Source organism: Haliotis rubra, unplaced genomic scaffold (assembly GCF_003918875.1).
Source record: "Haliotis rubra isolate DU_JTF1 unplaced genomic scaffold, ASM391887v1 Scf853, whole genome shotgun sequence".
In the NCBI taxonomy this organism is placed as follows: Eukaryota; Metazoa; Mollusca; class Gastropoda; order Lepetellida; family Haliotidae; genus Haliotis; species Haliotis rubra.
This window is the reverse complement of record NW_025767583.1, coordinates 227,607-299,695: the sequence shown is the minus strand read 5'-3', so window position 1 is coordinate 299,695 and position 72,089 is coordinate 227,607. Positions and strand designations below refer to the sequence as shown.

The window sequence follows — 72,089 nt, the reverse complement described above, 5'->3', positions numbered from 1 at the left end:
ATAATGTCAATCACTGGATTGTCTGGTCAAGAGGCGTTTGTTTACAGACCGCGTCGTACCGCTGTACCTTTACTGCTTGCTGTCCATGACAGTGATATTTGCAAGTTGCATGAACCCAGAGGACAATCTGAGTCTGCACTAATGGGACACATTAATTCACGAGAGGCAGCAATGGAACAAGGGCAGAATCATGCTTCAGAATCTGCGATAAACCCAGTCAACCCATATCGCAAACATACTGACCTGGAAGAGAGTGACCAGTAATGTCCCTCCCACAAACCCCCACTTGTACGTTTCCTGCTGCACCATCTCAGCCAGGTTGGAGAAGGGGGGTATCTCTCGTCTGTCGGCAAGGAACGCAACAAGATTTCCTCTGTAGGTGGAGGCCAGTATCACTGCGAAAAGCCACCAGCAGGCGAGCACTGTACGTCCGGACCCAGTTCTGGGAATATATGCGCCCCCTGCATAATAGTGGAAGATGTACTGAACAATCAACGTTGTAGACGCTAGTATATATAATATACTGTATATTACGTAAAGACTCCGATGAATATATTGAGTAAAGATCCTCTCTCAATATCAGTCACATATTGGGATGTACCAAAGAACCTAGGCAGTGAGAACATGGGGAGTCAGGCAACTTGGATTTTGGGATGTCAGTATTACATTTCGTATGCGAGGTTTGCATGTTGATTGCATTGCAAAGGCAATCGCAAATGATTGCTTCGAATTTAACAATTGTTGATGTCGGTACGTATATGCATATGGACCTATTCCCCCAAATCTTATAATTATCCTGACGATGTACATGTTCTGCGTTGTGTTATGGATGGGCCACAAACATTCCAAAGGCAGTAATAAAAGGATCTACTCTGACTTCATTGACAGCTGAAGATCCGGGGTATAATTGATCTTCAGCAAGCCATACTTGTAAAAGGCAAACTAACGGGATCGGTTGTCAAATTCGCTGACTTGCTTGACACACGTCAGCGTATCCCAATTGTGTCGATCGATGCTCATGCTGTTGATCACTGGATCGACTGGTCCAGATTTCATTATTTACAGGCAGAAGTCATATACCTGGAATACTGTTTGGTGCAACCAACCAGCTAATAAATCATTCACAGCGTGCAGTTCTGAACTCCAGAATTCTTATGTCAACATTTGTATTCTGTCAGATGTCTGAGTCAAAGCACGCTTCATATCATTTTGAACCATTATTGAACAATGCCGATTTACCGTTCGCCATAAGAGCTCCGAAATGATACCAAAATATGTCTCCATATCGGGTCCGCATATCCGAAGGTCTGTCGTCTGTCCACGAACGGACTGGTGTCACTTCTTCCACGACGAAGAGGAAGACAGTGGAGAAGATGAGTGAGGCGAGGATACAAATGAGAACCTTGTAGCGGAACAGGAAGAGTAGGGTCAACCACCTGTTGGGATCTTGTTTGCCGAGAATAAGTGCCAAGTTGGTATAGAAATATGGCACTGTGAAATCGATGACTGTCGCTCTGCTGTGAGTCATAGTCAACGGTGCCACAACCATGTCAACATTCTGGAAATAGGTAAATATAAACTTTTAAACTTCGCTTATTGTGGCCGCCGTAGGTGTGCACATTTAAAGGAGGGCTGTGTTTCTGTCATATTGGCAGTCCTTGCACATTTCAGTTTGACAGTTGATACTTACATCTCCTATATCATATCATTAGAAGCGTTTTATAATATAAACTCATAAATATTCATCCTTCTAAAGCTTTGTACTGTCATGTTATGGATATAACGTGACTTGATGTTGCTTATCTGGCACCTCCTGTACACAGTGTACGATGTGAAATTTATTTTAATGGACCATTGAAAATCAAATAACACCATAGTGCATTTATTGACTTGTTTAAACAATTAAATACGATCTAAGTAATTTGTATTACGACTGATGTATACAAGTGTAGATATTCTGATTTTTTGTATGTTGACATCTTAAATGATCACTTCCTTCCAACGGCCTGAACACTGTATGAAGGTAATTGGGTTTTCCAGCATAATAACGACCCCAAACACAATGCGGTCTTCACAAAACAGTGGTTGTAAGACGAAAATGTTTAAGTTTTAGACTGGCTCAGTTACAGCCCAGATCTTAACACTACTGAGAATGTGAGGGGACTAATGAAGGACAGAATAAACCAAAAGGACTTGGAAATATTGAGGATGTGAAGAAAGAAGTGGTCACACGACTTCCTACAAACTTTGATTGGTAGTGTACTTTGATTGGCGCATTCATTCGTGTATTTCAGGGCAAGGAGGTCTCACAAAGTACTGAAAAGACACTTAAACATATCTCAACATATACATTTAAGTAAAACTTCTATAGTTTACAAACATGTATTAGATATTTGCTGAAACAACTCACTCAATAATTTCTGGTAATGCAATGTACTTTACTTTTTGATGTACACGGTGAAGAACACTAACTGATCATGTTTGACCTTACCATCTTACCAATCTGCTCTCGTGTTCTCTACCACAATGGAGGAACGGTGTAGAAACAATTCATGTCAGCACACTGAACAAACCCTTAATGTAACTGCATATTCTGACTGTAACATACCCCACTGACAAGTAACTTCACCAGCCCCGTCCAGCTGCCGTTCAGTATCCGACTCCACTCCCTGTCTTCGGGCTCCACCAGGGTGTAGCTAACAAATCCAGGGATAGTTGAGTCACAACAACATCAATAAGTATAAAGCTTTGTTTTTCTGACATGGTAGAGTTATTTTAGTGGAATTAATAATGTGATTTTTCAGAAAATATACCACATTTTATTATAGCACTAATATATAAACACTCACACACAAAAACACAAACGTACACGCACATACATATTGCACACTGAAACCTGAAATTGAGTTGTTTCGCCAGTTCCTGCAACAGCTGGATGCAAAGACCCTCGAACCTGACAGAACCGTTCTCCACCCTCTTGATCACAAATGGCGCCCACTGGGATAGGACAAAAAAGATGTTGTTTTGGCTGTTTCATGTTCTCCTTGTCTCCCAATGAACCTAAGCCATTTACTATTTCTTTTCCGTAACACATGTTGCCGACCATACGTTTCATGAATATAATGAATATATTTTGTCATTATCAAAAACAACTGATAAAAACAAGACAACAATCTTTATGCAAAAGCCTCACTTATCAATCTTCAGCGAGATATAAATTAGCTGCAAATTCATACCTATTAACTGCCCTGATTTTACTATCTAACATCCACTGTCTCGTAAAAATACATTCACTACTTCATAGTGTTATTTAGGATAGAGATTGTGGTGGAATAATTTAATGACTGTCAGAGGCAGAAAATTGCTGACGAGTTCATAATATATCGAGAGGATAGTGTATCATTACAAGAAAGTGTAAATGGCAAATATAAATCGTTGAATAATAATTCTCGATTACAGATTCCGATAAAACAGATTGCAGGTTAAAATACCAAATAACACAATAATAGTATTATAATATAATAATATGAATAGATGAATGAAACTCAGTGAATACACCATGCGTTCATGAATTCCATGACCCGCCAGCCGCCCAATTTAGTCAGTAGAGTAAACATTCCAGACTATCAAGTGTTTCAACAAGAAATCCAGCAGACAATGACCTACTTATTAAATTTGAGACTTTAGACCCAGCCTTCATTTGTCTTCACAGCGTTTCAGAATGGCCACAACAGCGTTTTAAATTTTACGAGCGCCTCAACCATTATGAAAACAGATTCTGTTAATATCACTGTCAACGTTTTCCATGTAAAAGCTGATTAAATTTAATGATCAATATGAAGCAGACATATCTGTTAAGAAAATAATATTTACATGTGGCATTCCACGGTCCATTTATAAAATGACAATAAGAATGTTCTGTGTTTCCGAATGTAAATGTGTATGTATTACCGGAAGTATTAATACTGGAGACCGTAAAAGTTGTACATTGTTCCCGGAAACAATAATAACATTTTGCAATGCTGTCAGACAAGCCAAACATCATGGAACTCCGCTCAGAACAGAGTTTCATGTGTTGCTCGTCAGCCAGATTAAAGGATAAACCGTTTTAAAAGCTCTAGTGTAATATGAAAATAACAGAAATTGACACACAAACAGACACACACACGCATGTATATATATGTATATAAGGCGAAGGACGGAATATTAATCATATTCTCTATATGATCCTAATAAGTAAGAGCAAAGTTAAACATATTGAAATGCAATTTAAACACCTCCAGAGTCCCGACAATTAACGTTCGGTTCTGAAATCCATATTCGCTGACATGGTAGAGCTGATGCTTGACTTCCAAAGAGTGGTCTCTCCCAATACTGCCAACGGTTTCAACATCTTTTCCTGTATGGCTTGGTCTGAGAACTTGAAGTTTGACTTGAATGGACGATTCGCTTATGGTTGCAGTCTGCAAAAGTACATAACGCCCATTTGTGTAGACGAGTGGGATTTGTACACCTTTGTCAGATATAACAAGTGTATCAAAACAGACATATTACAACTATTTTAGCTGACCAATGTGTGTTTATGACGGAGAATTGCAATACAATTGTTGGCAAACCAATGCTGTATGATACAGATAATCAGTTGTGTATTAAAGCATAAAACATACAATAGCATTGTTTTTCTTCCTTTTGTTTGCTAGTTAAGTGCCAGCACACGGTTCATTTACATGTATACATAGAATATCATAATCTAAAGATATTTTCATTTAGGATCAAACAAGATAAAATCTCTGAAAGAAGTTGCGATAAAATCACCCGAGTAGCATTCTTTCCTGGGCTCCTCTTAACGAATGGGCTTCTACAATGTAGTCATATAACACAACCACACTATCAAGCAAATGGGTCAGGCAATACCGTACGGTATTAGCTAACTGGCTGGGCACATATATGATTTTACAAAGTTCTCAGGTATTTGCTGAAGTTATTTACTCAAAACGAATTTGTAGTAGAGCATTTGGTCGATAGCCAGCGTAAACTGAGATTTAATCATTCTGAACAGTGTCACGGAACGAGACCAGTTGAACCCCATCAAGAGTTAGGTTTTGACTTTAGATATTGAAAACAGACCTTTTGTATCCATTCTGGACTATCAAGGACCTGCTCTGTCATATCATTCCTGGATAAGTTTGATAGCGTCTTCATGATAATCTCCAGGTTCTGTAAACATGACATAATCTCAAATGCATTATCAATGTAACTATAGATAATGTAATGATCCACAGATCCGTGCAGGTCCGGGTTAGAATGAACCTTCAGTAACCCATGCTTGTCGTAAGAGGCGACTAACGGGATCGGGTGGTCAGGCTCGCTGACTTGGTTGCCACAAGTCATCGGTTCCCAATTGCGCAGATCGATGCTCATGCTGTTGATCACTGGATTGTCTGGTTCAGACTCGATTATTTACAGACCGCCGCCATATAGCTGGAATATTGCTGAGTGTGGCGTAAAACTGAACTCACTCACTCACTAATGATCCACAGACCCACCATTGTTCTTTTGGCACGGGGTAAATTTTCCTCAAGGTTACAATGAAGCAACATCATTTCCTTGCAGTTTTATAGAGGCTTCCAGCCCTAATGGTTAGTCCTTTCCTGTATAAGATAAACGCAAGACCAATATGTGCTTACCAGTGGTGAAAAATACCTCGAACACGGCATGAACTCCAGAAAAACAACACCATCAGTTTTGAATGCCTCACGATTGCGTGCAATGTCCATGACACTTCCGGTTGTAGGAACCATTAGCCATTGAGAGACCCCATTTGAAGTCGTCACTGACATGTTTGATTCCAGCCAGTGAGCCTGACAATAAAATAGTCTGTACATCGTACATCCCGTTCTTTACTCATTATCTTTATGCGTCTACTTCCATCATCTTTTATCATTTTAACAAAAACATCATGCCATACAGCAGGGGCTTAGCTTCAACAATTGGCATTATAGGCATGTTTGCGGTTACCTATTATGTCAATATTTTCCCCAAGTGAAAACAACATGTTATTAGGAAATTAGAAACAGTTTGCACTAAGTGAAGTCAATGTTACGGTCACAGAAACCTTATGTCGTATTGTTATTGTATTATACACAGATGGAGCGGAAAATAATTTCATCTACAAAGCAACATTGCTGGTTTTTTTGTTTCAAACAAAACTGACATCGGAAGCACTACCTGAATGAGGAGTTTCTCTATACAGTCGGATGGACACATCACAAGAAAGTTGAGGTCCTCCTCTAGAAGCAGCTGGTAGATACTGGCTAGATCAATACTTTCAAGTGGAATGTTGGGATCATCTATCATATACAGCAGTAACTTGATCGAAGCCAGTCTGCCTCCAGGTAGTGCAGTCAAAACTGTAAATAGTGTTGTACGAGATATAACGTTATTCACTGATATCTCACTAATGTTCTGATTGGATGTTCACGTATTTAAACGAAGTTGGATATGTGGAAGTCATGAGACTATTATTTATCGGACCGTGCTATCTAATCGCCGTCATCAGGGTTTTGTATACCATGGAGTGCTCTATTGCCTACCTTGATAAGATGAAGTTATAACAACGAACGTCTTCCACTTCACGTGGTTGAGTATTGAGGTGATGCGTCTCATGACATCTTCCATGGAAACGGGTCTGATGAGGGCATCAAAGTAGGACTGCTTTGTACTTGTGACGTTGAACACTGACTTCATGTATATTGCATGGTTTGAGAGGAACATGGGGCAGATCACGGAACAGAGGCTGACGTTGAGGTCGTCCCTGTAGGAGGAGTGACTGAATTGACGCTGACAGGAAGAGAGCGATGCCAGGACCCCAATATCCCCATGCACCGATCTCACTGAAAGTTGAAACAGTATTGTTGGATGTTTGCCACAAGAAAGGATGTACAAATATAACTAGTATATAATTTCGAGACTTCTTTGATTCGTACATCATTGTAATCCCTAATGACTTAAGATCTTCTTTATATGTCTAATATTTACCTCTTGTACAATTCCGACCATATTATAAGCACGTGTCTGTTTGTTTGTGCTTAAAAGAAATAAACCTGGAATTATGAGTTCTGACCAAACGGGAGAAAATGACATGACTGTGAATGAGTGGGTGAGTGATTTACATTTATCGTCACATCGGCAATATTTCAGCCATATCGTGACGAGAATAATTAATTTTATACACAGTAAGTAATGGTAAATTGTAAAAACCTGTCAACTAAGGACAGTAAAATAACTCGATTATCACATATTCGAATTTAAGACTAGTAATTAAATCTAAAACAGGGTAACTATAGATGACAATACAAGGTAAAAACAGGCTATATACTGCCAACAACAGAAGGTAGATCACCATACTAGGGATCATGGGGACTTACAGTACATTTGCTTCCTGCATGGACCCCAGCTGGATTTACACCATCCCTTCAGCTATTAGCAATTTTAGATGAGCTAGCCACAAATTAAACGAACATATATTCTACGATTAAAATGGTAGTAGGTATAAATTTACTTTGAATGTTTTGGGACTTACGTACCCTCTCAGGAGGACAATGATTTTACAGTACTTTAACCCCCTTTGAGGGTACAGACACTCACAATCTAAGTTACTAATCTGAAGTACATATCATTAAAATACATCTATCTACAGAGCATATTAATCAAAATTCATTAATTAAATCAATTTCTTTTTAAAAAAACAAGAATTAAATGAAAATGAACAGTACTAAAAGATCCTTAACAGTTTTAACATTGAAATATTTATCCCTTATGACTGTGTCACGGATAAATTAGTAAATATAAAGTGTCAACACTTGAGAGTCTCCAGTTTCGATTTTCTGTTGAAATAGATTCCTTGGGCGAAACACTGAAAAAAGGATCAAAATGAAGTGAAAAATCACAAAATTAAGGTATAGCACAAGGTGTTCACGAATTAATGTGTCCTGGTTTTTCGGTAAAACGAATGGATCGTTCTCTCTGGTATTTGCCGTCGTGATGAAATTACTGTTTATTTAACAGATTAATAGTGTTCTGTAGTTTTCAGAATCCAGAAAAATAGAGTTGTTTGGCAACCAAGATGTTTTTTTCAGACTTTGGCGTTTATCAAATTGGGAACCCTACACGCACACAAGTTGCAAGAAGAAAATGTATGTTTTTGCCTGACGCCGCACAGCATCATGGTCTGTAAACCCGTAAACACAGTGAAATGAAAGTCCATTTGCTGATATTTATCAGAATCTTAATATTGATCTGTAAAATATATAACATCTGCCAGTTAATGGAATAATTACCTGTTCTCCACGCAGGAAATGGCTCCTCAGCAGAGACCAGCCAAGGGGTCACCATTAACTCATTGTAGACTGAGTCATTTCTGTGGCACACAACAGGATGTGGACATGTCTCATGTGTCTTGATGTTTAGCAAGATATCTGCTTAGAGAAGCATCTTATTACATGATTGAAACCGGTAGTCATTGATCATTTACTCGTTAAATCGTTTGATGTTGTTTTCTATTTTTCATAATGATGTACCTTCTTCAAATTTCATAACTTTGTAAAAATATAATTAACTCCAATATTCATCAATAGCTGAAGCATGGTATTCGTATATTAAAATACAAAGAAGGTTGTGACAATCCTGACACATACTGTGTTTGTACTAAAGCTGGATAGAAAGATCGATCGATAGATAGATAGGTTAAGGGAAGAACAAAGGTGGTCAGATCTATTACCTTCATTGTTCTTCATGTAAGGGTGGCATTATGCTGAATTTTCTACATTTTCTAGCAATATTTTTACTACATTTGTACTATGCCTGAAGTGTGTCATATTTGACATTCAGGGGTTTGCCTCTACCCTTAACATATTTGATAGCCAATAGTAACTAATATTCATGATGCCATTTAAGAACTGTGCTGTCATCTTTCACAATCAATTTCAACAATTGCAAATACACAATATGTGTGAATATATTTACTAATACAATATAATAGCATAATGATATGTGATTATAAAATATAACAGCCGAACTCACCCAGAGACAGAGTCCATACAGGCGAGGATGTGTAAATTATAAAGATGACCATCTGCATGGTACAAATTCCGTACATCATACGTCTGTTTCAGGGACTGTGTGTGTCTGGAAGAAGTCTGATGATGACTGTAGCATATGATATAGTACACGTGCCTAATCAACATCCAAGGTGAGGAGTGACGTGATCAATATTCAAATCCAGCTGTCTCTTCTGTTGCTATTATTGACCCTGTGTAGGAATATCAGAGCCGATTATAAAGCCTGTCAGTAAATACGCTATTCAAACAAGCAATATAGAGACCATGCCAATTCCACACACGTAGAAGCTTATACCTTATCTTGTTAAGTAACCTCAAACACACAGCCATTGTTTTTCATGAAAATCGATGTGCAGCTAATGCAAGCGTACTCTATAGTTCAGAGTGCCATAGCCGGTTATCTCACACGTAGAAAGAGTGCTAAGCCAATCAGCAAGTTGACGTTAACGTCTTTTGCGTGAATCGGTGTGTCCTTTAGTATACCAAGGAAGTGAACATTGCTGGCGTTGATCATCTCATTGTATCAGATATACTCGTGTCATCAGGTTGGGAAGATCACACAGACAAATCAACATGTTGAAGCTTAGATATTCATCGACACCATGCGACTTACTAAGTCAGTCAGTTTCAAAGAAAGTCAGACAACTCTTACTTAGAAGCTAGGTGTGAGTGAGTGAGTTTAGTTTTACGCCGCTTTTAGCAATATTCAAGCAATATCACGGTGGGGGGACACCAGAAATGGGCTTCAAACATTTTACCCATGTGGGGATTCGAACTCGGGTCTTCGGCGTAACGAGCCAACGCTTTAACCACTAGGCTACCCCGCTGCCCCCTAGAAGGTAGGAAGGTAGGAACATGCTAGGCCTCTGTAAAGATTTCAAAAGGGTTAACGGTAGATATTTGGAGAACATTTGATAATTTGACGATTTAGTGACGAAAATGAGTTTACATTTTGACTTGTACCATACGAGTGTCTATCAAAACGTTTTGAGCCTAAAATACTTCTGATACGTGCATGATAAAAATAACTATGATATTGAAAAATGATTTATATCATTCACTTAAACGTACTATTGACATGCACATGTCGCAAGTTTCCGGTCACGTGAAATCTAATCATATGTACACTTTTTGAAACGGCAGGAATAGATAAGCTTCAGTACAGAGCAGTCATAAGGTTTCGGTCCTCGAGGGCCACCCGGCGAAGCACATTGAAGAGCGATTGACAGCAGTATGCATCTACAGATAGTTCAGCTCGGTTGAACATGCGTTCGGATGTTTTGTTTCTGTTTCTCGTATGTTATTATTTGGCTTTACTAATGCAGTATAACACGTAATTTAAACACATATAGTTTGTAAGATACACTCGTTATTTCATTATCATTACCAATACTACCTTTTAAGATTGTGCTATGACTTTGTTATCATTCAGTTGGCAATAGTTCAATGTACTCTGATTAACAGACAGGGCCGTTGATAATGGAAAGGTATTGTTGCTATAATTTACTATCTCTTTAACTGTGTTTTATGGTACACAATGACGCTTCGTCTTCTCCTTCATAACATCAATCGCATGTAGTGACATTAGTCTTCCAGGGCATAGTGTCATGGTATCAAATATAGGTATTACTTGTCTTAACGTGAGACGCAATTGGTCCTAAAACTAATGTGGGAATGGAGCCCACGCCCTCGGCCTCAGGAAATAACATTATATATATATTACGTTCTGTCAGTTCCAGGAGTGTACGGAACCGACCTAGGGAGCACAACATACGACCCCGACGGCCAGCATACGACATTGCGCCAACATCACCGACAGGCATATTTCCTGGTGCTTCTACAGCATCTGCAGTACAAGAAACAAGATTGGGATGGTGTCTCTCTCATGTCTCATCGCCTGGTTGGACACAACCTGTTATTGTCAATGGCAATCTGACAGGTCTGTGATGCACGGACGGTATCATTGGGCCTCATATGCATCCGTTCATTCAAAGGCAGAGTTTTAAATTCACTCACTCGGTAAGAAAATGCCCGTCCACATGTCGCTCGTATTGTGACAGATTTCCTGAGACAGCTGATCTTTCCGGTATTCCCCTGGGCAGCTGTTTCTCCAGACCTGTCCCTTATCGACGTTTACCTCAAGCCCAGAATACGCCATCGACGTAAGCTGAATTGGGACATGCGTTGGTTCACACATGGAACAACATTCAAGCCTTATTCAATCGCTTAGTGTTGTCTATGCATAGTCGTTGTCAGAAGGTTAATGGTCACACCACTTATCTCACCGGGTACCCATATTTCTGCTGGGTGAACATAGGAAGTTTTTTAACAAACTCACTTGTGAGACCACATGTATCACATGTGCTTCGTTGTGTGGCCGGACGTAAGTCCTAGAAAGTCTGAGGAGTCAAGCTGCCAAACGCGGTCACCCTCCGAGAACGTTGCCTTACTTCGACTGATTTGTCCACCGCCATACTATAAAGACCTTTTTTGCATTAGAAAGAGGCGTAACATCAAACAATGCACAGTTACTTTATCCAGTATTATATAATGTGTATGTATTTGAACAGTGGGAAGAATCATCCATTGGAACAAGCAAATGCCTTTGGCGTGAGGAACATTAGTGACCATTTCCCCATTATAACGATTCCAACAGTACCATACACATACCCGACCTGTGACAAGATGAATAGCTCAGGATTTCTCAAGAAAAGAAATATGCTTGCGATCAGCAATTTGCTCTGTCAGCATGGCGATTCTACATCTTAACCAAATGGTAGGCGGTGAGTGAGACCAGTGTGTAAATATGAGAAAATGACTCTCGAATGTCTATGACTTTATTCGGATATTATAGCGTTACAGATGATAAGCTACAACACTGTCTTGGGTCAGGTGCTGGAAGGTATGTCTGGATGAGATAGTTCCTGCGATGAAGTATCAGATTTCATGGAGTGTTCTTCCACACACTCAGACTTTCTTTGCTGTTTTTGGTTACATCTCCGTTTATGAATTATTTCACAAACAAGGATTAGGAGTGATATGGCCACACCCACCCCTGCACCATAAAAGGCGCTCTGCAAGGTTAACAGGTCGACTCTCTTTGCTTTTCTGCTTGGAGATGGACACCGATGTTTGGGTTTCCATCGATCCCACCACAGACTCAGGATGCCGCTTTCGTATATTCTCAGTATTCTATAACAGAAATAAAACGTTTACACCAGAAGAAAGTTACATTATTCTCCGTCACATGCATTTGCAAACGACTTTCGAGCTTAATGTCATGGCATTTTTGGCAGTTTAATTCGACTACTATACTGAGTCAAAAAAGAAACTTCACATTCTTTCTTCAGGGCACTTTAAAAGAACAAGAGATGGTAAGATGGTGAAATTGTTCTCATTTCATTGCTGAGATCTGTGTGATGTACTCGATACACTGACAGTGCCATAATCAGTTCCATTAGGCTACATCGTCGTGCCAAAACATGGGTATACAGAATGTAAGTCACAAGAATAAAAATTCGAAATTTCTCAATTCAATATTGTGTATGGCCGCCCCGCGCATTCACCACTGCCAAACACCGTCTCCTCATCGACTGCCGGATGCTTGTGAACACGTGGTTGGGGATTCTGCGCCATTGCTCTTGCAAGGCAGCGCCAGGTTCCTGCAAATTCTGAGGTTGGTTCCTAAAACCACGAACCCTCCTCCCAAGTGCATCTCAAACGTGCTCTATTGGATTAAGGTCAGGGGACCTCGATGGCCAGTCCATGACGTTGATTCCAGCGTTTTGACGGAAATTTCGTGTCAACATCGCGGTATGCGGCCGAGCGTTATCATGCTGGAACTGTAGACCTGGGCCATGAGCCGCCATGAAAGGAACGAGTTCAGGGGTGAGCACCTGGTTGTGGTAATCAGCAGCTGTGAGGTTTCCACGGATGACCAGAAGTCGGGAACGTTTGTTCCCACAGAAAGCACCCCACACCATGCAACTTCCGCCCCCGAATCTGTCGACTTCCTGTACACAACATTGGGCATACCGTTCACGACGTCGTCTCCAGACTCTATGCCTGCCGACCGCGAATCTGAGGGTAAACCTGGATTCATCGCTAAAGACGACCCGATTCCAGTCTCTCTGGGTCCATCGGAGGTGACGTTGGGCCCACAGCAGACGTTGACGTTGATGATACGGCGCATCACGTTGCACATTTGACAATCGTGGCATTTAAAGTACCGTTAGAACTGTGGTTTAAAAGTGTTTTTTCAATTCTTGAGGCCAATGCAAACAAGTGCATATGAAGAAAACTTCGATGCGAAGATCCCGTGATCGGCTGCACTTGCAAAACCTGATTTGGCACTAACGTAATTTGCACGAGGAATGGATGGGATTGAGTGGGTTTTGCTAACGTTTTTCGAAAGATAGGGATCCCATTTCGGATACATAGATGTATCATCAGAGAAAAATTATTCATTATTTTCGAAATTACATTTTGTGAAGTTTCTTTTTTGACTCTGTTTATTTCGCTCAGAAAAGGAGGAACTACATTTTCGTATCAGTTTATTATATTTTCTATTTATATTCTATCTATACACACAGTTGTAATCTTTAACTGTCTTTAAATGAATGTATGCGCATTTATAAAAGGGATGGACCTGAGGCCACAGAAAACATCCGGTAGAAGAGTGAGTGAGTGAGTGAGTGAGTTAAGATTTTAAGTCACATCGGCAATATTTTTGCTATATCATGACTAAATTAAGTTATAGATTCATACTAATTAAAGTGAATTATAAAAAAGCTGTCAAGGAAGCATAGTAAAACAACTAGTTTATCACAGATATATACATTTAAAACTAGTAATTAACTCTTAAGCATTTTAACTACAAATGTCAAGACAATATAAAAACAGCCAACGACCGAAGGTAGGTCACCATACTAGGAACCATGGGAACTTACAGTACATTTGCTTCCTGCATGGACCCTAGCTGGATTTACACCATCCCTTCAGTTGTTAGCAATTTAGACACATCTAGCCAAACATAAAATCTACATATGTTCTACGATTAAAACAGAGGACAGTTTAAATCTACTTTGAAAGTTTTGGGACTTACGTATCCTCTACTTAAACCCCCTACAAGGATACCGCCACTAACAATCCCAGTGACTAATTTAAACTGCCAATAATTTTAAATACATCTTTTATACATAACAATCATTTTTCCAATTACTTATATTTATTTTTAAAAAGCAATAATTAAAAGATAATTAACATTAGTAAAAGGATCCTTCAATGTTTTGACATTAAAATACGTATCACTTGTGATGTAAAAATCAATAATCAAGCAAGATTCAGGTGGGAGACTTGCTGGAACAGCGGCTCATTCAATACCTACTTTGCCATCGGTAACATAGCATGGTAGATTGAGTACATTTAGTCATTGTAAACATGTCATATCTATGACTTGTCTTGATAAACATTTAAAACATTTTGGATCACAAATATGTTAAGGCAAACCATTTACCGTAACCAGATAAAAGTTCATTGAGCAAACTTCAGCTATATCAATAGCAAGTATCAAAGCATATGGTACTCACTGTTCGGAGAAGACTTGTGTGTATATACTGTGTTTTGGCAGACCAACTGCATATTTGCTGAATTGGAAGTTGTCATGTAACATCTGTAAATCACACCGACGTGGGTCGTCCCACATCTCCAAAGCGGACTCTTCTGCCATGTAGACGTACTGGCTTTCGACCGCTCGTCGCATGTGCTCGTCTTCATCCAGACTCAACCAATCAGGTTCGTTTGCCATTATCTCCTCCACACCATGCCATACCTTGTGATAGACGGAGATGTTGGATTCCTGAAAACATGGCAAAGTTTCACTTGTTATGTGGCATTGAATAACATTCTTTACATCTTGTCTGTATCTATCATATATGTCTATGCTGTATGTGGCAATTGATTGAAGCGTCTGTAGAATATTTCAAACTCCGTCTCTGCGCTTCACCGTTTCTCTGGCTTGAACTGAGTTACGTGCCTTCAGAGTCGAAACTGTGGAAGAGTCAGTCGCATGCTTATCCCAGACACATTAACAATCTTCTGTGCAGAGACTTCTGGATGTCTGCATCAACTTACAGCATGAGACGACGGTCATGAGATATATTTCTTCCTTCCGTCCGTTGCATCACAAATATATATGTATGGAATTGGCATATATAATTGTGCTAAATTACATTTGATGTAAAACCTTATTCAGACTTAGTTTTCATGTACTGACCTGAAAGAGAGTGACCAGTGCTGTCCCTCCCACAAATCCCCATTTGTACGTGTCCTGCTGCACCATCTCAGCCAGGCTAGAGAAGGGAGGTTTTTCTCGTCCGTCGGTGAGGAACGCTATGAGGTTACCACTGTAGGTGGCCGCCATTATTACCGTGAACAGCCACCAACAGCTGAGCACTGTGCGTCCGGACTCTGTTTTTGGAAGGTATGCTCCTCCTGGAATATAGGTTGACGGTTTGTTAAGCATGATCATATGTATAACGGTATCGGATTTCAGACACCACGCATTAGGGTCGTACCTGGAACGGGTAGACCAACGGTTTACATAGTCGGAATGTATTAACCCCGTCGGTACAAGATTTACGATGTGAACTTGACTCAATTTCCAAGTGATACACATAGTATTGTAAGTTCTTCAACACAAATGTCCCCAAAAGTATACACGAGGTTTATGGGCACAAACTCTTTTATACCGAAAGAGAAAATGCCTATGATGAACAATAACCAAATAATGTCGGTAAGCAAATGGAAGCGTGATGCAGTACAATCATTGCTGGTATGATATTAGTAAACAAACGACAGTTTAGAAAAGTTTGTTATTGAATACTGCCGATTTACCGTTCGCCATAAGAGCTCCGAAATGATACCAAAATATGTCTCCATATCGGGTCCGCATATCCGAAGGTCTTTCGTCCGTCCACGAATGGACTGGCGTGACTTCTTCTATAACGAAGAGGATGACAGTGGAGAAGATGAAGGATACGAAGATACAAACAAGAACCTCGTAACGGAACAGGGAGAGTAGGGTCAACCATTTGTTGGTGTTGGGATCTTGTTTCTTGAAGATAAGTGCTGAGTGGACGTAAAAGTATGGCACTGTGAAATCAATAACTGTGTTTCTGCTTTCGGTCACAGCCATCGGTGCCACAATCATATCAACGTCCTGGAAGTACAAAAAAAAACCTTTTGTTACTTCGTGATAACCGTTTTATCTAGTCCTAGCAGATCATTAAATCCGAGCAAGAGTAGTATGAGGCTCTTTGAAAGCATTCTCGATTGTACCTCGAAAGTTGTGACATGTAAACACCAAAGCCTAGAACTGTTGGAACATTGCTCGACATTAAAGGGAAGTTGACTACAGGAAAGTTGAACTAATCCATTGTGCCATAAAGCCGTGTGGGGACGAATTGGCCATTTGATGGATAATCTAGGTTAAACGTCTTGGCCAAATTACTTTTTATGATTTTGGCAACCCGAGCAGAAATTCTGATTCATGAGCATAAGGAAACATATCCACAAGAACGGACTGACTGACTGAGTTTGGTTTTACGACGCTTTTAGCAATATTCAAGCAACATCACGGCGGGGGGACACCAGAAATGGGCTTCACACATTGTACCCATGTGGGGATTCGAACCCGGGTCTTCGGCGTGACGAGCCAACGCTTTAACCACTAGGCTACCCCACCGCCCCCACAGGAACGGAAGTACAATAGGTGGCCATAGAGATAAATTCTTGTCTAAAAGTTTTACCCCCAAATTGAAGAAGTCCAATATTTCACTTACTGTTTTCTCTGTAAACTTCAAATGACATTTCGTTTTTGATAAGTGGCCCTTAACCTCTTTAACTAGATATGTAGGTATATCTTTGTTTACCACCTTTTAAATTACGTCTATGTAGATCATAGTAGAACAATGTACTGATGAACATTGCACAATAATTGATGACACCGAAATAGTGTGTTGGTTTAGCAGTTGTCTGTTACAGCTTATCGACTACTCCTTGAACTACAGGAAAACCAAGTTCTATGGATAGTCAACTTCTATATTGCAATGAGTGCGACGTTTCTGTGTAGGTACTAACACCGATATCAGGAAGATGACTATCCGTAGAACTTGATTTTCCTTCATCTTTACAGCTTCTAAAATGCCTCTCAAAAATGTTCTCTATAAACAGCTGGGAAATACGATGCTCGTCTGATTTCGTTTCCATTTTATCATCATAACAACACATAAGCGGTGATTCTGTGCATTGTAGTTGCAACATACCCCGTCAGTAAGTAACTTCACCAGCCCCGTCCAACTGCCATTCAGGATCCGACTCCACTCCTTGTCCTCTGGCTCAACCAGGACATAGCTAACAAACACAAGGATAGTTCAGTCAAACGGGTAATCGTAAAACCTTGGTTTCATTTGGCATGGTGGAAATTAATTGACAACGTCGTTATGGTACAAACACCCAAATATAGAATAATAAACACTGAAACCTGAAATTGAGTTGTTTCGCCAGTACCTGCAAAAGCTGGATGCAAAGACCGTCAAACTTCACAGAACCCTTCTCCACTCTCCTGATCACAAATGGCACAGAGAGAGAGAGAGAGAGAGAGAGAGAGAGAGAGAGAGAGAGAGAGAGAGAGAGAGAGAGAGAGAGAGAGAGAGAGAGAGAGAGAGAGAGAGAGAGAGAGAGAGAGAGAGAGAGAGAGAGAGAGAGAGAGAGAGAGAGTTCAGTACTTTGTTAGAGCACTATTTTCTAAAATCTATAAAAAGCAGATGGATACGTCATATGTCATATATATTGATATATATTTAAATAGGCATTAAACCTGCCTGAAATTGAGTTGTGTCGCCAGTTCCTTCAAAAGCTGGATACAAAGACCATCGAACCAAACAGAACCATTCTTCACATTCCTGATCACATATGGCGCCCACTGTATCAAGATAAAAAAGTGTTACTAACATAACAAGCAATATTAATATGATGCTGATCGGGTGTGTTTCATCTTATCATTAACAGTTTTTGCTATAAACAAAAACAGTTGAGAAGAACTGAAATTAGAATCTTTGACCTGTTCTTTGTAATGGAAACCTTTGGGGTGACTATTCATAAGAATATGAATTCACTCGATTACATTCTGCCCTGCTTTCACTATATGGCAATCAGTGGCCGCGGATACATAACTAGAATCAAACCTTACAGGATCCACGCCTTTACATATGATCTTCAACTGAAGTGAGTTTGAACGTGCCTTCACAAGCTCCATCAGGAAAATTTACATCATGTCATAGAAATATCTACATGCATCTATCTTTGCTGTTGCAGTACAATCTACCTTGGAATACAGCCAAACTCTTTCCTTTTTATATAAGAAACACGTAATAGACACGAAGAGGACGTCTTAAGAGCTGAGGCTCTGACATCCACAGTTCACAGTTAATTTGATCCCTTTTGTGTTTCCAGATTCCTGAATACTTTCTCAGCGATTTGTCAGGTGCACTTTAAAACATATAGTTGGGAACTTGTAGGTATAAACATGTCCATGGTGTACATTGCATGGATAGAAAGTCAACGATGCACGCACCGTACTAAAGTAAACTCACAGAAGCAGGTGTCTGGGCATTTAAAACATGTCGGAGGCTGTTATTACAATATGTCAAAAACAAAATTTAAGAACGCGAGAACGATCGATAGTCTGCAAGGAGACCATACAAGTCATCAGTCATTTGTAGTGAGGAAGTCGGTATTTAGTTCTGTTTGTATATCAACTCACTTAGTCCCGTGTATGAATTGCTGTGCGTCCACTGCACTAAAACGAAAGTGCAAAAGAATACACTATGTTGACTATCCTCAGAAACGTATTCCGTTTGGTGTAAAGGGAAACATTACTGTGAAAACTAGGTATATGGATCACTGAGAATCAGTGAAAACACCGGGTGTTTCCGAAAAGGGTATGCATGACCTGCCCTACAGGGAGCACCTGCGATTTACACAATTTGCCTATAACTGGAAGTAGTCTTTTCCCGACGCCCCACAACAGTGTTCCTGCCATGCGAGGGTGATTTTTAAGCAAACCAGACAGTCAATGGACAGGAAACTACAGTTTGAATTACTACTGATGTGTAAAGTACAGAGATTTCGAGGCTTGTAAGGGAAGAAAAACGTTTGGTAAATAGATTTAGTTTTAATGTCTCGGATGAAACATTTCATTGTGGCGACTCAGCATACTTAAATATCTACTGAACGTATGACAAATGTCGGGGAATTCGGTCCACCAGCTGAATTAAATATAGGGGAGTCAGCCCAAAAGAATATCCTCGACTGTCCCCTTTACCCCACATTATTTGCAAGTTGGTGACAAGGTGGAGAAAAATTACATGTCTGTTTGTCATTAAATCAAATACTGCCAAACAGAATGTCATTGTATGTTAGGTGAACGTCATAAACTCATCGATACTGTCAATATGATCTAAAATACACCCTCTACACATGAAGTATATTTGACCTCAAGCGTCCCGACAATTAACGTCCTGTTGTGAAATCCATATTTCCTGCCATGATAGAGTTGATGCTTGATTTCCACATCGCCATCACTCCCAATATAGCCTACGGTGTCAACTTTTGTACCAGTGGGATCTGTGCTCAAAACTTCAATTTTGACTGCTGCCTGCAAAAGATGATTGTGCTCATTTGATTTTATAGCATGATCAGATATCACTGTTGTATTACGTAAGCAGTAGGGTTTTACACCGTAGTCAGACAACTGTATTGTTATTAAACGGGACGTACCCTATGCCTAACCAAATGGGATTAGATCAGATTGAAATATGAAAATATGAACATTGTCGTAAGAATATCCGGACGATATCCAACCAAAAGGTTACATTTTTTCCAAACGATTTCAATAATCATAATGCTAAAACAAATTAACAGCATAAAAGTTCACACTTCTTATGGGTAAAACAATACAATACTCAGTAAATTTATTTCGACCTCATCGTGTCCATTGAGTAAATCAAAGTATTAGGCCACATTGTTGTAAGAGTAAAGTTTATGTCATCGAGTGAGAATAGATTAACGTTTCATTATATTCTTTGTAGAAAAATGAACGGTTTGTTTAATGAAATTAATCCGCATTGCAAACATACAGAGGTTAAAGTCCAACCGAACATGGATTTGATAAAGTTTCTTGAACTTACCTGACATTTATTGAAGCTGGAAAGCATTTCATATGAGAAATATGTGCAAAAGGCAAAATTGATGCGAGGTGTTTTCAATAATCAAATACTGTAAGTAAGTGCCCTGCATTATGAATGAAACAACGTTTCTGTCATGTAAGAATGCATTACATTTTGTTTGATTTGTACAAATAAGTCCAAGGGGCACACCTCAGCTTCTTATACTGACTGAGTTTGGTTTTACGCCGCTTTTAGCAATATTCCAGCAACATCACGGCGGCAGCTTCTTATAAGAGTAAAGTTCATGGAAAATGTCCTACATTATGTCTTTTAGTGAAAGGTGCTCGGTAAACATATTAAATGCGTTTTTAACTCGCGAGGTAAATATACTACTGAATGATTTGATATCTGGCAAAATGACAGACAGACAAACAGTTTTATTTAATATAAAGGCCTTTGGCCCAAAATACAAATCATTTGTCATGAAATAATTAAAGCGCACATAAGATATGTAATCAATGAATATAGGATTTCCTGAGTTTGCTGGCACATTTAAAAATGTCTTAAAGGACCAGAATTGGAAAAAATAGGTTTTTTAGCTAAATTAGTTTTCATACCAGTATGTTTACAAAACAAGACTAGGGCATTTAACCTCTTGTGTAATAGGAGTGCAGTGTCAACACTTCCAGACACATCATCTGCAAACATTAATGCATAAAGATTATCTACATTAGTAGCGATATTTCCGCCATTTCCACCAAATGTTTCAAAAACTGAGAAGACTTTGTTTTATATGAAAATAATGAATAACTTGGGGGCTTAATATACAGCCTTGTCGGGTGCCTTGTTTACACTTACAACTGTTAGTGAGACCACTGGGTGTTTTAACACAAGCTGAGAGCTTAGAATACATCGACAACAAAGTATTATAAAACTTGCCATTTATCCCAACATCTTTCAAACAGTCAAATAAAACTTTATGGTTGAATGTATGAAATTCTTTAAAAACATTTATGAATACACAATAACATCTACCCTGTTTCCTATTTGTATAGTTTTGTATAACACCGTTAAATATTAATATATGATCAACAGTGCTGTATTTTGCTCTTGCAAAATGAGCATATATGAATATTATTTAAACAGCTATTGCAAGGTTGTTTGAGGACATTGAATTTCGGTGGCCATCCACTTTGGTCGCCCGCAAGGTTGAGAGCTTTAATCTAAAACCAAAAATCAATTTCATTCATAAATGATGCTTCCTTTCGAAACTGATTGGCAAAATACCTGAATCGCGGAGCTAATATTTCAGTCACGTTGGTATCACTCCTGTATCCATGACTACAAAAAGGCGGCGCCCGACTTTAACGAAGTTGCAAACAATAGAGGAGTAGACCGTAGGCTCAATCACTTCCCAACTCGTTAGCTGACAATATACAGTAATAACCATGGCAGTATATTGCTGAGATGTTTTTATAAAGACAAAGCCGGAAGTCACACAGTGCAGTTCTATTAGTTGACTATTGAAATTATACTAATGTAAGGTAAAACATCTCTTGAAGCCAATTATTCAGTGCACATATACCTTAAACTAATTTCATAACAAACACGCATATAACTAACTATATTTTAGTAATTAACTTTATTTTAACTAACTATGGTTATAACGAATTAAAAATTGATGGTTCCTCTGAGTTCGTTACAATAGTTGTTTACTGTATTTGGTTTAAACTGGGATATTTCATCACGAAGTCCAAATGCTTGATATGACAACTATGGCTACAACCCTATGGGAGTGATCCTGTAACTTCAGATATTGACAACATTACCTTGTGTACACATCCTGTTTTCTCGGCAGCCTGACCTGTCATATTAATTCTTCTGAAGCTTGGCAAATGTTTCGTGAACATCTCCAGGTTCTGCAAATATGGCAGGAGCTACCATAACATGCACATCAATACACTGTTTAATTTTCATATCTCCGATAAAGTAGGATTCTGAAATTCAATGGGACTTTTCATATTCTTGCTTTTCAATGGAGGATCGAAGAGGGAGTGAGTAATAAAACGCGACGAACTTCACATGATAAGATATAACTTCCTAATTTATGGCTAAGGGGGGTGATGATGATTTTTATTGAGAAACATGTAAAATGTGAATGAGCCCCCCTAAAATGTATGTACAAAATAAGTCACCCCCTACATGTCATGTACAAAATCAATTACCCCCCTCCCCTTCCCATAATTTCTAAGCATAATTTTAAACATATTTTCATGTACAAAATTGCTGAACTCTTCCACCCCCAGTAGGTGTGTACTAAATTGCTGACCCCACTAGCTCCCCAGAACAAAATGGGTGACCCCCTTTAAAATCATCATCACCCCCCACCCCACCCCCAAGCCATACATTATGAACGGTCCCTAAGTACAGAATTCACTGTACAACATTGTTGCAGTATGCATATCAAACGCAAATGATTGCAAAGTGATGTCAGAGGTATGGGAGTGATCTTACCCACGGGTGGCTCTTGTCACAATAAAGTTAATGCAAAGGCAAGTCAGTTGTTCACCTGAGTAAGTGAGTGAGTGAGTTAAGATTTAAAGTAACATAGGCAATATTTCAGCCATATTGTGACTAAAACTAGTTCTAAATTCATAATACATACATATAATATATAAAAATCCTGTCAACAAAGGACAATAAAATTACCAGATTATCACAAAATGAGTTAAAACTAGCTAGCAGTAGAAAACTATTTTTGACAATACAATGTAAAATGGGCTAGTAATCGCCAACAACTGAAGGTAGATCACAATACTAGGGACGGAGGATCGAAGAAAACATTTCACATCGCGATGGTCGATAGTCACATATACAGCTTTTTCTCTTGCCACCGAATTCATTTCACACCGCTGATACTTTAACAAGTATTCCCTTGCACTGGCAACTAATTTTGCAGTTAACTGCATAAGATGAACGCACTTCCAACAGTTGCTTACCAGTGGTAAATAGGACCTCGAGCACGGCATGAACTCCAGAAACACAACGTCATCAGTTTTGAATGGCTCACGGCTTTGAGCAATATCCATGACACTTCCGGCGGAAGGAACCATCAGCCATTGAGAGAGCCTAGTTGACTTCTCCAGTGACGTTTTGGATTCAAACATGTGAGCCTGACAATAAATATTTATGCACATCATACAAGCCTTATCTTTCCCAAGTAATGCTACCTTGCATGCAGTATTAATACTGCAATGCCGTTATATTCTGCCCTTCAAACCTCTTGTAAAACATTTCGGTCATTGGTAACGATAGAGAAAATATACATATTACTTAAAATATTCAAAAATCATTTTCATATCTTATGTATATGAGATGGTAAAGAAACTTTGTATTTCCTTCAAATTATTTTTTAGTCAAAGGTAGTTATTTAAGACATACAACGCAATATATTGTCAGAAATATGAACTATTGTTGCATTCAATCCAGTGGATATCATACCATAGTAAAATTATGTAAAATTTACGTTTATGTTTTTATATGCAGGTATCAAAGTAGATACACGTGTGTTGAAACGGTATCCGACAACGAACAATGTAGCTGTTTCAAAATGAGCTGAAATCGGAAGCACTACCTGATTGAGGAGTTTCTGTATACAGTCGGTTTGACACATCACAAGAAGGTTTAGGTCCTCCCCCGGAAGCAGCTGGTAGATACTGGCCAGGTCAATACTTTCAAGTGGATTGCTGGGATCATCTATCATATACAGCAGTAACTTGATCGAAACCAGACTACCTCCAGATAGTGCAGTCAAAACTATAAATAAAACCATTTGGAAAGTAGTTCATGGGATATTACGTTTTTTTTATATTCACAAATTTCCTGATGGGATATTCACTTATAATCTTGACTGTGTTTGGTCGACGCAATATATGAAAATAATTGTTAACAGAACAGTCAAAATGTTAAATAGTGTCATTTAGTGAGCATTATATCGGTTATAGTTTAGGGCGATGATTCTATTACAATTTCAATGTTATCATCTGTTATATCAACAATATATTTTGTATCCACTTGTATATTACATTCGTTACTAGCGCGAACTCCTGATATTTCAGTGAAAACTGTAAATACCATAAGCATCATGTCTGTTTTATCTGATATGTTGAATAAAGTTACACAATATTTATTACAACGTAATATGTTAGAATTTGTCTCAATGATATATTTCCAATAATAAATCTTAATGTGAATTGTAAGGAAGTAGATTATCAGTGAAGTATAAAATATTAGCAACATAGTTTACCCCACAAACAGAAACTAGCCCATGGATGCAGAATGTCAATGTCGGATATCTTGAGTGAGTGAGTGAGTTAAAATTTATCGTTACATCGGCAATATTTCAGCCATATCGTGACGAGAACAAATAAATTTATACATAGTAATTAATTGTAAATTGTAAAACCTGTCAACGAAGGACAATAAAGGGACTAGATTATCACAGATTCGAATTTAAAACTAGTAATTAGATCAACAACAGTTTAACTATAGATGACAATATAATATAAAAACAGGCTATATATTGCCAACAACTGAAGGTAGATTACCATACTAGGGACCATGGGGACTTACAGTACATTTACTTCCTACATGGACCCCAGCTGGATTTACACCATCCCTTCAGCCGTTAGCAATTCAGGAAATCTAGCCATACTCGGATATCTTGAAAAGATCCCCTTTCAATAGAGAGCCTGGCTGTATGGCCGTCGTTCGTCAGTGTTAAAACCGTTACTAAGCACCAATGGTATATGTTAATTCATCATATAGTATATCTTAGCTATATATTAAGGGATCTTATTCTTGAACGCATTTGTTAATAGTATCCTTAATTGAGTGCCATATCCTTGACTGTTGTATTGCATATAAGATCCATTATTGTGTTTGATTACGATGTTGTATATAATATATTCTTGAATGTTATGTCTGAAGATACATATTTTATCCCCAACTGACTTGTCAAAATTCAAGGGAACGCTTTCCTCTTATTCCCGGCTCTGCTGCTTAGTCATTTATTTGGGATGTTTGGATAATATGGAGTGTTTTATAGCCTACCGTCATACGATGAAGTTATGACAACGAACGTCTTCCACTTCACATGGTTGAGTATTGAGATGATGGTTCTCATGACATCTTCCATGGAGTCGTATGTGACGAGGGAATTAAAGTAGGACTGCTTTGCATTTGTCACGTTGAATACTGTATGAATGTATATTTCCTGGTTTGATAGGAACTTGGGGCAGACGAAGGAGCAGAAGGTGATGTTGAAGTAGACCCTGCTAGAGGAGGGAGTGAAGTGACGCTGACAGGATGAGAGGGATGCCATGATCACCAAATCCCCATGTACTGATCTCGCTGAAACTCGAACGTTGTATTGCTGTAACTAGGCCACCATAAGTACCTATATGACCAGCTTTGGCCTCTCCATTATATAGATATCAGTAAAATACATCATACACATCAGACAGGATGAGAGGGATGCCATGATCACCAAATCCCCATGTACCGATCTCGCTGAAACTCGAACGTTGTATTGCTGTAACTAGGCCAAATTATATAGATATCAATAAAATACATTATACACATCAGATAGAATCGAGGATTTCTAAAATACCATGGAAGACTCAAACTGATCATATTTGTCTTTCTGTCTTAAACCACCCTATAATCCCCTTCCTAAACCAGCATCACTGCCTCCATCAACACAAAAAGTAGTGACACGTATACCTACACGATTAACAGGTTTAGGCAAACATACAAAATGATAATTGAGTTGAGGTTCTAAATGATACCTGTTTTCGACGCAGCAAATTGCTCTCCAGCAGAGACGAGGAAAAAGGTCAGTTTAAACTGATCAATGACCGAGTCATTTCTAAGGCACACAACGGGATGTGGACATTTTTCATTCGCTTCGGTAATCAGCAAAATATCTGTTAACACATTTAAAGAATATTGATCACATCACTCAACCTAACAATGATGTACGATCGTTTTTCTCGGTAAACACACAATTGATTAACCCACTCCAATCGATAGTACTTGCTTTCTTCTCTTACTCGCTTATAAATCACCAATACGTGCAATATTCACCATATCATTGATTCATATGTTCAAAGAGACAATCATTAAAATAATATTCTAGTTGTTTGTTAAATCTATTTTGATAATGGAAACATCTTCTGAATAAAGAGAGACTTTGCAATTGCGAGGATGTTAATTGACAGGCACATTCGTTCATAAATCCATGTTTCTGTTGGTCAGTATGTACCTTGGTTCTTGCGAAATATGTCATTACATTTCGTTATATAATTATTAAATACACTCTACCATTTCAACACATCTAAATACACAATGGGAAGATATTTTTGTGCAATATAGTAGCATGATGAACTCACCAAAAGACAATGTCCAAACTTGCAATGCGGTGCACACCACCAAGAAAAACACCTGCAAGGTATGCATCCTCGACTGCATCGGCGACTGTGTGGGGGCGTAACCTGACAACCTCTCTCGGTCTGGGCAACTAAACCAATCGACATTTACCTTCAGGTCTGAATATGTGTCAAACCCGGATTAAGGAAAAGCATCATCTGTTCCGAAACACCTGTCAACGTCCATTAGTGTGTTAGCCGAGATGCAATGCTTGCCATTGATTCAGCACCCCAGCACAGCGATGCCTGTGTTGATAGAAATTCACGTCCACGTGTTACCGATTTCATTCACCTATTTGAGGAACATCAAAGGAGACACGGTTGCCTGTCGGTATATAATTCTGAAATATTCAATAGAAGTTAATGTACACGTACACGTTATGGAATCCTAGAAGGGACACTGTCTCATTATCGCACTTTTACGCTTGGAATAATATATTTACCATTTACCAAAGAGCGACCTTTAGTCGCAATGTCGTGATTTGAATATTATATTAATATATGTTAATTTTTACCAAAGGGGGACAATGTTACATCTCGACATTTTTAAGATCAAACTATGTCGAATTGACATTCCATCTGAAACGTAACAAAGATACACTTAACATGAGCGTCAAAGCGACATATGTATATATGGATGGCATTATCGCCTTTTCGATTAATGTGTAATAAATAAATCAAATTTGTAACGAAAAACGCGACAATGCGTCATTCATGTTTGTGTGGCTCGCATCAGCGCGCTGATGTAATTACTGTGTATTTTAGTTTTTTCAAGTCTCCGCATGTACTCTTTTGTATCGAATGAATTATTTGATTTAATCGATCGAAGCAAGCGAGAGGTAGTCAATATATTCAATGTGGTTCCATCATCTTCTGTCTTTTGCGAACTCTGGGAAAGGTTTCTCCTCAGAGTATATTTATAATCAACCCCACATTATTTCCCCAAAAGGTCAAATACGATAACCCTCTTTGAAGTGACCTAACTGACTATTTCCGTCATTAATATCAATAGAATGCAGGATCGTCAAGTACATAAAAGAGGCCTACATAAAGCGCTTTAGAAGGTCAAAGGTATTGAAATGTTCTCGGCAGTGTTTTCAGCTTCATTAATCCTCACGATGAGGAGATGTTGATGGATATAGTACGTGTATTATTTCTTTGAGCTGAATGACACCGATGAAACACAGAAAAACGCATGTTTTATCGATCTTATTTTCCACAATAAAACCAGCAAAATGGTAAATGCTAATCACGAGTGACTGTGAGTGAGTGAGTTTGAGAGGTCACTCTATAATGCCAAATTAGTTTTATGTTATCATTATCTAACATACATATATCAATGAAACTAAAGAGACGTAAGGAACAGACCTAAATAATTCATTTGTTCAGTTTCCCAATCTACCATTCGTGTTCTTGATTGTGACTTTAACGAAGATAAAAGAATTCAGTCCATACAAAGACGTATATACACAGGATTGGAAGCCTCCACTGACAGTCTCGCTCTGATGTGGGTCGCGCTCATTTGCCGCAACAGGGGTGTCTGCGCGCTGTGCATCGTGGGTAATTCGCTAACGCTGGACACCGGAAAGGATAGCATCATATGTGGGATTATGTCAGATAAATGCGGCATTTAGATAGCATTTCATGAATCAAAGGTAAGAATTATCATTACTTAGAACATAAACGAAAGCCACCGGCATCTGTTTTCAAAGGATTAACTATTATTTTTGGCAAAGAATCCTTTTGAACTGCTGGCCAGTCGTCACTTGTGGCGCTGACTTCGAAACCAATATGGTTGACACGCTCAGTTTGCAAAATTGTACATTATGTCCTATTTGTGCGTCAATTTACGTTGCAGGGGGTGCAGGAAGTCCTTAGTTACTTTGGTCAGATAATGGAACCATTTATTCTCTATGTACTTACGATGTTGTAAATGGTTAAATATATTTTTTATTTATAGATTTTCACTCGCGATTGTCATGATATTTGTGTCAAATAGAAATATTCAGTGGCATCGTCCATATCCATTGTGATTTTTTGTCACAATTTCCAAATCATGCACTGAACCATATTTTCCAGACAAAATGAATTTTAAAATTTCAATTTATGTTTGTTGTATTCATGAAGAATTTTATTAGTTTCACGTCAATTTCGCCCTCAAAACATGCAATTAAAAATGTTAAATTTTATCTGATCACTATTCACCTATGTACATGATGTATCACCATCAGTAGTCCTGATATTTTCGTTTTTTTTATCGGAAATATTTGATTGTCTTATTTTGATAAAATACATGTCTATTTAACCCAAAGTAATGAAGATTTTTAGAAAACATATATTACAAATATGTATATTGCAATATTTGTTTTGGTCTGTCATGGTCTATAGCATACTACTTGTCGAGTTGGTAGGAATCTTTATTTCCACATGTTTTCAAGATAATGCATGTCATATATGATAAAAATGTATATTGATATGGTCTATTTATATTAAATGCATTGAACCACAATGAATTTTCTGAATGATATAATTTCAAAGTCTCTGTATCAATAATTTATCTTACTTTTTGGTGTATATTGCCATATACTCTGTGCTATGTATTGAGCTCATAAGAGCTCATGCAGGTGTTTGTAAGTAATATATTTTTGTGTTTATCATTGTTCATTATGTCTGTTGTATCTTAGATGCCTCAAACTCCTCGGCCTGTGTCCAAGAGAAAGGCAATAGGCCGTAGAAAGAAAAGGCGGCACAGTTATGAACATTATGATGAAGAGAAGCAAGTTGAACATGTTGCTGCAGACCACTCCTACTCATTTCCTATGTGAGTAGCCACAAACATTTGAGATTTGTTATATTTTCTTGTTCTTTTAAAATATTTCTTGAATACACAGTACTGTTTTATACAAAAATACTTATAAATATTTCCACACTTTTACACCAGACTTTAGACAAACTTTAATATGCCAACTATATGGGCAAATGAATACCACCATTCAATCTCCACTCAAACAACTCCACCCCCTTTCTGACATCTCTCCCACCCTCGCCTCTCCATATGTTTACCATGTGTCAATATGAGACAGCTACTTGCTAGATCACAATGACATGTAACAAACAGTTCTGTCATGGTGTTGTAAAGTCATCTCCATCCATATTATATGTGTGTTATTATTTTTTAAAGCTGATGTTGTTTTCTCCCTGAAGTGTTTCAATGAGTGATAATATATCCATTTCTATTCATTGACATATATTCTTAATTACATAATATTTGTAAAACAAATATTATTTGTATGTGATGTCATTGTAATTTATTGCACTTTTCAGAAAAGACTGCAGTGAGAGTGCCGGATGGGAAACTGCATGGGATAATTTCTATCTAAAAGACAGCAATCCATCACCTTCCACACCCCTTTACAGTGAAGTGACAGATTCTGACAACTGTTCTGCCAATGCGTTTTATGTTGTTCTCCACAAAGTATTCCAGTATAATGCTGAAGATGAACTGGATGTGGTTGTTTGCAGACTGTTGACTGAGAGGACATATGCAAGATATCTTTCCCTTATGGATGAAGTTAAGCAAGACCTATCAGCCTTTGGACACTTACTGTTTTCTGGTGCCAATAAACATGGTTTGAGATTTGTTCAACCATATGATCATGAACCTAGCCAGGCCATGAGACTGAATTTGATCATCAATCAGTCATTGAAACCAACTTTATTTGTCCATGGCAAGGAAGTAAATACTAATCATGATTTTTGGACTGGTCTTCCACATATATATCATTCTGTGAAAGACATCCAGAAGTTACAGTCCAAACTGGAGCGATGGGACATTTGCATGGGAAACTTTGAGGCTCAGTATGTATCCATGGTGCCCTCAGGTGTTGGAATTTACAAGAGTTCAGGTTGTGTCTCTGCTGTTGCCTACCGGGAAGATATCCATGCTATCAGAGGTGACATTCCATACGAGTCAACAATACGTTCAACTAATTGCTGTCTACTGGTTCAATCAAAGAGGAGGTGCAAACACTGTGATCTGTACAGAAATACTCTGCGGAAGAAGGATTCACGTCAAAAAGGCCCACACTGTGTCAACATTTTCTCTGAAGAAAACACCCCACAGTACTATGAACAGAATTCATCTGGTTAAAAAAATTAATATGCTAAAACATGAGAAGAGATCAATTCAAGCAGAACTTGACCGACTTAAAAGACGGGTGCTTGATGTCATCAAAACAAAAGGACATGTGTTGAGCTACAGTGAAAACGAAGAACTCTTACAACTTGTGGAACAATACACAAGTGATGTCTTGAGAAGTTATCCAGACGAAACTTCCACTCAAAGGCTCTTCTGGGACCAGCAGCTAAAGTATGCAAAACTCAAAAACAAATCCGCAATGAGGTGGCACCCTATGATGGTAAAGTGGTGTTTGTATTTACGTAGCAAAAGTCAGAAAGCTTACAATGTGGCCAGAGATTCTGGATTTATTGCTCTTCCAAGTACCCGTACCTTATTTGACTATTCACATGTCTTGCCGAGTACATGTGGCTTTCATGAAAGATTTACTGAACATCTGATTGAACAGGCTGAAAAATGTGGAATGTACAAGGAAGAATGGAAATCCTATGTTGGGATCCTCCAAGATGAAATTAAAGTATCAGAAGGACTGGTTTATGACAAGAAAAGCGGCGAGTTAGTCGGATATGTAGAGCTGGACAAAACCGGGAATGACATCAGTAATATGGAAAATCTGCTTATTGACAGTGATCCCAAACTTGCAAAATCCATTCTGGTTGTTATGGTGAGAGGCATCACTACATCTTTGAAGTATCCATTTTTCTGTCTGGCTACTGATGGAATAACTTCAGCGACTTTATACCCTCCAATATGGGAAACTGTGAGAATACTAACGATTGAATGCGGGTTGAAGCCATTGTTTATTACATGTGATGGGGCAACACCTAACAGGAAATTCTTCAAACTACATCGTGATGAAAATTTGCAGAATACTTTTTGGACTTTAAACCCATATTCGTTTCCCACCAGGAAACTGTATTTCATATCTGATGTCCCACACTTATTGAAAACAACAAGAAACTGTTTCTCAAATTCTGGAGCACATAATTTGGCACGAAATCTTTGGAAAAGTGGGAAATGCATTTCATGGACTCATATTATTCGTTTGTATGAAGATCATGTTGAAACACCATTATTTACCCTATGTCCCAAATTAACCAGACATCATGTACATTTATCATCATTTGCAAAGATGAAAGTAAACCTAGCTGCACAAGTACTCAGCAAAACAGTTGCAGATGCTTTGGAAGAACTTTATGGGGACCATGTGACAGAAACTGTGAAATTTATTCGCCATATGAATCGTTTCTTCGACTGTCTTAACACTAGACATTTAGAGGAGGCAAAACGCAAGAGGAACCCAGACCTAGAACCATATAGGACACAAGATGACTCGAGATTTCACTATCTGACTGATGAGTTTCTACAATATTTCAATGACTGGGAAGTGGCAGTAATGAACAGGGCAGGACAATATACTCTACGTCAGCGAACAAATATGAAGCTGAGTCAACAGACATTGAATGGTCTCCATATCAGTGTGAACTCCATTGTAGAATGCACTAAGTTTCTTTTGCATGAAGGAGCAAGTTTTGTTTTGACCCACAGATTTAATCAAGATCCCCTTGAAGAACATTTCGCTCATTATAGACATAAAGGTGGATCGAACGACAATCCAACAGTTTTTGATGTCCGGAACACTCTTTCTGAACTCAGAGTAATTGGATCTCAAGCACTTGCTCCTATTCGGGGAAACGTTTCCAAGAAAAGACAACAGGGATCACTTGCTGTGGACAATACGCCACTAGCAAAGAGGATGAGATAATCAAGTGACATCCTATTTCATGATCATGAATGAAAACTTTGAAAGGCTCAGCTTCAAGGCGAGACAGTATGTTTTAAGTGTGACAGATACATAATTCTACTATTCCCCTACATATCTCCAGAGAATTCACCAATCTGTGAAGGCTGTGACAATGATGGTATCTCAACACTGGACTATTACAGTAACAGAGTGAAATCAGACTATCCAGAGGAACATGTCTTCCTACGTGGTGATCTGAATGCCAGTATGAAGGACTTTCTAAAGTACATTTCTGATGACATTGTTGAATATGTGTAGTGTGCAGAGTACTACCCCACTGTGTTTGACAGTCCTAGGAACATGAACGGCATAATAACTATGGCAATGAATTTGCTGAACTGTGGCGTACATTCAGAGTACATAGGGTATGGCAGAGTACTTAATGACCAGTGAATTCACTTTACATGTGTCACACATAATGGTGCAACATGTTGGCATCCTCATCAATTTCCATGTATTAGGATACTTTGGTATTTGTACATTTGATTTTTCATGTAACTTTCCATAAACATGATTATATTTTCACTAGAGATTTCTTGTAAACAATGTAGATAGCCATATGCCAGGTAACCATGGTAACAGCTGTAATGACCATAAGGATATGAAATGAAATATTTTGTAAATTTGTGTGGTTAAATGATTATGGAAATACCTTGTACAGGCAGATGTATTGCAGGTATTCTAGCATTGATGAGTCTGTATCTTTATTTGTAAAGTTGCTACATGATGCGGCAACTCATACTGTGGGTGTACATCCACCATGGTTTACAGATAATTGCAGCCAAAATTATAGGTCTTGCAGCTCACAGAGATCATTATCAATGTCTGTATATATAGAGAGAGTTTTGAGGAATATTTAATAATAATAATAATAATGTGTCATAGCGCTAACAATCAAGGCCATTATTACCCCGGATAACCCAAGCTGCCTGTTAGGCACTAGAAGGTTATAGTCATATGACTTTTTTCCACCGGGTACCCATTTTCCTGCTGGGTGAACAGAGGCAATTTTGAACAAACTCACTTTCCTAAGGTGAGACCACATGTATGACATGTGCTTCGTTGTGGGGCAGGACTAGTCCTAGAAACTCTCAGGAGTCAAGCTGCCAAACACGGTCACCCATCCAAGATCTCTCCGAGCTCGACGCTGCTTAACTTCACCGATTTGTGACCTGAGCTTTAAGCACAGGACAACGCGCCACCAGTGAAATTGTAAAAACAATCCCAAAAATTATAGAGGCATTTTACTTATAGATTCCAGCTATGAATAATATTTATTCACTCATTTTAGCTGATGATGCCTCAGCCATATCTCATACTTGTGTTCAGCTACAAAGAAAGTTTACAGTGCTTGAATTTTTTTGTGAAACAAATGGTATGAATGTGAATTTAATGAAAACTAAAGTTGTTGTTTATAGAATTTACTTCTTTGAAGTCTTGTGAAAAATGGTTTAATGATTGGAACTCTATTAATTTGGTATCTTTATATGAATACTTTTGTCTTGTGTTTACCCCAAAGGTAATATGGAGCAAAGCTCAAACATGTTTAGTATCCCAGGCCAATAAGGCATTATTTTCTGTCAATAATTTTCAAAGGAAATTAGTTAATTTCAATTGTGTAGAAAAATGGTTAAGATATTTGATTGTATGACCTGTACCATGCTATGGATAAAAAATGAGACTCTTCTGACTTAAATACCATTGAATCTGTCCACATTTAATTTTGTACAAATGCATTTAATGTTGGAAAATGTACTTGTAAAAATATTGTTTTAAATTTAGGTGAATCTGGAAGACTACCTTTGCAAGACTACTTTTGAGAAGATAAAAAAAATGTTCTATTTCAATATGGATTTGGCTTTGTTTGGATATAAATGTACTATGCTATCCAAAAGCTACAGTTAATGATTTTTAAGCAAAAATTGTTTGATAACTTATTTCAGTCCCAGTATTCTCTACAGTCAAAACATAAAATATTTTATTGCAGTGATTTTAATTCTATTTTAAATGTTGTACATTTAGATTAGAAAACTGGTAGATGTGAAAATGTCATTTTGAAGAGAGGTATTGCAAATCATGTGAATACTAGGGTATGTTTCTATTGGATGATGAATGTATTTTATATTTGTAAAACATATTCGGTGTACATGAAGAAATATTGTACTATTGATCACATCATTATTAATTTTGCTGGAATAGTAAACAGTGATGTAATAAGAGATGTATGGCAATTTTTTTACCATGTAAATAAGACAAGAAAAACGTAAATGCACATTGTATACATAATTGTGATGAAGTTTATATTTTGGGCTGGAGCTCTGTTACTGGAATAAACCATGAGTCAGTCTTTCTGTCTGTCTGTCTGTCTGTCATACTGATGATCGGAAACAGTGAACTGAGATACTTGCCATTGCCACATATAATGTGCACTGACCTTGCAAGGTTGAGTAGGTACAAATGGATTTACATCTCTGACATTTATTTTTTTTAAATGATAAAATCAGGGGACACAATTCACCTAATAATACCAAATCCCAGATTATATTATAAAATATCATATTTATCAGGTTAATCATTGTAAGGTCTCAATCGTTTTCTCAGAGACTGGGATTTTTTTCCTTTGAAAACTGATTTGGCGTTTTCCTTCTGCGTTTGTCTTTGCACACGTTTTGCAGTGGCCCTTCCACGGAGTCTTAGGAATAGATCTACAATGTTCTCTAAGATTGATGTTTTTAATTTATCCTCAGAGTCAGTTAGCTTGTCCCAGTAGTAAGAAACTGTGATATCTTGCAAGATTGTCTCTTTCAGTGCTGTCTTTGAATCATTGTTGTGATAATATAAATTAGATGCCTGCCTGCATATTGCCTCTATCTTTCGGACAAGAAAGAAAAAAAGTTATCACCACAGACTTTCAGTCCACCACGGTTCACCTTCAGAGTCCACTTTTTATCTTCGTAACAAAATCAGGAGACTTCTCAGTGGATGAGGCACAAAGGTTTTTCATAATTAATGCAGAGGCTGTATTTCCTTTCTTTTTGATTTTTTTTTCCATAGCATAAATCAAGTATCCCGATATGTAGAAGAGCACAGAGTTGTCTTGGTGTGTAAATGATTCTGCAGACTTCTCTGTGTCCATCTGCAGACTTATAGTAAAATTGTTAACAGCGCATCTGAGGAGGTCGTCCAGCAGACACTGACTAAACAGGTGGACATGCATTTCTGTCTCTCTGGAAGCTCTCATGATCACGGATCTTAAGCTGGCGCAAAATTCAAAGTTTGTCCTCATTGCATGGAATTTCCTAAACATTAATTCCTTGTCTGATGAGAAAGAGCTTGTCTTTCCAAAAACGGCCAATGTGTCCAGTAATGGTGGCTTGATTAATGTTTCGAGATGTTGCATTGTGACAGGTGAAGAAATCACTGCTTTGCCAATCTCAACCATGATACCTCCAGATTTTGATGTGATCGAATTGTGGTTTGGGTTGTTGCACACTTCGGAGACAGCAGACTCAAGCAGTTGTGCAAATGAGTTGTCAGTAAAGGTTGTTATGCTGCTTGATGTGTTGGTGATACCCTTGTCACAGACAGGTACAGCAGTAATATCACCAGCTTTCTGTGTGTCTGACACCTTGTGCTGACTGACTGGATTAAAATAATTGTATATTAATATTGCTTTTCTCCATCTGCTTATTGAAAACATATGTACAGATAACAGTAGGATACTTGTGATTATTACTATTATTATTATTATTATTATTATTATGTTTACAGATTAACATCAAATGCAGCAGAGTGGGTCCGGTGCCTTATTATTATTATTTTTATTAAGCATTACCTCTAAACACTTTCAATTAACCATGATAAGGGCTCAAAACAAAGAATATATTCCTTGAATATGCTGTGGTCTTAATTATTTGCATCAACAAGACTGCATTTATGTCTGACCATCACATATATGGAAATATTCACTATATTAGTACTCTCACCTATTACATCGTATCGTTTGTGTTTGTTGACGACGTGACCCTGAACCCTGACACGGACAAATACTGTTTGGGGCACAGAGGACACTGGTAGCATGTCTTCTTTACGGAAGGTGTGTCAGTGTGTTTTGTCTTGGTTTTGGGCTTTGGTCGTTCGGTAGAGTTATCTTCGTCCTCAGACCATGAATCCGAACTGAAGTCTAATTCGTACTCTGTCCATTCACCCAACATTGCCGATAAATCGACATCGGATTCGTCCCAATACAGATAATCTGACATCGTGTTTGTTTGTATTTGGGTAGATATATAGCGATCGCAGTTGGTATATCACATAGATGAGTAAATCATCACTGCAAGTATAGAACATGTGACATGCACATACACATGACGTATCGCGTCGAGAAAATTTCTGACAGCTGCGTTATCCGGATGTTTTGGTAACTACGGAAAGCAATGCGCAAGCGCAAGATGGTCAAAGGTTAACCAATCGCGAGTCGCGGCCGGGGAACGTTATCACTCGCTATCAATGAACACGGTCAGCTTACGCGGCGCACATCGCCTAAGGCTTCCAATCCTGTGTATATACGTCTTTGGTCCATATAAAATCGCAAGAACACTAACGCTCTGGAGGTAACTGCACAGCAAATGAGTATAATACTACTTTATATATATTTGTTGACGGTAATCTTTAAGGATATTTTCAACATTGGTGAGTGTGTGAACTGGGATTTACGTCACTTTTAGTAACATTCCAGCAATATCAGGACGTTCGACACCAGAAATGGGCTTCATTGTACCCATGAATCGAACCAGGGCCTGAGGCGTGGGGAGCGAACACTTTAACCATTAGGTTACCCTACCGCCCCTTTCAACATTGGAATAATACCTGAATGAACTTTTAAAACCCAAATTTGACCCATTTTCTTATAGACCAATAACTGGTGTGGCAAATTGTTTCATAGTTCAGTTCTCCTCAATATGCATATTAATTATTTCACATACACTACGGTAATGAAATCAGTGAGCGGTATTTCGCCCTCATTGTATTTGGCCGGTGCTCGGGACACCACGTGCCGTGTCCGTGAACTGTGTATTTGCCCTCATTGGTCCAGGAAGCCCAACCATAATTTTGACAAGTCAAACGTCACCTGAAACATACACTGAAATGGGCCATGGGGAAGTAACTGAAGAGGGCGAGAATATGTCTCTAATTGTCATTGGGGGATCGAGCCAGACCATGCCACGCCGTCTCAAGGAACGTTTGATCAATGCCGTAGTATGACACTATGTTTTTTTCTTGGTCGTTTGCACATTTACAATAAACATGTTATATTGACTGTTATGTTACACCAAGCCTTCTTCTATCCACCCAGTCACGCATTGTCGCGCTCGGCTAACAGTTTATAAGGGCGACAATGCGACAGTGTCCCTTCAAGGCTTCCATAGATACCTGAATGCGTTTCACAGCCTCAATTATTTACATATGATTCTGTCTGAAATCTTCAGACACACGTCCCTTGACATCCGTAACGGATATGAACACGACTGGTATTGAAAACATCAGTTTGTCTTGTATCCCTGTGATGTCAATCTGATGTATTTCACAATCGTTTCAAAACACTGTCTATAACCAACCCATGGATTTATTGACGTAGTGAATGATACGACATTGTTCGATTCCAGCCTCGTTACATCATTCGTGACATGCATTAAATTAAATGAGGAACTGACATCGATTGAAGCATATTTGAAAAAGAGGGAAAGTGGAATGAACATATACAGCCCAGATGGAAAGGAGAATGTTCTGCTGTGCAAGACATGTCAACATGCATTTCCGATTAAGATAATTAAATCTGATCGATTATTGGGTGCATGGGTTTATGTCATGTTTGGATGTAATTTACGTCTCGTTACCTCTGAGTGCAGCACTCTCGTGGCATTAAACTGGGGTATATTAAATTCCATTAACATGTATATCAAAGGGGTGTGTGTGTGTGTGTGTGTGTGTGTGTGTGTGTGTGTGTGTGTGTTAGTTATTCCAGATATGTGGCGGAGATCTGTAAATTATGGAGTCTGGACCAGACACTCCACTGATCAACAGCATGACCATCGATCTACGCAATTGTGACATGTGTTAACAAAGTCAGCGAGTCTTACCACCCGATCGCATGAATAGCCTCTTACTTACTAGCATGGTTTGCTTTAGACCAATTCTAACCCTGATCTTCACGTGTATCATGAACATTTACTGAGAAAACAATTATGTAAAACTCTGAACTTACGAATGAACTATGCTAGTATGAAATGAAGGGATATGACCTTTAGGAAAGAAGTAGGCACCAAATATGACTTTCACCAAATAAGTGTCAAATTCGGAATCTCTGCTCAGGCGAAATCAGAACACAGTGATTACGTGAAGAAGTGACCTGAAATGTAAGTTTCAAATCAAACTGACCGAGCTTCCGAATCTCACTTGATCGTGATCGATCAGCATACAACGTATAGCCTTGCCCATCTGAGTAAACAGATCTAGACAAATGGCTAAGGACACCGTTGAAAGGTTTTGCGAAGCATGACAAATGCATCTTGATGTTCCTTGAACTACCAACTAGTAGCCGTGAAATTTGGGACGTGTTAAGACCCACTGCCTAGACCTAATAGTTTCCATTCTACATTGAAATAACGTTGATCCGATGATTCCCTTGCGAAATGAGTGTGAAACATTTCACGAAGCATGAAATCAATTCTATTGATTTAACCAAACCTAACTGTCTGTCTGCCAGCCTGTGTCTACTGTCGATTAGTTTGTTATTGAGTGTGGTTTGGCAACATTACAGCCATTTCACGGCGGAGAATGCCAGAAATATACCAGAACTGTGGGGACTCAAACCCGGATCTTCCGCGTGAATTACTATCCGATGATTTCCCACATGTTTGTGACGATGCTTTGATCATACACTGCGGGAGGTACTTATATATATGAGCCATTGCTCTCTGGCAGTGAAAGGATGTGTTTGCATTTCGCAGTTGTGCTGAGAGTAAAGGACTACGCTACCCAAAACCGATCTTCTGTGCATAGCAACACACCAGTAGAAATGTATAGCATTGTATATCTGTTCCAGAAATGGCAATCATTATGGCATGTCGTATTATTTAGCTATAGAAGAAGATTGATTGCATTCTGAAGAGGGTGCAATCCTGAAAGCATTCCAGGACTATGTGTGCTGATTAAAAATGCAAGTGCTTTTATCATCAAAAGGGATTTGCATGAGACCCATGTTCGTCGCTGCATTCGATTCACTTGTTAAACAATCAAATATATGACTGTTATAGGATTATCTTTGAAGTTCACATTTGACACTATTTTTGTTCTATCATATCTTATGCAAGTCTGCTTTCCACAATGACAATATGCTTAAGCGATGCACTCGTTCGTTCAATATAATGTCTTCGAAGGCAACATGGGATACACACGCATATTAGTCGTATGATTGGAGTGAGTGAGTTGAAATTTAAAGTGACATCGGCAGTATTTCAGCCATATCGTGACTACGAAAGTTATAGATTTATAAATGACTAAAAACATCTAGACAATACACTTACCTGTCTGCAAAGGAGAGTACAATAACTAGAATATCACAGACATAAACGTAAAACTAGTCTCAAAGTCTTAAACATTTTAACTATAGAAGACGGTACAATATAAGAACAGGCTATAGATTGCCAACAACTGAAGGTAGATCACCATACTAGGGACCATAGGGACTTACAGTGCATTTGCTTCCTGCATGGACCCTAGCTGGATTTACACCATCAGTCATACGATGAATAAGGGTAACAAATCGATAAGTTTGCATGTGGCAAATATAATGTTTTATTAAGAATGATAAAGTAGCAATGGTTCATTACACAAATAAGGGGCGAGGTCAGTAGGAACCAAACATATCGACATATAAAGAGCATAAATATTTCAAAAGTATTCTTTTGTCGCAAGTATTTTTTATGTCTTTCATGTCAAAGCGGCGATTGTATTAATTGGTAATGTGTATTGTCTGGTTACCAAGGAGACCATGGTTGATAAAACATGCTGATTGAAGACAGATATTTCTGGCCATCTGAATGATATTGTAATACAAAGCAAGACAGACAGATAACAGAATCTTTTATGTAAAACTTCAGCTTAAATATTTTACACCTGTAATGAATATGGCTGCAACACTGTTGTGTGTCAAGTGTTTGAATGAATGCCGTAGAAGGAAAGATCCTGGAATAAACTATCTGATATTCCTTCAACATTCACAGAATGTCTTTGCAGTTTAAATTCTCTAGTTATGAACTATATTAATAATAAGGGCCAAGGGTATCATGGCCTCACCATCCCCGCGAAACCGCACTGCAAGGACAAACGTGTACCTTCTTGGATTTCTTGGTCCTTCACATACATACATACAAACATACATACATACTAATATTTATATAGCGTTTCTGGCATGTGCCACTCAAAAGCGCTGGAAATGAGTCTGGAAAGACATTGGTCAAGTTCGGTAGGCAGCACTGAACAAATGAGTTCAGTTCACACATCAGTTCTCATCCATTAACCCCATCACATACATTATATGTCATACTGCAATGGATGACTTAATGTCATTACTAACAACTGATGTACGCCAGTGAAAGACGAAATTTCAGTATGTATATTTTTGTGCCATCGGGGATAATGAATAAAAACAGCCAAATCCTATTCTTCATCAAAAGACTTCATTTTAAAGTCAACCTTTATCATTACACAGTCGTTACAGAGATATATGAAATGTCTGGTAGAAACAGATAACTACATGATTCCACTTTGCCATAAGCCAGTACAATATTTAAGTGGTAAGTAAAAAAGTAATATTCATAATTCTAAGATACTTCGCTAAACTTTTGTATCACATCACACTGTATTGACGTCACTACATCATTCTAGTGTACCCCTCGTAATCAAACGTACCCTTGGTAACTGTCGTCACGATGCATGTCAGTTGTCATTGCCAAGTACAGTCTCATACCGTACAACTATCTCCGTAGCACCCGGTTTCTTGGTTTGCAGTTGCTTCAGCCGGCATTACTGGTGGTAACATTTTTTAAGGAACGTGTTTCAGCTCAACTCACAATTAAACACCGACAAGGCAATGTCAACAGTCTCACAATGCATCGGAATATCGCGTGACAAGTCAGTTCCATCTGGTGGTACTGATCGAAAGGTCTATTGGAAGTACAAATGCTACGTTCATATTGTCCCATATGGTTTACGATAAACTCAATTTTAAATGCTTTAACGTTATCATAGTTCAGGACAACACTGTACTTTATTACACTATACACAGGCTGAGCGAACTGTACTTCAGACTATATAGGGGGCGGTGGGGTAGCCTAGTGGGTAAAGAGTTGGCTCATCACGCCGAAGACCCGGGTTCGAATCCCCACATTGGTACAATGTGTGAAGCCCATTTATGGTGTCCCCCGCCGTGATGTTGCTAGAATATTGCTAAAAGCGGCGTAAAACCAAACTCAGTCAGTCAGTCAGACTATATAGATGCCACTATAAAGCACATTATATTTTGTTTGTAGTTTGAACGCGGCACTATCATAAAACTGACACGGAACAATGGCGTATCGATGGTTACATCAATAAAATCCATGTACTTTACGGATAGTTGAAGACAATGAATAGGCGCATATGGGAAGTTTCATCTATCAGGAAAATAATCATTAATTATACGTGTTACAGGGAATGTGTGAAACCAGGGATTTCACGTAATCCCTAAAAATGCCAGGGATTACGTGAAATTGCTGAAATATTATATATATATGTAAGCCTTTATTGAAATAGAGAACACCAAATGTATAATGCGACTACAGAGTATATGCTGATAAAATTCATTTGTTTGGACAAGATAGACTGTTATGATACAAGCTACTACACTTCAGTAGCACTTTAAAACATTTACAACGTATCGATTTACATTGGTTAGGACTACAGTTACATTTCTGGAAACCCTGACCACCACAATTCGACTCGAAAATCACAGCTGTGTGGGGAAACAGTTCTTTGTCCATTGTCACATCATTCGTAGAGTGAAGATGCTGAGGATAAACGTGAAATATGTGCTTTGAAAAATACCTCTTCCTTCCCAAACCCATATCCCAAAGCTCTTCTTCAACAGCGGGATGATGTATGTTCCAAGTTATTTCTATGAATGGCCTAGTCTGTTTAAACTTAAATGCCTATTTTCAATACAGAAAACATTTTTTTTGAAAAACCTCGCTAAATTTTTAAATGCTATATCACAGAAAAATGTTGAGCCATTCCGTACGGAATTATGAGAGACACTTGTGCCACAATATACAGAGTATAATATATGAATATTAAAAATGCAATAATAAGGGTACAAATTACATTAAGAAGATATATACAAATTTGCAGTACGCTTTTTAAGAATATTAAGGCAGGTTTGGGCGGATAAAAGCGATACACCTGGACAAGCTAGCCCGATTTTAAAAAGTTGCAATCGCTCATCAGCAATAAAACATGACACTCATCTTCAATAAAATCTTTACTTTAAAGGCAAATTCTTTCAGTTTCGATTCTAAGCGGCGCTACCACACATCTAAACCAAGCTAGTGCTTTTCTCATAGAGAGAGACATATTACAATTAACATAAAAATCACTGCAAAAATCCAACTGCAGTACGTGTGTAACTTATTACCTCCCCTACCAGTTAAACTACCTCCATTTATAAACGAAATCGCTAAAAACAACCTCTGTAACTTCTAAAACTACCAACGGAATATTGATGCACAACGTTGATATCCTTATATCAACACCCAACGCGACAAAGTATTAATCATGACAATAAGATGCACTAGCAAGTGTGATGCCGCGATAAGAAAATTAACCTGGTACCCCGACTCAAGGTAGTAACTAGCCAAACGTGTCATCGGTAAATTGTCAAAGTTTTCAACTCCTAAGAACAAAGGGATGAAATGAGAATCAACGGTAAAGTTTTAAGCAACAACATTAATTTCACACATTCACTGATATCCTAACAGGGAATGTGTGTAATGGAACACAATGAAAATCAGTAATTTCACTAAATCCCTTGAACTTTTAGGGAATACATGAAATCCCTGGGGATCACAGTGATCCCTGGATTCACACATTCCCTGTAACACACATTCTTTAGAAATCATTGTAGATCATCTCTACGAAGCAAGAAATCCATTCTATTGATTTAACCAAACTTAATTGTCTTTCTTTTGGCTTGAGTTGTTGAATATATCGTCCACTTGGCAATTAGTTTGTGAGTGAGTGTTGTTCAACGCCGCTTTAACCAATAGTCAAGCCATAGTACAGCTGGGAACATCATTGGGCTTCACACATCGTAACAATAAGGGGAACCGAACCGGATCTCCGGCGTGACGAGCGATCGCTTTTACCACTGGGCTACTCCACCGTCCCGATGAGTTTGTGTAAACTTCACATGGCTGACACGAGTATATATGCAGTTATATTTTCAACACCATCACTGTTCACGTCTTTGTGAACACTATCTTAGAAACATCATCACGTAATATCTTATACCAGTGAGGTCGCAGCGTTAATTGTGATAACATCCCAAATGGCTGCCGCAAACGAGTGTCAACGGGAACATATCTATCAAACCTATGATGGATGTTGAAAAACAGGTTAAAATCATTGTTGCTGACGAATAGACTGTTTTTTAAAACCGGTTCATTTACTGTCTTTTACTGATGAAAATATATTCTGTGATACTGAAATATAGCAAAGGCGACCTGGTATGTCCGTCGTCACGGTTCGTGAGTTTTCCATATTCTTTAACGTGCTTTTGGATCAGTCATGTTCGTATGGTTAAATGTGTCTTAAAGTAGTAAGATTAACTACATTTTATTTGCCACCTTCTATAAGTTAGCAACTGGGTTCATGTAATTCTAGATTAACAGTGGATCATCATTTGTGGGTTGATAGGTATATGTTTGTCGGTCTTTAATTCAATTGGGATCACAGTGCCTTCATCGTTAGTTCTTAAACATGTCCAAGTGCAACATTCCGTGATTTACTCTTATATGATCCAAAATGACGGATTATATTTACCAATTTAAGTTTTAAAGTCGTTTTCTATGTTTTAAATCAATTTAAAGCGTGCAAACAATATATAACTCATCATCTGGGCTTAACAAAGTTGAACGCAAATTTTCGATTATATTTAATATGAATAGCTCTAAAATATAGCGGTCTATAAATAATGCAGTTTTAACCAGACAGTTCAGTGACTGACATAATGAACAGCGATCTACGCAATCGGAATACAGTGATATGTGTCAACGAGGTCGGTGAGTCCGACCAGCTGATCCCGTTAGTTGTGCCATTAGGCATTACCCGTATGACGACATGGTTTGAAGAAAGTTGTAGTGTTTGTTATGCTGTCTCTGTGAGCAGATCATTTTCCATCGGTGCATGTACCTGCTGTGAGTGTATATGCACTGTCATTGTATACTATAGTGAATGCAAATAATGACGGATGAAATAATAATCAATAATATTGATCAATTAAACAAAACACCAAAACCTCCTCCGATAGCAAATATAGTACTGAAAGAAGTGAACGGTAGATGAAAGATGATTTCTCCTTAATCGTTGCGTAACGTCGCTCTAAAGGTGGAGTGGGACATTACAACAGACAATACGTAACAGTGTTAAAAACAAATATCAGTTCCATTTAATCTAGACATCAATCGTATAGTAAAACAAATATCATCACCCGTTGAAATCAATCAATGATATCCTATTTTGTCAAGGTTCCTGTACAAATAACGTTTCTCTCGCTACAAGTAATTCAAATACCAGAGGGGTATTGTTGACAGGGTTCTGTTCATAAATGTTTCCTTAACTGTATTTTGCCGACACAAAGAGGGACATTAACTCGTTTAATTTAGTATACTGCAATAATATATCAATCCATTCCGGTTGAATTGTTTTGTAGAATGTTTTAGTAATAAGTAATTAAGTAATAGTAGTTAAGCTGAGTTTTCTGGATACTTTTGATGCAACGCTCTTTTCACTCTGGTAATGAAATTAAACGACTTCCATGAAACTCATTAGTTTTGGGGATTCAAATTTGTCTTTTTGTGCCACCAAACATTTTATATTTCATACCTTACATCATGTGTTTCATTTAAAGGTCACATGCAACGTAAAACACAACTTTGCAGATTCTGATACCTTTCGGTATGGACTTACCGAAACAAATCGTCAAAAATGCAAATTCAACTTATAAAGTTGAAAAATAACGCGATGAAAAAAAACCGCGCGAAATCGTAGTTCAAACGATTCACTAATTTTCCCCCAGCGTTTGGGGGGAATTCAAGTGGTTTCAACAGCTGGTCTGCGCTCATAGCACGTGCGCAATGAAATAGGTTCGCGCAGCTTGGAAGCGGGTTGTCCGGTGTATACTCGGTGAAGGCTTTGGTGTGAGCTATTTTTTAAATGTTTTGTTGATATCTCACAGGCGCGAGCTTTTTATATGTTATGACAGTAAATTAACTGTTTCTATAATTTCATTTGTCTATTTCACCACACGTTCTTCTTACCGAGTCACTTTCTCAGTTCGATACTTAAAAGCAATGTCATTATTTAGCGTTGACAGAATTTCTAACTGTGATATAGATATGTCGTTGTCACAGACAAAACTTAATGTCTTGTTTTATTGACATTTGTGTGTCTGCCTGCCTGTCTGCTAATGACAATATTCAATATACAGCTGCTATCACTGACCACATGCAATTTGAACTTAACACCAATCAGGTCGGTCTCTGTCACATTATGTAATTACAAAGACAGGCAGGTGTGATACTTGTACACATGACATGTTATGATGTCTGTTGATTGCAAAATGTTATACACAAAAAATGAGCATGTATTTACAAAACCCAACATCTCTATATATACACACACAATGAGCCGTGAGAGCATCTGCAAATGAACCAGCCGTTACACTTGAGTGCACACCATACCGCTCTGACTGGGTTCGGTATCCCGGCTGCTTCGTTTCTTGGGAAGTAAACCCAAGTACACAATATTGCACTTTTGATTTGCGATTGTACGCTTATAATTTTGTTTATATGTTTTTTCATAACCAGCAATGTATATTATATGTCATTAATACCAATATTGCTCATAATATTGTGTTTTAATTATGTTTGATTTTTTGGTTGCATGTGACCTTTAAATAATCCTCACTCGTCTGTTTATTCATGCCATCGGGCATTTGACCTTTCTTCTACCCTGCCAAAATCTTTTTATCTAAAAAAACCAATGGTACAAGGCTATCAAACCAGTGCCCAATAGGTTTTATAGAAGATTGGAATATGGCATATGTGGAACAAACGGTTTAGTACGATGTTGTTTTACGGGAACAGAGGTGCTTCTGTAACTGTTTATACCAATGGTCATGCACTGCGACTTGGAAGTTTGATATTATTGCACCTTTTATCATAGTTTGCTTACCCTCGGCCAAGGTCTGAATTATGTCAGTACTGAGAGAATTTAAAATGCCTTACCACATTCGCGATCCTCTATCAAGTTCACAGAGTCAAAGAAACTGAATTGCATGTATAACTTGCCACGTTTGTTATCTCCACATCGATTAAATGATGGAATAATTAATGGTATTTTCATGAACTCATGACATATATTAAACTCATATATAATACTCCGTATAGGGGTTAATGACAGACATAACACTAGAAATATAGTGAATGTACGGGACATTACTGCCTGTTCTTTTCTCGCTTGTATAATTCATATACCGTCAGGGACAGTGGAGCATTAGAGATCGCCTACTTTCCAATGTCAAACCCATACGACATTATCAACGTGAACGTTTACTTCTGATGAATCGAAATTTCATAGCTGAAACGGTTGTAAGACGGTATAATATAGTGGTCTTCAAGCAAATATGCAACGTGTATAATGAAAAAGATGAAACTGCGCGCATGTAAGCGCAATGTTCATTTCAAAACCTCTTATCGAATACGTGAGCAATATTGGTCTGAATGTTGTGTTAGTTATTGGTAGTCATGGAATGTTCAAGTAGCGAGTACATTATATATTTAAGTGGCCGGAGAAGCGGTTTTAGCTATGATGACATGATTGATTTTATGGATTTCCAATTGTTGTGTTCTTTCAGCGTATGGGTGCAGATGTTTTCTTCAAGGTAATCTTTAGTAGAAGCATGGAAGACATACACTGTGGCAACAAATACAAATCGTTGAACAAACATGATATGGTAATTCGTTTGTAAGGTGTTTGATATACGTGGAAAAAATCAGTGGACGGCTTTCCGAAGATAGTATTCAGCATAGTATATTCTGGAAATATTGGTCAAATTTGATCAAAGTTTATAATAGAAATTATATATTGAATGCTAATCCCTTTGACGTTATAGACGGAGACATAAGTACAAATGTCTGATTATGAAGATTGTGCGAAGAATTTAAATGAGATCCAATAGTTCAGTCAGTTCGTGCCAATCGTGGGCAAACACATTGTTTCTTAAACGACATCATGGTGTTGTTATTATTACCTACCCGCTCGGGCGACACTGCTTCGGAAAGGCGTACATCAGACCGTATTACCCTCCCCAAAATAGGAAATAGAAGACGTTTGACTTGTAAATGACGATTTATACAGTACTGTCGTGCATGGCAAGCTTAGGGGAAAACATATGAACACAGACGTAATCACATTTACATAATGAAAGTTATGTTAAGTTTGGAAACTCGGTGTGTGTGTGTGTGTGTGTCTGTGTGTGTGTGTGTCTGTGTGTGTGTTTGTCTTTAAGCCAGGCAGTTGACATTCCCATTGCCACTGACGGTGTTCCTCTCTTTGTTGATCTGTTTGTGTGTTCGAACAAAATGTCATCTTGGATACACAAATGATATAGAAGGAATTTTATCAAGAAGTTTAACTAGTCTCGGCAAGTTCCTGATTATGTCTCAATAGGCATAGTGCGCTTCCTTGTCCTGATAAATCAATTGAATGGTTAAAAGCACATTTGAACGATTTCGACTGAATATCAAGTCCCTAAACATGTCTCTTGATTCCACACAAACAAAACTAACAGCTTGAAATATGACTGTGCCAGTATACTTTGCACACAGAGAAGCATCGCTAATTCTGAACATTAACGTGTCCTACGTTGTTTACAACCACGTGTCGGGGAGCCAAGATGGGAAGTCTTTGCACTGATGAGGCCTTGATTCCTGGTAGTGTTGACTGAAATGTCCTCAAACATACCACAATGAAAGGATTGAATATTGATAAGGAAGAGTTCTCGCTCACTCTGTCAATAATGTCCACATACTGTATTTGATCTGTCAACATGTTATCAGCTTTCACACTTAATATGTGGAAAATGAAGTACTTTATATCACAAGACGCGAATGATTTGTGAATTTCATTTAGGCTGTCCATATCTTTTCCCCTGTTTCCCATTGTTTCTAGTGTTTTTGTCTCTCATTCTGTCCCCACCGCTGACGAAGAGCTATGCCCTGATGGGCTGAAGAAAGGACTTGCAATATTATAAGGAAACATGTCCACATTTATAAAAAAAATCTTTTCAAAGCAAAGCGGCTGTCCATCAATGAATTTAAAGACTAGTATTACGTGATCTAAATGTAAAGAATTCATGTGATCAGTTGCACAATGAATGAAACACATTTATTTATCTTAAAATTTGTATTTCGTCTTGTTTTTAATTTTTCTGAGGTTGAAGACAACACATAAAAAGATATATTGGCGTAGTTTTTATTTTAATCATATATGCATTTGAACAGGCGGGTAAGTTGTTCAATTATCTTTCCATAGATGTTTTCTTCTTCTATCCATAGGGAGGCAGGCATACATGCATATGTTAACTGCATGATCTAGTTATGACCTACAGCTTCAGTATTTATCAGTGTTTGAAGTACGGAGCACATACTGATTACATAATTCATGACTATCTAAATAGTCTAGCCCTAAAAAGAACAAATGGTTAAATAACAGTAACAGTGTCATACTTGAAGCCTCTGCATTTCTGCCGATGCTGTTAAGGTGGGTTTACATAAGGTTAAGCCACGATAAGGATCTTCCAGTGCAACAATGTCATTTGTCAGGTGGGGTAGTAGTTATATCTGTGTTGGGTAGATCCTGGGATGAAGTATCGGAACAAACTGACTCTTCTCCTTCAACACTTTCAGACTGTATCTGCAGTCTTTGCTGACTTCTCCGATTATGAATGGTTTCAATCACAAGTACCACGAATGATATAGCCACACCGATCCCTGCAATATAGAAGGCACTCTGCAAGGCTAAAATGTCGATCCTCTTCGATTTTCTGCTGGGTGGCGTACACCGATGTTTAGGTTTCCACCGATCCCACCACCTGTGCAGGAGGCCGCTCTCGTACACCTTCAATACTCTGCAACAGTGAATAGAAAGTAAACCCTCTATCCTACACCTCGTCACAGGCACCGTAAAACACTACTTTGCAGATTCTGATACCATTCGGTATTGACTTACAATAACAAATGATCATAAATGCAAATTCACCTTATAAAATTGAAAAATAACGCGATGAAAAAAGCCCCGCAAAATCGGAGTTCAAACGATTCACTATATTCACCCGAGCCGGGGAGAAGTGGTTTCAACAGCTGTGCTGCACTGCGCTGCACTGCGCTCATGGCGCATGCGCAGTGAAAATGTGTCTTCCTGCCTGTCTGTTAATGACAGTATGCAATACACAACTTCGATCACTGACCACATGCAATTTGAACTTAACACCTATCAGTCTATAAACCATAAACAAAACGCATTGATTTATGGCTCGTGCACCCAAGTTCTGTCTCTGTCACATTATGTAATTGCACAGACAGGCAGGTGTGATACGTGTACACATGACATGTTAAGATGTCCGTTGATTGCAAAATGTTATACACAAAAATGAGCATGTATTTTCAAAAACCAACATCTCTATACACACAAAAAGAGCCCTGAGTGTATCGGCAAAGGAACCAGTCAATGAAAGACTTCGTTACACTTGAGTGCACGCCCACCCGCTCTGACTGGGTTCGGTCTCCCGGGTGCTTCGTTTCGAGGGAAGTCAACCCAAGTACCAAATATTGCACTTTTGATTTGCGATTGTACGCTTATAATTTTGTTTATTTCATAATCAGCAATGTATATTATATGTCATGAATAAGTGATAATTGTGTTATAATTATGGTTTTTGTTTGGTTGCATGTGACCGTTAATCATTTCGCTAACACGTTTGTTCCAATCGTTGTATATACACAATCCAGAAAAATAGATCCCCTGGGTAAATTTAAACAACGCTTACTGTACTTGCTGGAACAACCTTCTACAAAATGGGACTACACGGGTTTAAAATCGTCATGGATCCAGTCAAAGCATTGACACATTTGTTGTTTGACCACTGACCTTGGTAGTGACATGTACAGATATAAATATGCAAAATATAAGGGCAGTATGTTAACTGAAGTAGACCTCTGCCCCAATCATCCATCAGTGCGAGCCAACTTCGACTCCAAAACCTGAAGACATACCCCTTCCCCTTTAGCACTCGATTCCAAAGCTCCATGAAAATCCATACAAAGAGAGATGTGTTGTTTTGTTATGCAAATGTACCTACAAATAATTGTCCCGAATATTAACGATACTTTTATACTAACAATAAATAAAAGCGAAAAATCTTTTCCATATCCACAAGAAATTTCTGCTAAAAGCAGCCTCGATTGTACAACTTTGACTGTATCATGTGTTTTCATTTGTTTCAGCAGTATTACAGCTGTACAAATCTAATCTGCACCAGTGATTGTCACCATGTGATACGACGAAAGACCATGTGTTTATGAATCACTATAAAATAGTGATGATACCAGGTGCTCACGTAAAGTGAGCGTATCCTGTACCACCGGTGGCACATAATGCTGAACATATGCTAACAAAAGTCTCGTCTATTGTTTACCGGAAATAAATTTGCCTTATGGTACGTATTATATAAGGCAAAATAGGGACTTCATTTTTGTCACTGATGCATCAAATTTGGAAGTTTTCTCCATATGTTTACCATAAAACTTCCTGAACGCTTTACTGAGGCTTTGATCCTTGATCAAACATCTTCTCAGCAAGACTGGTTTGGCGCTCTTTGAAATCCTGATAATAAGAGAGCCATCGTGACTCAACCAACCAGGGTCATTTGTCGTCATTTCCTCCACGCGATGCCATATTTTCTGATAGACAGAGATGTTGGAGTCCTGAAAACATACATTCCTCACATGCACCATTGGATATTATCAGTGCAAGCGGCATTGTCATTATTTGTGAATCAGTAGTTCACTACAGAATGAATACATGAGTTACCCGAACTCCAGAAAGGTTAACTTATGATTGCATCTTTAAAGAGGAGTCAGTTTGTCTGGATATGAACTGTCTCCGTTTCATCCAGGGTTATAATGGATAGTTTCTACTGGCTTGACACCAAGAAATGCTGGTTTGTGGTAAAACTTTACTCAGACTTAGTGTTCATGTACTGACCTGAAAGAGCGTGACTAGAAATGCGCCTCCCACAAATCCCCAATTGTATGTGTCCTGCTGCACCATCTCAGCCAGGCTAGAAAAGGGCGTTTTCTCTCGCCCGTCGGTGAGGAACGCTATGAGGTTACCACTGTAGGTGGCCGCCATTATTACCGTGAACAGCCACCAACAGCTGAGCACTGTGCGCCCGGACTCCGTGTTTGGAAGGTATGCTCCTCCTGAAACAGTTGTGAAAAGGTTGCACATCGATGTACATGCATGTATATTTATGGGGCGTATCTGCACTGAATCTACAGGACAATTACAGAAGCTGTATTTCATTTTGCCGCTTGTTGTTATATGTGTATTGCCTAATTGCTCTGCAGTGGTGTCTTGCGTGGAGCTGTCAAACCTGTTTTCCCACAATATCAAAATCAATAAATACCTTACCACCTAACACCTTACCAAGTATGTGTGTGTATATATATATATATACTCTTTTGCTGTTAGCGTTGTATTGAGCAATTTTGATTTACCATTCGCCATAAGAGCTCCAAAATGATACCAGAGTATATCTCCATATCGGGTATGCATATCTGTGGGCCTGTCTTCCGTCCATGAACGAACTGGTGTCACTTCTTCTATGACGAAGAGGAAGACAGTGGAGAAGATGAGTGAGACGAGGATACAAATGAGAACCTCGTAACGGAACAGGGAGAGTAGGGTCATCCATTTGTTAGTGTTTGGATCTTGTTTGCTGAGAATGAGAGCTGAATGGGCGTAGAAGAATGGCACTGTGAAATCGATGGCGGACGCTCTCTTCTGACTCACAGCCATCGGTGCCACAACCACATCAGCCTCCTGGAAGTAAGAAACAGTTACATGTCTCCTGACTTACTATGGAAGATGTATGTGCGCACATTAAAAGAGGAGTATGTTCCAGCAAATGCAAAACTCTGGCACGGCTTTCAAATATCTCGTGTCTTCTAATTAAATGCTTGTTATGTGGACCAGTCAACTTGTCATGCAACTGAGACAGATACAGTTTGTGCCCATTGCAAAGTAAGAGAACTCTTATGTCATTTGAAACGAGTTATCTTTTTAATCCATATGCGTTTACTATTTTTATTATGCAGTCACTATGACAGATACTGTTCTGGAACATTCATTGAACGGCCACTTTCAAATCGTTTTTCCAGATCATATTGGTAAGGATGACAAGAATATAGACCATTCACGTTGCTCTTAAGATCACACCAATCGCCGTCTTGTTTATCGATCATAAATGCCCAGTGCAAGTAGTATTACTGCGTATGTTTGCGGATGCTCACAATGTATACCAGCTCACATAATATCATTAATGTAACTGTGGATAATGATTGTAACATACCCCATCAGTTAGTAACTTCACCAGCCCCGTCCAACTGCCATTCAGGATCCGACTCCACTCCTTGTCCTCTGGCTCAACCAGGACATAGCTAACAAACACAAGGATAGTTCAGTCGACGGGTAATCGTAAAACCTTGGTTTCATTTGGCATGGTGGAAATTAATTGACAACCTCGTTATGGTACAAACACCAAAATATAGAATAATAAACACTGATACCTGAAATTGAGTTGTTTCGCCAGTTCCTGCAACAGCTGAATGCAAAGACCGTCAAACTTCACAGAACCGTTCTCCACTCTCCTGATCACAAATGGCGGCCACTGTGTGAATACAAGGACGTTGTAATGAATACGTTGCTTCTACTGTTTCATTTTCATGTTGCCTCTCATCTGACAAATGGCATATTCAATCATTGAAATAGTTTGCCATTAATAAAACTCGCTCAGCAGAAGTTTGAAATTTGGATTAGAAAGAAAATGTTTCGAATGAGAGTGATTGAAATTTTGAGCTCTTTTTTCTGTGTAATATTTTCTGTGTCACATTGAACAATGTGATGTCTTAAAAGAGACTTCAGAGTGTAACCGTGTAAGCTTGCTGAATCATCTTTTTGAGGATACATATTTAGTAGGTGTGCAACACACTTTCTATGCTCATCACATGCACGAGTGAAGCGTATTGATCCATATAATGCTTTATTTGAAGAAAATACAGCACCATTTGTTGAAAGGACTTCAGGAATGAAAATGGGCAACCCATTTAAACATTCTACTGAACCCATGCCGCATCACTCAGTGGTTTTGCAAAAGTTCCCATTTACTTGTTAGAATTAAAATGGTAGAATGGTCATGCGTTCCGATGTTTTCAGTTTATATATTTGTTACCTGCAAATTTGAGTGGAATAAAATTTGAAACTAAACGCGAAACGTGATGTTTGATTTATAGTGTTTTTAATCAGTTTCTGCCCAGTCTACAACAAACTAGCCACGGTTAAAAGCAGAAACAACACTTAGAATATGATTAATAATGGCATACAGAATATTATTCTGTGTTAAACCATTATAGGAAAATCAATACGTTCGTGCACACTTTCTACACTAAACACCACAGGAGAAAACAACACAAAATGGAAGTGCATATTAAACACCTCCAGAGTCCCGACAATTAATGTTCTGTTGTGAAATACATCATTGTTGGCATGATAGAGCGGATGCTTGACCTCCACAGAGTCATCTCTGCCAATGTAGCCAACAGTTTCAACATTTGTCCCAGAATGGCCTCTGCCAAGAACTTTTAGTTTAGCTTGAACGGAGTATTCGCCGTCGGTTGCACTCTGAAATAATAGATGGTGTCCAGTTCAGCTAACAAATGGATTTTGCACTGAAGACAAACACTACAGCCGTGTTAGGTAACACATACGGTCTGGCGAACACCTTGTGTCGCCGCCCATTTCCCGTGATTTATTCACATATATTGCACTATTTTATTCCTTAAGGCCAAACCGACATTCTTTTGGAACATAGTTAACACTGATTATACTTTACATTTACATGTCACATACAGTAGTTGGAGCGGTGGGGTGGCCCAGTGGTTAAAGCGTTCGTTCGTCACGCCAAAGACCCGGATTCGATTCCCCACATGGGTACAATGTGTGAAGCCCACTTTTGGTGTCCCGCGGGTGATATTGCTGGAATATTGCTAAAAGCTGCGTAAAACCGAACTCTCTCACATAGAGTGTTTTTTAAGGGCTAATAACTTGGCTATTAGTGGTAGGTTGTATGGTTCTACCTGCAACTATATGCTTCAATCTAACTTGGAACAGACATACACTACTGCCTAGTTGTAGAAGTTCCCCGAGAACGCGTTTGACACGCATGTAACATGGGTGTGAGACGGACTGTACACAAAATTGTGCCACTGGTATAATTAAAAACAAACACTTAGTTATATACACGGGGGCTTGTAACGCTATAAACTGCCATCAAGGTATAAAATGTCACTGACGGGGTCTTAGTACTATATAAAAGGAAAGGGATGTAACGAGGTCAACACACCAAGTTCGTTTCAGGGCGAATTCAACAATACTCACTGTATGTATCCCATTTAAAGTATGCACACATTTCAAGCCAATAGATCTACTTACAAAATGAGACGTACAGCACAAAAATCGAAGCAGTACATTGGGAGCTCGAAAAATCGTGATTTCTCGATTCCGAGCCAAAATCCCTGGTCAGAATTTGTAGCTGTAACGCACCCATTTTCTTGTATATTTCACAGTATACACAAACGACATTCACCAAAACATGTTGAACTGATGGCGCCTATCAGCGCTAGTCGCCATTCTTTCGGAGATACTTACATCTCACTGTCATAATGAGTTTACGTACATTTATTCATCGCAAACAGAATTGTGGCGTGCCCGTTCGCCATTGATGACCTTGGCCTTACCCAGCCCCGCACTGTAAAGAGTCAGCGATTTGATGGAACATAATATATGTTTAGCTCCCTTGCTCTTTTAAGTGCAGGACAGCTTTAAGGCCAAGGTCGTCAATGGCGAACGGGTACGACACAATTCTGTTTGCGACAAGCCCCTGTGGGAATATATATATAGAAAAATAAAAACACGAAGAATATGTGCAATAGTTACAAACCAGGACACCCCCTAACAAAGACTGAATGAACTTAGGATGTTTTTACTATTACGGGAATATCCAAAATCTCTTAGAGAAGATCTTTTGACAGGAACGATGAAACAAACCAATGAGGAAAAAGTAACTGCTTTTGTATCTACTTATAATCCGTTGAACCCAAATGTGTTCCAGAACATAAAAACAAATATGTGCATCTTAGACCAAGATGAAAAACTGAAATCAATGCTGAAATCTAGAAAAATAATAAATAGCAAAAGACAAAATCAGGATCTTAAAAAGATCCTAACAAAAGCCAATTTTTTTTTACAGAAACAGAATTTATCAAATCCTACTGTGTCCAGATGTAACAGAGGTAACTGTGGAACGTGTCGACATATTGTTGAAGGACACTCATGTAACTTTCTTAAGAGACACGGAGAATTCTCATGTAAAACAGAATTTTGAATGTTCTTTGGATCTGCAGTCATTGACTTTTAGTAGACAACAAATGCGTGCAACCATTTTTGCAAGATTGGAAAGGAGTTCCATATCCACAAAACAGCAACGAACGACATGGTGGCGGTCGAGTTCCACATGTGTGACCGACCGGATGTATACAGGTTGCGCGTGTCCCATGCCTGTCAGTTCGGCCACCCAGTCCCCCTGTAAGTTATTCCGTAGTTTCAGACATACCTTCTGTAATGATTCTGTTATTTCAGCCGCCTGGTATGTCATATTAGTTTGTTCTGAGCTTGTGGAATGCTGCGTGATGACGTCAAGGTTCTGCAATATTACAGTTGCCACCACATAATGGAAAATGTGTTTTTGTTAAGTAAAATGTCACATTAATTAACTTTTAGTTATTATGAGTCACAAAAGTTTAAAGCGCTGACTGTGGATTTGAACCCTAAGCTTTAACATGGGCCATGTAATTTCACCTGTTAAGACAGTAAGCTGAGGAGTTGCCTCCTCTTTGTTGCTGTTGTTGCTTCCGGGACTGTGGGATTCATTCCAGTGATTTCTATAAGGTCGTAGTGTTATCTAAATGGTCTAAGTGAGGCGTGGCTACCGCTAGAACTCTCGAGAACTGTATAATAGGCATATAGGGGATGGTTGTTGAGATGTATGAAAGCGACTACTACTACTTTGGACTTACGCTCGTCTGTCCGCTAACATCGACGTTTCAAGACCGAGGTCTCGTCTACATTGAACTTTCAACAGCTGTCAACAATCGTCAATCAGTAAATTTGTCCTTACCGGAAATAGCAAGTCTTTGGTGAGATTAAGGTTTTAGATTTGTGACCCAATAATTTAGATTTTTGACTCAATTGTTTGTAATCGGAAATCTGTACTGTCATTCATTGTAACATTGTTTTATTTCAGTATATAACTGAACATCATAAACTTGTCTCTGTTCTATTTTGTTGGTTTAAAGGGGATTCAGAAGCCTTTTATCTCAGTAATTTCCAAACCGTAACAAAGTTACAAGACTATTGATTTCAATGACGTCACATAGGAGTGAGCGAGTGAGTTTAGTTTTACGCCGCACTCAGCAATATTCCAGTTATATGACGGTGGGCTGTAAATAATCGAGTCTAGACCAGACAATCCAGTGATCAACAGCATGAGCATCGTGGAATACGATGACATGTGTCAACCCAGACAGCGAGCCTGCCCACCCGATCCCGTTTGTCGCCTCTTACAACATAAGCATGGGTTACTGAACATCAAATCTAACCCGGATCTTCACGGGTTCCGTCACATAGGTCAACTGTCCGGAATTAATGATTTGTCTTTTTCCACGGGGAAAGGAAAAAATGTCCATATTGTAATCATCCATGGACACAAGCAAGCATTTTCATTTGATCTGACTTTACATTCTGACCAATGAAAAATCAGCAAAGTTATTTCTTTCCAGTTTTGTAGAGTGTTGTGTGCCCTGACGTTTAGCTATTTCCGGTATAAGAATGAGCTACGCTTAAAAGTTACTCACCAATGGGGAATAAGACCTCGAACACGGCATGAACTCCAAGAAAACAATATTTTCAGTTTGGAATGGCTCGACGCTGTGTGCAAGGTCCATGACACTTCCGGTAGAAGGAACGATCAGCCATTGAGGGCCTCGAATTGCCTTCGCCACTGACATGTTCGACTCCAACAATCGACCCTACCAATAAATGATTTTGGTATTAAACAACCCATTTTATACTAATGCGTCTATTTTCCATATAGAATAGTTGGTTAGATAGTTGTTGTTTAACGCTGCACTCAGAAGTATTCAGGATATATGGCGGCGGTCTCATGTAGAATAGAAAATAAAATAGAAATGGTTATACAACGTGCATACAAATACCATATGACCTTATTTATTTTCTTTACAAAATGTGCTGAAATAAGCGACGAAATGGAACACGTAAATATTTCTTACAAATAGCTGTAAATCTATGAACTCATATGTTTATTGTTGTGAAATCAGAATCTTCCCTTTAGAAGGTGTCATAATCATAGTACAATCTCGTCCCGGTGTTACCATATGTGAAACGATGAACACAGTTTAAGTGTTGTAAAACATGAAATACATATTCCAGGTAGAAAACAATAAAGCGGTTATTGTAGGCGAATCTCACATAGAACATCAGGGAAGTTTACAGACACTACCTGGTAGAGGAGTTTCTGTATACAGTCGGGTGGACACATCACAAGAAGGTTGAGGTCCTCCTCCAGAAGCAGCTGGTAGATACTGGCTAGATCAATATTTGCAAGTGGATTGTTGGGATCATCTATCACATACAGCTGTAACTTGATGGAAGCTAGTCTACCTCCAGACAGTGCAGTCAAAACTGTAAACACCATCAATTTGTAAGCATCATATCATTATTACATGTCTGTTCTTAAACGTTAAAAGCTGATTTGCAGATGATATTCAGTTATCAGATTCAATATGTTGGATGTCAGCAAATTTCGGATGTAAGTAACATAGACCCATTCAATAGGGGCAATGTCTACAACTGACATAAGTATGTCAGTTACGATCGTATCAGCACAAAGAGTTTTGTTCAATGGAATTTCTAATAACATCTCTGTGTATTATATGCAAGGTTGTGTCTGAATACTATATATCTGTAATTGGCTTTTGAAATGACTGTTTTTAATTCAAGAATAGTCAATATTGTGCCCCTCAATTATTGGAATTAGGATTCCGAATAATGAGTTTTATTCATCCTACCTCCATACTCTGAAGTTATAACAACGACTGTCTTCCACTTCACATGCCAGAGTATTGCGGTAATGCCTGTCATGGCATCTTCCATGGAATCATGCCTGACGAGGGCATTAAAGTTGGTTTGCTCTGTATTTGTGGCGTTGAGCACTGACTGAATATATATTGACTGGCTGGATAAGAACGTGGAACAGACCAAGGGGCAGACGGTGATGTAGGAGGAAGGACTGAAATGACGCTGACAGGGAGAGAGTGATGCCATGATCATGACATCCCCATATACCGATCTCACTGAAACTCAAAACAACGTATTGCTGTCACTGAACTACTTCGCGTGACATTTCAATATACCTGGCATATACTTAGTTACAGTTATTGCCTTTAAACTAATGACATAAATCCTCTTGGAGTGAGAGAGTTAAAATTTAAATTCACAGCGGCAATATTTCAGCCATATCGTGACTTAAAATATTCAGAAATTCATGATAAATGCGCAAATTTTATAAACCTGTCGACTAAGGACGGTAAAACCAACTAGTATATCACAGTAATAAGAACTAGCACATGGCTCTAAAATAGGATTTCAAATTAGGACAATACAATATAAAAAAAGGGCTGAGGATCACCAACTGAAGGTAGATCACCATTCTAGGGACCATGGGGACTTACAGTACTTTGGCTACCTAAATGGGCAAATCCTCTTGGAACAATTTTGTAAAATCTATAAAAAGCAGATGGATACGTCATATGTCATGGTTTCGTCACACTGCTGTAACTTTGTCCCTTTTGATTGATCTAAAAGTGACAGAATCACCCCTCCACCACTCCACCCACACACACCCTCAACCACACACACCCCACACAAACAAATACAATAGAATACAAATAAATACTCGTTAAAGGCAACCATAGCAAAACATAATTACTCTATATCTCCCAAATAAAAAGGAACGTTTGTAAATACATGAAGACTGAAAGTAAACAAGAACGAACTTTTGATGAACATGTAAAATGGTAACTGAGTGATGTTCTAAAAGGACGTAACAAATGTTACCTGTTTTCAACACATGAAATTCCTCATCAACAGAAACCAGCCAAATTGTCACATTTAACTGTTTATTGTTGACTGAAACGTTTTTGTGGCAGACCACAGGTGGTGAACACTTGTCATACTCTTTGACGTTCAGCAAAATATCTAGTAAGAAAAAGCGTTCTGATTGCATACTTTGAACCTAGTAGAATCAATTGACGTTAAACATAGGAATACACACACTTACTGGACCAGTTTCTCTCATTCATAAGGGTTACTTGGCTTACAACTGTCATGATCATAATATCATTGTTTCATATCTTTACTTGGAGAATAATTTAGTATACATTTTATTAATGACATTGTGAAAACTGCATTTTGACAGAGTAAAATCTGTTTGCGCAATTGCAGAGTGGCATATTTTATCGAGGACATAAATCTATGTTTTCATTGGTGCAGGTGTACAATTATACTTGATACACATGTAATTAAGTTGTTTTCATTTATAAATGCACTTTATCAATTAAGACCAGAAATAAAAATATTTTATGGTAAAGAGGTATATTTAAGTGAACTCACCCATAGACAGCATCCAAACGTGCGAAGAAGTGTACATCATGAAAATTGCCACACTGAAGTTACAAGTCACAGACATCATACATGCATCTGTCCAACGCTGTTTGTCTGGTCAAAATCTGATAAAACAGGAATTAGGCCTGTAACCTCTGGCAGTGGTAATGCGTCAAAGCACGGACATACGTAAAACAGGTCTTGTTACGAAAGTCTCAGTACGATCCATTTGTGTCTGTTGGCTGTAGCGAATGATGCAGAGTACATCTCAGCTACAGATTGACACCTTATTGATATTCAGTTCCCGACCATGCACCCAACTGGCGAACATCAAAGTCGACGTGGTTGCCTGTCAATAGATAAGCTATTAAACTTAAATGAGACAACGGGAAAAAACGCTTGGTGTATTGCACAGAAACCAATCGCATGGCTGATCACACTTTGCAATCTCAATCGGATAAGCGTCTGCGTGATATTTTCAGGTTGATATTCTTGATCCCTTGACATTCTCTGTTGGCAGGTGCAGCGACCATTATGGCATCGTGTCCATATCCTATGTACTTCACACGTATAAGGCATGACGTGATTACGTGCCAAATGGGGTATTCAAGTTTAGACAAAGAAGTGAATTATGCTAGCTTTGACATTAGTACCGTGCCCCGTGTGTTCAGGTCGTCAAACAGGTCAGTCAAGCTGTGTAGATCACGCAGCCTAATGGCAAAGGCGCTGTTGACACTTGGATCTACTTCAGATGATAATTAAGTTGGTTCAATGAATAGAATTGATTTCCCCCTTCGTGGAGATATTCCCCAGTCATTCCTAAAGAATACATGATATGAGCTTTGGCTTGATAAGGGCAGATGAATATTTCAATCAGCAGAAATATATTGTCTTCAAGCACCCATAAATGCCCTCGGGAAATACGCTTTGTGTTTATTGATGGGAGTCAATTGTTAGGGGCCATGCTCGTTATTACGGGGATGAAACTGAAATTAAATGCATGTTCCACGCATTGATCTTCCTTTACTTCAGGATGAGTGAAAGTCTAATGGAAAACTGATTTGCTTGATTGATGGAAGTGGTCTAGGTTATATACCACATCTTGATATAATGAACGACGCCATTGTCTGTGTGTTAATCGTCTAGGATTTAGGATTAAACGTAGGCATTGTAAATTGTGTTCATTCATGGGTGACCTATATGTCATCGTACAACGGCATGGATCGGTGTTTCCAATATTGTTCTTTGATTGTATGTCATCGTACTTTACAACGGCATGGATCATAGTAACAGTTGTTTCCAATATTGTTCATTTGATTGTCTGGCACAAAAGCGATTATTTACAGGGAGCTGCCATGTCGCTGGGATGATAGTAACAGTTGAATAACTTATATATTGATTTATTAGCACATGCTTATTATACAGACTATCGCTCAATTAGGTCCACTTTCAGAACAGTTTCTTTTTATATATTTTAGTATGAGAGTTTAATTCATTCTTCCATTAGCGAGTGATATACATCGATACTGATGTTGAAAAAACTAACATAGTTCCATAGGAAACATAATAGAACATAATGGAAATACATTAAACATGATGTCAATTTTGTTTGGAAAGTCCCTTTCTCTTACATTATAGAAATAATTTACTTTAAAGATATGTATTCCTGAACGTCTTTCACGTTACTGATTGTGTATTGCAATAGTGAAACTGTAAATTGTATTTGACGCTGATAAAGAATATGCATATATTATAAAACCTGTCGTCGTAGAATATCACATTTCGAATTGAAACTAGCATGTGAAGTTAAAGCTAATAGCACTATTTGGAGAATGCATAATATAAAAACAGGCTGTAGGTCGCAAAAAACTGAAAGTAGATCATCATACAAGGGCCCATGGGGACTTACAGTGCTTTTGCTACCTGCATGGACCCTAGTTGGATTTACACCATCCCTTCAGCCGCTTGCGATTGCAGGAAAATTTAGCCGAAATTTAAAATTAAAAAATACTACGTTTTAAAAGCCTGGTAAGTTTAAATTTTACTTGGAAAGTTTAGGGACTTACGTACCCACTCGGGAGGACAATAATTTTACGAAACTTTAACCCCCTTTGAGGATACAGCCACTAACACTCGTAGTTGCTGCTAGTTTATACTACCATTTATAAGACGACATTGATCTATTTACAAAACATATTGTTCAAAATTTATCTAATAATTCCATTTCTTTAAAAAAAAAAAAGTATTAAATGATAATTTACATTATATACTGGCCACATAAAGAAACTGTGCACACAGAAAATATAAAGATAGGCAGACAGCGTCTTTATGCATAAATAAAGGTGTGAACATAGCAAGTATTGGAGACAATCAAACGCTCATGCAGGTGCCAGGCGACGTGACGTCAATGATGGTGGCCTATGGACTTGCAATGTGTTACTGCACGTGCAGCCTGTGCAGCTGCACACAACATGTGAAACTCAGAAATTCATGTCACTGTCGAAAGCTTGATCTTTCACAAACGTTCACAAATTAACATGAAAAGTCACATGCACATCATGCCAAGATTAACATGTGCTCAACGTCATGAAGCCATTGGAATGGTTCGAGCAGGCATGAGCCAACAACAGGTGGCAGCACATTTACAATGCCATTGTAACACGATGTCTGCATTGGTCAGGCGTTAGGGAAACAGTAATGACGTCTCCGACCACCCACGTTCTGGGCGTCCCCGAGTAACGACGCCAAGACAGGACAGATGGATTCGGGTGACTCATATCAGACACAGGTTCCAGACGGCAGTGATCACGTCCCAAACCATTCCCCAGGCCTTCATTTCGAAAATTTGGTAGCCTCTATTCGTCGTCGATGCACTGCTGTGCTTCACGCGCATGATGGTCATACCCGTTATTGACTTTGTGACTTCGACGTGTGACCCCCGACTCAATGTTGAACTTCTGACGTCATCGTTACGGATATTGTTCATGTTCTTGTGACATGTTGTTGAGGCCCGATACTTCAGCTTATAAAGTGTCTACATCATGTCGTCTTTTCTGTGTTGTATTCCAATTCTGAAGGAATTGTCTGTGTGCAGTTTCTTTATGTGGCTAGTATATAAAGATCCTTAATTGTTTTGACACTGAAATATTTATCCCTTGTGATGGAAAAAGCAATACTGTGATTCTTTCATCACAAGGGATCCAAAACGGAGGATCTTCGCCTTTTAACAAATACTCATGCGTATATCTAGTATGGCCAATGCGACATCGTCGCATAATGACCTCCTCAAATCTGGACTGACAACCCAATTAGCAGTAACTGATAGTTGGCTTTATTTGATTTAATTTATTTATACCTACTTGGGTATCCACATCTTTTGCATCAGATCAGGAATATAATATCTAATGATAGCTTTGTAATCAGAGTATGGAATGGGAAGTGGTGTCACGGATTTGTTGAGTGCTGCTTTGGCAGCAAAATCAGCCATTGTGTTACCAGAAATGCCAACATGGCTTGGTAACCAACAAAAGTAGATGTCGAATTGGCCAGTTGCAAGTTCATTATATAATTCAGTAACTTCAATAAGTGGATGTTTAACAGATACGTTTTTAATCGACTGAAGGCACGAAAGAGAATCAGAAAATATTATATATTGTTTATGTTTAAGGTGCCTTTGAATATATTTAAGAGCCATTAATCTGGCATTTGCTTCTGCTGTAAAAATAGAGCTGTTATGCCGTATTCTAGAAGATATTGTTCTGGTTCAGGAAACGAAATACTTTTCTTAAATAGACTGACTGGCAAATGAAAGTATTAACCCACACATTTTCGATTGTAGACTGCTTTACTGCACAAGCTATCAACAGCGCAAAAATGCAATTGGGCTCATGGTCATCTTTTGATGTCAACGCTAAGATTTAGATTTAAGCAATGTATGCCAATCACTGTGATTTCTGTTGTTTTGACAAAGTAAATGCCCCATGATGAATTGGTTTCAGTTCGGTAGAAACTTTGACAAAGATGGTTTTACAAATGTTGCACATGCCCCTCTGTAAAGTTTCGTGACATTTGGATGGTACCTTATTTTATTTGGGTAGACACTGACGTAGCCATGACGTTAAAATTATTCTCAGGTCACAGGAATGTCTCTTGGATAATGATGACGTCAGGAAGGACTGGAACAATTTGATTTGCCGAAGAATATCTTTAGTCTCTGAGAATGTTATCTTCCTTTGTTCCGTTTCAACACAGACTATTTGAAACGAACCCGAAGAAGAACCCCTGACTGATACGTTTGAGGCTATAAGTCACACTACATCGAAATATTCAGAATTTAACACTTTTTCCTTAAAGAATTTTCCCGGATGATATTACTTGACAGCAGGCGTAGTAATGCCATCACTTTGCCACTGAAGCGTGCTAGTTGTGTGTCTATCCGCGCATCTATGTTGCAAAACTCGGTACGTACAATGCTGTATTGATATTCCAATAATAGTCGGTGGAAATAAACGTGGACTCTCGATGACATTGATGATGTTGACGGTGCACACAGCGTATAGTCAAATAAACTCGGCATCAGGCAAATCGATAAGGCTTTACTAATTATTAGTAGTAGCAAATACAGTTAGCGTTGTTTGAATTTACCCAGGGGATCTAGTTTTCTGAATTGTGTATATATACGTTCAACAACGATTGGAACAAACGTGTTAGCGAAATGATTAAAGGTCACATGCAACCAAAAAAACCAAACATAATTAAAATACAATTATCACTTATTCATGACATATAATATACATTGCTGATTGTGAAAAAACAAATAAACAAAATTATAAGCATACAATCGCTAATCAAAAGTGCAATATTTGGTACTTGGGTTTACTTCCCTCGAAACGAAGCACCCGGGAGACCGAACCCAGTCAGAGCGGGTGGGCGTGCACTCAAGTGTAACGATGACTTTCATTGGCTGGTTCATTTGCCGATGCTCTCACGGCTCATTGTGTGTGTGTGTATATAGAGATGTTGGGTTTTGTAACTTCATGCTCATTTTTTTCTGCATTTGCGTTAGATCCAATCAACAAATGGTGAGATGGTGAACTACTGCGTGGCTGGAAACTGTCGTTCGTTCAAGTACAAAGCAGGATTTGAAACTGGCAATCTGAGTTTGCACCGGTTTCCGTCTGATCCGGTCATCCGAGAAAAATGGATGCAGTTTGTTTGCAACCCACAGACATAATAACATGCCATGTGTACAAGTAAGATGTGAAAACATATAAGAAAAAAAGTATGGGACCAGTGTATTTATATTACTGCAGACCAAAGATGCTTGTAATCACAAGAAACATCTTTTGTTCTCCAACTTCGACCACAGCGATAATCCTTGCACGCATCAATTGCTGTGTTTTAACGAGTCGCCTTCCCGGTTCAAGCCGCGCGAACCTTATCACTGCACATGCGCTATCGGCGCAGCGCAACACAGCTGTTGAAACCACATTTCACCCCAGCGCTGGGGTGAAATTAGGGAATCGTTTGAACTCCGATTTCGCGGGGTTTTTTTTTCATCGCGTTATTTTTCAACTTTATAAGCTGAATTTGCATGTATGATAATTTGTTACTGTAAGTCCATACCGAAAGGTATCAGATTCTGCAAAGTTGTGTTTTGCGTTGCATGTGACCTTTAACTGATGAAATGTGTAGCATAAACTCTTGTAACTGCAAACAGCTATAGATGAGAATACACCTCTCTTCTCTAAGGTCGTCACGATATGGTTGAAATATTGCCGATGTGACGTTAAATATTAACTCAGTCACTCACTTCTCTAAGGCAAACTAACATGTTATGGGAAACAAATTACAGAAAGTTGCTTTCCTAATCTTATTATTGACAAAATATGAAGGTGGCAAAAGCCTTTCCATTGATATTTATGGATTGTCCGATTCAAACTATATGGCGATCACGTGTTTATCAATCGTTATCAAATATTGACGGTAATAAGTTTTCGCAAAAAAAGACTCAATCTGTAAACCAAAAAGGAAGACTTTATGTGAGTGCTGAATTAATGCCGAATTGTGAAATTGTTTTGAAAATAAAACCTACAGTTTGATATGATTGAGAAAATATTCAGTTTGCTGCATCCTCACCACGCTATTCGTTTGTAGTTAGAGCATTTTAAACAAACTGAAAGAAAAACCGACATAATGATATATTGAAACATTCTTGCCATACCATTGCAACATCAACGTGAAGCAAACATGGCTTTTCAACAACACTCTATCACGGATGAATCATTAATAGCTATCAAGAGAAAACAAAGCCAAATAAATATATGTTTTGAAACGTTAAACAATTCGAAAAAAATGAAATTGTTCTGACCTTACGTACTCAGCTGAAACGACCATGGCTCTTTTAATTGGAAACACCACTGCAAACCTCTGCAAGTGATGCCGTTGTACCCCTGCTGTGACGCGCAGCTTCTGTTTTGCCATTGTTAAACGAATTTTTCTGGACCAATGAACGCACATAGCCCTTGTGGACGTCCACACCAGTGCACGTCAATATCGCTGGTGTATGTGTCGAAGCTCTTGTCATTCGACCCGGGATGCCTTGCATTTTTACATAGGTAAAACAGTGTTTTTCAGGTTAGATTCCTTTTCTCGACACCATCGCCCCATTCTTTTATTACATTTTCGTGTAAGGCTGTCTCGCCTATGATTTTCCCATGTACATGAAGCGCTTCCCTCTGACATCTACTACCTGTGTTGAAAGCTGTTTATCAACTATCACCATGTTGTATGCCATAATATGATTAGGATAACGGTCCATTCGAACTTAGTCAGTATCGGTGAAGAGATATTTTGAATGTGAATATATTTGCGCCACCACCTTATTGTGATTGAACAGATCAATACAATGCTACAACTGCAGAAAAAATACACTTCTACACAGAAGGTAACGGCTTAAAAGTAGAGCCGTACGTTTAGCAGCTTACAGCTCTACAAAATTCACTTACCAGCACTAACTTTCCCTTTACTGGCCTCAAACCTGCTATTCGACAATATGTAACAGATCAGTGGCAGCAGAGTTGGAATGATCAAGTCTCAAATAAGCTTCATTCCATAAAACCCAATATTGGACGGAATCCATTTACTGGACTAATTCGTCAAGATGAGGTTGTGATTCGGCGATGTCGTATAGGACATAGTTTATATACACATTCCTTTTTATTGAAAGGAGAAGATCCGACATTTTGCATCCCTTGCCATAGACCGATTACTATCAAGCACATTTTGCTTGAATGTGTTGACTTTTCCCATATTAGACAACGGTTTTATCACGATGTTCCTACTTTATGTGAACTTGTAGCATATTTAAAAGAAAATCAAACTGTATGAAAAGATATAGGTTTTTATTTCAGAGATCAGTTTTGTACCCTTGAATGTGATACTTGACTGATATTTAAGTGATTTTCAACGTAACGTTTAGTTTTCAGTGTATAACGACAGACATTTTCTCGTAACGTTTAGTTTTCAGTGTATAACGACAGACATTTTCTCGCTGCGAATAGCTGCAACATTGCTGATGCGGCGTTAAGCAATATTCACTCACTAACTCACATAGCCACTTACAAAACCCAATAAAAAGGACACTGAAGCATTCCTATTACAATATAGACAATGTTAAGCATCCTCTATATCTGTTATCAACAAGCAGTTGTCACTAAGGTGACATAATCCCCCGCCGCAAATTATCAAATCAAAACTTAAAGAGTAATGAAAGTGAAGGTCGTAGTTTAGGATGAAGTTAAATGTCAACAAAAACATGACAAGTCAACCTCTCTTGATATCTTGCTCTGTAGCTGTTCAAACAAAAAAAATATTTTCAAGACTAACATTGACCTTGACATGAATGTCATGGTGTATGAAATATGCCAAAAATAGTAATAGGGAAATTGCTTATCAGAAAACATTCAAGAGAAGTCTTGAAAGTCTATGAAGAAAATCCAGTGAACCGTTATTGAGATATATTGCTGACAATCTTAACATACTGAAATCTGACAAGCTGACAAGCTTAACATGCAGTTTTACATGCTGAAATCTTCAAAGTGTCGCTGTGACCTTGAAAATTATGTGAAGGTCACCAAGATCGACTGGGCCCTGCGCATTCCCCAGGTGATGTTTGGTGTCAAATATGAAGAAAATCCAGTGAACGGTCCTTGAGGTATCTCGCTGACAAGGGTAAAACGTTAAAGACCCCTTGTGACCTTGAAATGAAGGTCAAGGTCACCACACCTGACTGGGACCTTTCTTGTACTTTGTTGGACCTATGTACCAAGTATGGAAAGAATCTAGTTATCTTTAGATATTCCAATTCGTACGTGCGTACGGACGGACGGTCGGAGCCTAATACTATATCCCCCTGCTTCGCGTTAAATGCGCATCAGGGGATAATTATTTAACCGTCCACGAAGAACGGAAGGTCGTTTGTTCGAGCATCTGGATTACTTGGACAGATGGTACTTGGTATATAAGGGATAGCACAGTGATGTTTTAGGGATATCATGGAACTTTGCGAAAAACTGAAAGTATCAACTGGCGTATGAAGTGCGGAGTATGAGCCCTACAAATAGACCGCATTTTCATACTACACAAATACACTTATGAATGAAACATTTTCAGGTTAAGCAACATGATTTACACATTGCCAGACTAAACTTTTCAAAACAAATATTTTCATTGTGCGTGCCATTGACAACCGGGCCACACTGTCGAAAAGAACCTCGATGGTAGTGTGATTACTGATCGACGTTATACCAGTCTCGATGGTAAAATCCGAGTGACCTTCTATATCACTGCAACTAAAAGATATTGATTGCAAGTTCCCATGGTCATGTTCAGAACACATTGCATCTAATGGTGAAAACAGGACGAATTAATCGATTTTACCTCCTTTAGGACCTTGTGTGATGTTGGAGGAGCTGTGGCTGTTTAGTGGAGCTGACAGGTTTATTGATCCCATGTACTGCTGAATCTAATTCATACATTCAAATCTGAAGGTATGTTCACTGATATATTCGACACTGACATACCAGAAGAATTGTTAAGTTCGACCTCCTGTTCGCCGAAAAATCCAGATTCCTGGTCGTTACACCACTACTGACACAGTGCAACTGGAGTTTGCCCCCGCAAACACAACAGCCCAGTGCATGTGGAAGACAGACTTTCCGTGCAGCTTGTGGCAACCTTTGCATAAAACATGGTGCTGGTGTGGTTCAGCACACTTGTATTCCGCTGTTTTGGACAATGTGTCATTTCACTCAAACTTAAAGGTCACATGCAACCAAAAAATCAAACATAATTAAAACACAATTATCACTTATTTATGACATATAATATACAGTGCTGGTTATGAAAAATATAAAAACAAAATTATAAGCGTACAATCGCAAATCAAAGTGCAATATTTTGTACTTGGGTTTACTTCCCAAGAAACGAAGCAGCCGGGATACCGAACCCAGTCAGAGCGGGAGGGTGTGCCCTCAAGTGTAACGGCTGGTTCATTTGCAGATGCCCTCACGGCTCATTGTGTGTGTATATATAGAGATGTTGGGTTTTGTAAATACATGCTCAGTTTTTGTGTATAACATTTTACAATCAACAGACATCATAACATGTCATGTGTACAAGTATCACACCTGCCTGTCTTTGTAATTACATAATGTGACAGAGACCGAACTCGGGCCATAAATCAATGCGTTTTGTTTATGGTGTATACCCTGATAGGTGTTAAGTTCAAATTGCATGTGGTTAGTGATTGAAATTGTGTATTGAATATTGTCATTAGCAGACGGGCAGACAGACACATACCCAGATAGCAATGATATGTTGGCCCATAGTTGGCCCATAATCACCAGTTTGGTTGGCCCATGGTTGTCAACCTGACGATGGGCCCACTTGGATATGCTCATCGGCTCCACAGTGGCCCATCATGTTGGCTCATTGTTGGGCCAACGAATGAAAATTCACACAAAACCATGGCCCATAGTTTGCCCAACGTAGTGATTTTGTTGGCCTTATGTTGGCACCACCGTGTTTCAACATTTAGCTCTTTCTTGACCTTTGTACTAAACCATGGCCCATACTTGGCCCAACGATGTGATTTAGTTGGCCTTATGTTGGCACAACTGTATTTCAACATTTAGCTCTTTCTTGACCTCTGCAATCAGAAACATATATAAACAACACAAGTTAATCAAGTGAACTATTTAATTATTTTTTTCATTGTTATTTGAACATTATTGTATTTCTTGAAAATATTCTTGTCTTAGGTCTTTTGGCTGTAGCCGCTGACAGGTTTTTCGAACTGCTCCTGAAAAAAACAACCCAAAAATTTCATGAAACTGTCAGATATCATAATTTTAGACATGAGAACTATCGTAAAAGGACATAGTATTTGACCTTATGTTTTATTGAATCATACAACTTAATGATTGAAAACTTCTTGTTTATTGCACAGAGTGACGTTCGGATGTAGATTCTTACACTGTTATCAAGCTAAAACCAAATGATGAGAAGTATATGCGTAGTATGTTTTGACAATTAGCAGATTAACATTAACAACAACATGTAATTGAATAACAACTGGTACATTATTGGGAGAGGCCAGATGGGGACTAAGAACAACAAATGGAATGGTGATGAAGCCAATAAACAAGGGGGGATTCAGGTGTAACAACAAGCTGATAGGGTGCCTTGATAGAGTCTATAGTTTGATTAGTTCTTCATTGGTCTGTCGTTTTCATGTGACTGCAAAATTTGGTTTTGTTGCAATTATTAGATTTTGTGTTAGTGAGCAATTCATTG

General features: G+C 38.5%; 2 protein-coding genes and 1 long non-coding RNA gene across 3 annotated transcripts in view; 1 reads left to right on the top strand and 2 right to left on the bottom strand.

The window, feature by feature from the left end:
- The window catches only part of LOC124262761, a 21,128-nt gene extending 16,546 nt beyond the window's left edge, over nucleotides 1–4,582 (bottom strand). Inside the window, exons 1-3 of the long non-coding RNA XR_006894685.1 lie at nucleotides 4,571–4,582; nucleotides 1,240–1,254; nucleotides 240–243 (exon numbers count right to left, since the gene is read on the bottom strand). This is a non-coding gene — a long non-coding RNA (uncharacterized LOC124262761). The remainder of the gene's footprint in view (nucleotides 1–239; nucleotides 244–1,239; nucleotides 1,255–4,570) is intronic.
- Nucleotides 4,583–11,996: 7,414 nt separating this feature from the next.
- On the bottom strand, nucleotides 11,997–61,986 carry LOC124262758 (glutamate receptor ionotropic, kainate 3-like). Its single transcript, XM_046697305.1, has 13 exons — nucleotides 61,242–61,986; nucleotides 60,687–60,827; nucleotides 59,639–59,923; nucleotides 59,071–59,252; nucleotides 58,406–58,579; nucleotides 57,106–57,195; nucleotides 54,930–55,115; nucleotides 54,005–54,105; nucleotides 53,788–53,875; nucleotides 16,014–16,338; nucleotides 15,394–15,611; nucleotides 14,708–14,976; nucleotides 11,997–12,311 (listed from the first exon to the last, which is right to left on the bottom strand). The coding sequence occupies exons 1-13, from the start codon at nucleotides 61,318–61,320 to the stop codon at nucleotides 12,008–12,010; spliced, it is 2,442 nt and encodes an 813-aa protein (XP_046553261.1). The 5' UTR covers nucleotides 61,321–61,986; the 3' UTR covers nucleotides 11,997–12,007.
- Nucleotides 30,916–33,652, top strand: LOC124262759. Its single transcript, XM_046697306.1, has one exon. It carries the CDS (start codon nucleotides 30,963–30,965, stop codon nucleotides 32,736–32,738), a length of 1,776 nt encoding a protein of 591 aa, XP_046553262.1. The 5' UTR covers nucleotides 30,916–30,962; the 3' UTR covers nucleotides 32,739–33,652.
- Nucleotides 61,987–72,089: the final 10,103 nt, after the last annotated feature.

Bases quoted from the DNA above. Each gene is read 5' to 3' on its own strand.
- LOC124262759 (XM_046697306.1), top strand. From the start codon at position 30,963: ATGAACAGAATTCATCTGGTTAAAAAAATTAATATGCTAAAACATGAG.
- LOC124262758 (XM_046697305.1), bottom strand. From the start codon at position 61,320: ATGATGTCTGTGACTTGTAACTTCAGTGTGGCAATTTTCATGATGTAC. The intron at 59,924-60,686 runs GTAACATTTGTT...TTTGAGTTTCAG, and splicing joins ATTTCATGTGTTGAAAACAG to TGAGATCGGTATATGGGGAT. The intron at 54,106-54,929 runs GTGTTTAATATG...GTATTCACACAG, and splicing joins TAATTGTCGGGACTCTGGAG to TGGCCGCCATTTGTGATCAG.